The sequence below is a fragment of the Homo sapiens genome, chromosome 8 (genome assembly GCF_000001405.40).
Source record: "Homo sapiens chromosome 8, GRCh38.p14 Primary Assembly".
Lineage (NCBI taxonomy): Eukaryota > Metazoa > Chordata > Mammalia > Primates > Hominidae > Homo > Homo sapiens.
Window position 1 is genome coordinate 100,915,801 of NC_000008.11, and position 70,337 is coordinate 100,986,137.

The 70,337-nt window shown below is 41.8% G+C and overlaps 1 protein-coding gene and 1 pseudogene across 10 annotated transcripts, besides 13 other annotated features; one reads left to right on the forward strand and one right to left on the reverse strand.

Moving 5' to 3' along the window:
• Nucleotides 1-722: 722 nt before the first annotated feature.
• Nucleotides 723-37,582, reverse strand: YWHAZ (tyrosine 3-monooxygenase/tryptophan 5-monooxygenase activation protein zeta). Of its 10 annotated transcripts, none has more exons than XM_005251061.4 (8): nt 37,469-37,582; nt 37,050-37,257; nt 36,129-36,325; nt 32,796-33,100; nt 9,116-9,239; nt 8,335-8,498; nt 8,155-8,250; nt 723-4,952 (listed from the first exon to the last, which is right to left on the reverse strand). In XM_005251061.4, exons 4-8 carry the CDS (start codon nt 33,087-33,089, stop codon nt 4,893-4,895), a joined length of 738 nt encoding a protein of 245 aa, XP_005251118.1. In that variant the 5' UTR covers nt 33,090-33,100; nt 36,129-36,325; nt 37,050-37,257; nt 37,469-37,582; the 3' UTR covers nt 723-4,892. The 10 variants fall into 10 exon arrangements, with proteins under 10 accessions (XP_005251118.1, XP_016869300.1, XP_016869299.1 ...); XM_017013811.2 differs by having other exon boundaries at nt 36,129-36,328; XM_017013810.3 differs by lacking the exon at nt 36,129-36,325.
• Nucleotides 34,425-34,484: an enhancer, noted in NCBI's record as "active region_27722". NCBI's record gives its function as "activates an Ori minimal core promoter by ATAC-STARR-seq in GM12878 lymphoblastoid cells {active_cell/tissue: GM12878}" and the evidence as "EXISTENCE:reporter gene assay evidence [ECO:0000049][PMID:35858748]".
• Nucleotides 34,599-35,458: an enhancer, noted in NCBI's record as "H3K27ac hESC enhancer chr8:101962627-101963486 (GRCh37/hg19 assembly coordinates)". NCBI's record gives its function as "activates a minimal SCP1, AML or CMV promoter by ChIP-STARR-seq in primed H9 embryonic stem cells {active_cell/tissue: H9 hESC(primed)}" and the evidence as "EXISTENCE:reporter gene assay evidence [ECO:0000049][PMID:30033119]".
• Nucleotides 34,599-36,124: a biological region, named in NCBI's record as "H3K27ac hESC enhancer GRCh37_chr8:101962627-101963486".
• Nucleotides 34,745-34,964: a silencer, noted in NCBI's record as "silent region_19425". NCBI's record gives its function as "represses an Ori minimal core promoter by ATAC-STARR-seq in GM12878 lymphoblastoid cells {active_cell/tissue: GM12878}" and the evidence as "EXISTENCE:reporter gene assay evidence [ECO:0000049][PMID:35858748]".
• Nucleotides 35,085-35,164: an enhancer, noted in NCBI's record as "active region_27723". NCBI's record gives its function as "activates an Ori minimal core promoter by ATAC-STARR-seq in GM12878 lymphoblastoid cells {active_cell/tissue: GM12878}" and the evidence as "EXISTENCE:reporter gene assay evidence [ECO:0000049][PMID:35858748]".
• Nucleotides 35,355-36,124: a silencer, noted in NCBI's record as "silent region_19426". NCBI's record gives its function as "represses an Ori minimal core promoter by ATAC-STARR-seq in GM12878 lymphoblastoid cells {active_cell/tissue: GM12878}" and the evidence as "EXISTENCE:reporter gene assay evidence [ECO:0000049][PMID:35858748]".
• Nucleotides 36,317-37,175: an enhancer, noted in NCBI's record as "OCT4-NANOG-H3K27ac hESC enhancer chr8:101964345-101965203 (GRCh37/hg19 assembly coordinates)". NCBI's record gives its function as "activates a minimal SCP1, AML or CMV promoter by ChIP-STARR-seq in naive H9 embryonic stem cells {active_cell/tissue: H9 hESC(naive)}" and the evidence as "EXISTENCE:reporter gene assay evidence [ECO:0000049][PMID:30033119]".
• Nucleotides 36,317-37,314: a biological region, named in NCBI's record as "OCT4-NANOG-H3K27ac hESC enhancer GRCh37_chr8:101964345-101965203".
• Nucleotides 36,355-36,614: a silencer, noted in NCBI's record as "silent region_19427". NCBI's record gives its function as "represses an Ori minimal core promoter by ATAC-STARR-seq in GM12878 lymphoblastoid cells {active_cell/tissue: GM12878}" and the evidence as "EXISTENCE:reporter gene assay evidence [ECO:0000049][PMID:35858748]".
• Nucleotides 36,635-37,314: a silencer, noted in NCBI's record as "silent region_19428". NCBI's record gives its function as "represses an Ori minimal core promoter by ATAC-STARR-seq in GM12878 lymphoblastoid cells {active_cell/tissue: GM12878}" and the evidence as "EXISTENCE:reporter gene assay evidence [ECO:0000049][PMID:35858748]".
• Nucleotides 37,455-37,564: an enhancer, noted in NCBI's record as "active region_27724". NCBI's record gives its function as "activates an Ori minimal core promoter by ATAC-STARR-seq in GM12878 lymphoblastoid cells {active_cell/tissue: GM12878}" and the evidence as "EXISTENCE:reporter gene assay evidence [ECO:0000049][PMID:35858748]".
• Nucleotides 37,575-37,704: an enhancer, noted in NCBI's record as "active region_27725". NCBI's record gives its function as "activates an Ori minimal core promoter by ATAC-STARR-seq in GM12878 lymphoblastoid cells {active_cell/tissue: GM12878}" and the evidence as "EXISTENCE:reporter gene assay evidence [ECO:0000049][PMID:35858748]".
• Nucleotides 41,025-41,526: an enhancer, noted in NCBI's record as "H3K27ac-H3K4me1 hESC enhancer chr8:101969053-101969554 (GRCh37/hg19 assembly coordinates)". NCBI's record gives its function as "activates a minimal SCP1, AML or CMV promoter by ChIP-STARR-seq in naive H9 embryonic stem cells {active_cell/tissue: H9 hESC(naive)}" and the evidence as "EXISTENCE:reporter gene assay evidence [ECO:0000049][PMID:30033119]".
• On the forward strand, nt 42,083-42,380 carry RN7SL685P (RNA, 7SL, cytoplasmic 685, pseudogene; annotated as a pseudogene).

Consider the following 70,337-nt stretch of genomic DNA (forward strand, 5'->3'; position numbering starts at 1 on the left):
AAAAGCCCCCTTTTTTTTTTTTGGCTTAAATTGTAGTCTTGCATTTTTCCCATCTGTGTTTCTCCTCCCCCTACAGACATCAGCTGCATGGACAACTGCATCATTAATAACCATGGGAGTTTTGGCTAAGAAAATGCATATTCCTGGGCTCCAACCTAAATATTCAGAATTCTTGAAACTGAATGCTGAGAATAGGCATTTAAAACGAGTTCCCCTCGGGAGTCTAGACATAGCCTATTTTTTATACTCCCACATAGCCCCCAAACCCAAACCTACAAGCACATGTTAAGTTCTTAATTCCCTGCATCTTGATTGTGCTGTATATCCATTTGGGTCCCATTCTGCAAATCTTCACTCAAACATGAATCTCTAAGCGCCCCCCGCCCTTTTTTTTTTTGACAGAGTTTTGCTCTTGTTGCCCAGGCTGGAGTACAATGGCATGATCTTGGCTCACTGCAACGTCCGCCTCTCGGGTTCAAGCAATTCTCCTGCCTCAGCCTCCCGAGGAGCTGGGATTACAGGCACGCACCACCATGCCCGGCTAAATTTTTTGTATTTTTAGTAGAGATGGGGTCTCACCATGTTGGCCAGGCTGGTCTCAAACACCTGACCTCAGGTGATCCACCCGCCTCAGCCTCCCAAAGTGCTGGGATTACAGGCGTGAGCCACCACACCCAGCCAGAATCTCTAAGCCTTTGTAAGAAAACACACAGAACAGCAGCTGGCCAAAGCAAACATCCAATGTTAGAAAATGTAAGCACAAACTGAAAATTCATAGGGTTTTAAATTCTAAAATTCGGAATACTAAGAAGTAATCAATTAAGACCAGTTAGGTTTGGACTTTCAAGGAATGAACTCAAATATGATCAAATATTCACATCTCTGGTATCACCTAGGATTGGCTAACATTATGCTTAAATATATTAACTTGTAACTGCTTCTGCATCCCAGAGACATATATGCCTGCTTGTCTGGCAAGGTTGGACATCCTGTTACAATCTATATTCAGGTCTCTCCACTTTGAAAAGGAACTAGAATCAATCAAGGAGACTGTGACTACTACCAGTCACATAAAAGTATTTAATTAGTTTCACACTTAGAAAAGAATCCAAGTCTATTTTCCAAGTGCCCAGTCTCAGCCACCACTTTACTATTGTACATATTTTCAGTTCTACCATAGTATTTCCTATATGGTAAATGAGAGAATACAATCAAGCCAAATTTATTTCTTGACCTTTCCCTAGAGGAATGTGTAAGACCATCATTGAGCATAGAGCACCAGTTTTCAAAGTCAAAGTTTCACTCTCCATTTGAAGCCTGACTACAAATAACCTAAGATAGCAGCTTCCAAATTGGCTTTGACTCATTTTAAAATATGCATTGAGCCATGACAAGACTGGTGACTCTTTTGCAGGAAAAACATAATAAACAAATTGAGCCCCAAAATTAAGCCACTAGACATATTCTTTCTCTTTCTCCCCCCACCCCCTATAACAGCATGAAGTAACAGCTGTTAACTGGAAAAACAAAGACCATAAGCCAGAGCTGCAGGAAAGCCCATCGTTTTTACTAATCACACTGCTGCTCCACTTTCTGAAGGACAACTCTTAAGTGGCCAATTTAAAAAAAACATACCAGGGTGGGCACAGTGGCTCACGCCTGTAATCCCAGCACTTTGGGAGGCCGAGGTGGGCGGATCACAAGGTCAGGAGAATGAGACCATCATGGCTAACACGGTGAAACCCTCTCTCTACTAAAAATACAAATAATTAGCCAGGAGTGGTGGCACATGCCTGCAGTCCCAGCTACTTGCGAGGCTGAGGCAGGAGAATCACTTCAGCCTGGGAGGAGAAGGTTGCAGTGAGCCGAGATCAGGCCACTGCACCCCAGCCTGGGCGAGAGTTGACACTCCGTCTTAAAAACAAACGAACAAAAAAATTCCAGTACTTTACACACAAAAAGTCATTGGATTTTCCAATTTCCTGGCACTAGGATGTTACATTGACAAAAGCAGACGTAAAGCCTGGATTTGGGACAATCAAGGAATAGTTACAAACACATTATTCAAATTCCAAAACAAAGAATCTCAGGTTGGAAATTTTCCTTAATCTATTGGGAACTACTATGTAGAAAACATTAGTTAATACTAGTGAAGTGTTTTCATTATTCCAGGATCAACCTAGTTCAGATGACTGATGCACATTAAATAGGCAAATGTGCCAAGTTTCAGGTTTTATTTACTTGAATAATATCACATCTCTACTGGGCGCGGTGGCTTATGCCTGTAATCCCAGCACTTTGGGAGGTTGAGATGGGCGGATTGCCTGAGGTCGGGAATTCAAGACCAGCCTGGACAACATGGTGAAACCCTGTCTCTACTAAAAACACAAAAATTAGCCAGGTGTGGTGGCGGGCACCTGTAATCCCAGCTACTTGGGAGGCTGAGGCAGGAGAATCGCTTGAACCCAGCAGGCGGAGGTTGCACTCAGCCGAGATCGCACCACTGCACTCAAGCCTGGGTGACAGAGCAAGACTCTTGTCTCCAAAAAAAAAAAAAACAACAAAAAAATTCCCACCTCTTCAGTCTAGCTATAAAATATAATTACTTTATATATATATATATATATATATATATATATATATAATTATTTTACCTCCTTGGCTTGGGGGTCAGGAGAAATCAGTAAGTGAGGTAAAAGAAAGAGCTGCGAGGGAAAAGGATTGTTGCCCTAGATGCAGAAGGTATCTTTTCTCCTGGAAATAAAGACCCCAAGGTCTCCATTGCACTTTTATTTGAATGTAATATTTGGGACAATTATTCAAAAGGGCCAATATTTCCCAATTTAATCTGAGGTCATAATAAAACAAGCAACAAAACAGTGTTTGGGATTTCAGTTTCTCACCCTTATCATCAAGACTCACTGCCTCCCATCATCAATATTTATTGAGCATTTACAGTGTACTAGGCACAATAGAACATACAGAAAACATTGTCCCTGCTCTTGAGGAGCTTACATTCTAAAAGAAAAAATACACCTTTTTTAAAATGGCATTTTTGTTTGGTGTTTTCTGCAAAGTACTGAGGAAATATTTTGTAAAGTGAGCTTTGGGTATAACTTAGCCCCATCATTATTTAGAGAATAGAGGAGGAAGAAAGAGGAAGGATTTTAAAGGCAGACAATGACAGACCATTCAGGATAGGTAGGGTTTTAAAGGGAGATAAACACAGTCTCATCAACTAAGGAGAGATTTGCTGCAGTAAATAGGATGAGGGAAATAGTCTGTGGGATGCAAGCAAAGGAAGCAGGGTGCCTTAGACACTGAGTGGAGCCAGAAAGATCATGCGGCCTTTTTCCAAGTACATGGCCACCAAGTAAGAATGGTTGGTGACAAGACAGAAGGCTAAAACAGGAAGGTAATCTTGTGCACCTGACAAATAGAAAGAATAAAGGATCAAAATTGAAGGCAGGCTATAAGAGTATCAAGAAATTCTTAAAAACCAAAAAGTGATTTGGAAGCACAAAACTTACAGTTAATGCTACCCAATGTCATGATGGGCCAAGAACATTGTGGCTTCCTAAGTTAGAAAATGCCATATGCCAAAATTTTAAATGGAACACACTACATTTTTTTCTAATCAATCCCCCCCTCTCCCAGAAAAAATAGGAACTCATTTTTTTCAGGGTGGGGAGGAAGAGAGGGGATCATGGGACATGGAAACAGTAGTTATATTAGTAGTATTTTTGTTATGATAAATTTTGTGTTTAAACTTGGTAAGAGCCCATTAGCTGCCAAGAGGGAATAAGGAATAAATTTCAAAAAATGTACAATTTCCTTTAGAGAAGTTTCAGAACCAAGACTAATTTACATGAAAAGCTGTAGAGAAAGTAGTTGAAAAGTCCATTCATAAAACTTTTATTCCACTTACATGAATTTAATACACGTGTTCTTAACAATTATGCTTGGATTGTTCATGAAAATTTCATAAGACATTAAACAAAGCTAGCCATCATCTCAAGTTATTTCCCTGTTAACTATTTTTACAGCACATGCATGTTAGGCAAGTATCAAAAAAAAAAAAATCACAAAAGCAAAAATCCTAAAAAAAAGTTAAATACATGGGTTTTTGTTTTACTGCTGTGCTTGATATACATGAAGTAATGAATACCAAGCAATTCATTTTTCCTGCATCTTTACTTTTACATTTGTTCTTAGGTTGCCTAAAACATTTAAATACAAATAAAATGAGTGTAGCAAAAATAATGAAAGCTAACAGCAGGTAACTTTACAAATAATGGAATGTGAACCGTTTCTGCCCTTATCCAGAGTAAAATGGGTCACAACTTTGTCTAAAGGAACACTTCTGCAGCTGTAGTCAAAGGTGTACACATTGAGTATTCCACAGATATACATGGTTTAATATGTGGTATCCATGGGGTATGATTCTACCACAGCCTTGTAAGTGCTCCAAACCTTAAAGTACCCACAATTACTACACCTGTGACTGGAACCAATGATCCCTTTTATTCCCCGCCAGGACAAACCAGTATGTAGGCAGTTTTCTTTGCTTAGACATGGAAGCAGTTTTACACTGGCCCTTTTGAAGCCACAATGTACCAAAAGTACTATGCCAAACACTTATAACTTGTATAAAAATTCCACATCCCCATATTGGCCACCTCAAGATGAAAACAGATAACTCCCTAAATGTTAACTGGCTCTACTCCCCTAATATTAAACATAAAAACCACATGGGAAATATAGAAATTCAAATAGAAGTAACATAAACCTGTCATAAATCGTAAACAAAAAACTATTTGTGGGACAGCATGGATGACAAATGGTCTACTGTGTAAATTTTAGAATGAGGCAGACAAAAGTTGGAAGGCCGGTTAATTTTCCCCTCCTTCTCCTGCTTCAGCTTCGTCTCCTTGGGTATCCGATGTCCACAACTGGTAAAAGAAGGAAAGATTTTTCAGCAAGTTTCAGTGGGATGGGGGGGGGGGGGCGTTTTCATATAAGTGCCAAGATACCTGAATGTTTTAGTTGGAAAGCATTCTTAAAAAGATAGCAGCATCACTTAGCTTCAAGATACAAAAACATCTCAATATACAAATTTACTTTTTTTGTAACCACTATATAAGCAGGTTAAGTACACCACAGAGTTGCCTTCAAATAACCTTCAGATACAGGAAAGTTTTGGTTATCCACAGAAGGTGAAGAGAAATTACAAGAAATAATACTTTTTTTTTGAGATGGAGTCTCGCTCTGTCACCAGGCTGGAGTGCAGTGGCGTGATCTTGGCTCAATGAACCCTCCGCCTCCCAGGTTCAAGCGATTCTCCTGCCTCAGCCTCCTGAGTAGCTGGGACTACAGGCATGTGCCACCACACCCATCTAATTTTTGTATTTTTAGGAGAGACGGGGTTTCACTATGTTGGCCAAGATGGTCTTGATCTGATCTCGTGATCCACCCACCTCGGCCTCCCAAAGTGGTGAGATTACAGGTGTGAGCCACTGTGCCCAGGCCCTAAATTATTTTTTAAAAACTAAGCATCAATAGGTGTCAGAACCTAAAGAGCCCCAATATGAAAGATGGACGTCCAAGGTGAGTGCAACTATACCAGAAGCATCTAATTTGGCCCATGCTGAAGGAGCTAGGGTTGACTACTCTCCACTGGTAGATCTTAAAGTGACTCACACTCCAAACAGAATCCTATACTCCATGAAATTCAAGAACCAGCCTCAACTCTGAGCTAAACTACAAATCTAGCTTTTCTAACACTTTAAGCTTAGAAAAACAAACCTTTATTTATCAGGTTGGTGCAAAAGTAATCGCAGCTCTTGCCATTACTTTAAATGGCAAAACCCTCAATTACTTTTGCACTACCCTATCATATGATTCAAAATAAATGCTGGACAAAAACCAGAACCAAATCTTTTAACAGGTAAAAATGAAAGTTGTCCCATAGGTGGCAGGGTTATGAACTCTATTCCACCTGCTCCAATGTTAAAAATGTTGAAGTCTTAACCACTCTCTAGTGATTTTCAGAGGTAATTACAAAAGGATTCAAGACAATCTTAAATTTTATATATGACTTACACATGAAAACGGAGGGGAAGGGGAAAATACACTAATTATTATTTTTATATTCCCCAAATCATCCATTAGCTTCATTTATCTACTAAGCAAATATATCTCTGGCCTGGAAAGGAGACTACTTCCAAGGTCATACAGATAGCCAAATGACCTCTTGGAAACTGTGTGCTCCTCCTGTCAAACAAGGGGTTTTGTAATTGCAAGATGAAATTGTTTCTAATGTCTCTTTCCTGTTCTAACTTTCAAGGATTCTTGAATTTTCTGTATAAACATGCAAATTTGATACAAAATATTTCTTTTTCTAGAGTAATGTGTTGACAGTCTTGGTCAACCAAATTCAGAATGAAATATTAAGTTTTGGGATAATTTCTTTTCTTGACAGATAAATGTTCCAATCAACCTATAATGGTGACAGCTGACACTAATAAGGCTCAGAGAAGACATACAAGTAGTGACAGAATTAGAATCAAAACCCTGGTTTTTTCTTTTCTTTTTTTTTTTTTTTGAGACAGAGTCTCGCTCTTTTGCCCAGGCTGGAGTGTAGCGGTGTGATCTCAGCTCACTGCAACCTCTGCCTCCCGGGTTCAAGCAATTCTCTTCCTCAGCCTCCCGAGTAGCTGGGATTACAGGTGCCCACCACTATGCCCAGCTAATTTTTGTATTTTTAGTAGAGATGGGGTTTCACCATCTTGGCCAAGCTGTTCCTGAACTCCTGACCTGGTGATCCGCCCGCCTCGGCCTCCCAAAGTGCTGGGATTACAGGCGTGAGCCACCACGCCCGGCCAACCCTGGTTTTCTTATTGCAATATGCGCTCTTCATGCTATACTGATAGCAAAATTCAGTTGGAAGCAGACAGTAGATCAGGGCCTCTCAAAAAGTGATGTGAACAAAACACAGTATCTAGGTCTCAGGTCATCACTTTAAAAATGTCATCACTTCAAACTAGAAAAGAAAAATCCTTAATACTAAAGTTAGTTAACAAAGTGCTTCTTATGTTTGATATATAAGATTCTTTCATTCTTTACTGTGGCTTGTTATCTTGACTCAAGTATCAGAAAAGTTTATAGATAGCTCCAAATTGTGCTAATAAAGTAATTTTAGGTTTAATAAACAAGTATACAATACTATTCAAAAAACTCTTCAAGATTTTCAGCACTAGCATATAGAACTGGTTTATAGAAAATGGCAGTGGACTAGAATAAAGTTGGAAGAGAAATGTATAAAATGAGATTACATAGTCCCCAAGAGAAATGGCCCTAGAAGTCTAACAAAAAAACAGTAATACCTAGATTATGATCTGCAATTCCTACCTCTTTACCTGACACACAGCAAATGCTTGATAATTTTTTCACCTAAGCCTCAAAATTTCAAATCTAGTATTTATCTGAAGGAGAAGAATGAGAAGACCTAAGAAACAAACGAGACATACAAATCAACTGCATTGTGGACTGAATTTGAATCCCAATTCAAATAACTTAAAAAAAGAGAGATAATTGGAATTCAAGTATTATTTAGATATTCAAACATTATTAGGGAATTATGTTGATGTTCCTGGTGTGATAGTGACACTGTTTCTTTTTATACATCTGCAGTATCCCAAGGACAATCACGACCTTTCATATTAAGTCATTTAAAATAAGAAGCTAGGCAAAATAGACTTCCACTTGGATTCTGTAGATACCTGAGATTTTGTAACTCAAGTTATTAATTCCCTACCATTATCTTTACCAATATGGAGGCAACTTGATGGGCAAGAAAATCATTCTTAAAGGAACTAAAACATGTAGAGTCTCAGCACACTTTTGATACTAACAAATTTTAACAAGACAGGTAACTCATCAATGTGTGTATTTTTTAGTTCTCAGTCTAATATTTCAGTTTCTGTAATTTTCCTTCATAGGACTTTAATAGTAGCTGAGATATATTTATGAGAGCCTATGAAATGTGTTGAGAAAAAATTTTAAAAGATGTATTTAATAAAAAAAAAAATTCCCTAGAGTAAAACATAACCTCTTCAACCACATTCATCACTAATGATGCTGTTATGTACTTACTGTCAAGTTGTCTCTCAGTAATTGCATTATTAGCGTGCTGTCTTTGTATGACTCTTCACTTAATGTATCAAGTTCAGCAATGGCTTCATCAAAAGCCTACGATTTAAAAATAGTACATTACATTTCAGTGCTCAAATAATAAAGACTGCTAAATTTCTACGTAACAGGTAAAATACATACTGTCTTTGCAAGAGAGCAGGCTTTCTCTGGGGAGTTCAGAATCTCATAATAGAACACAGAGAAGTTAAGGGCCAGACCCAGTCTGATAGGATGTGTTGGTTGCATTTCCTTTTTGCTGATTTCAAAAGCTTCTTGGTATGCTTGTTGTGACTGATCGACAATCCCTGGATAAGACACACCAAAACGTACTGAGATAAAGTGTGCATTATATCTTCACCCCTCAAACCAAACCTTTAATATCTCACATATCCTTTGAAATACTAACCTGTAACAGCTTAATATTTGTTAATTGAACAAGGTCCTTTTTTTTTTTTAAAGGGAGCTTTCTCCTGGTACACACTAGCCATTGATCAATGTCAAGATAAAACAACTTTATAATCTCATTATTGTTATGTTTTTAAAAAATTGACGAGTTTTGACATCCCAGACCCAAGCAATCCTCCCACCTCAGCCTCCAGATTAGCTGGGACCAAAGGCTTGCACCACCATGCCCAGCTAATTTTCAAAATATTTTTTGTAGAGAGAGATGTTGCTCAGGCTGGTCACTTTTCTTAAAATCTTGAAAAAACATCCCTGTACACAATATTGGCTTTTCAGAAAGCATTTATTTTAGAATAGCAGTATGAGGCAGTAGATGTGTATTCTCAGAACACAAAGAGCACTGCTACTCCTTATTCGGCACTCTAAGCAATTCAAAACAAGACATTATGTACGCTTCAGAGACTCTTCCTCACTATGTTATCTTATACAAGTTCAACCAACAGGTTTAAAAACAGCATACCTTTCTTGTCATCACCAGCGGCAACCTCAGCCAAGTAACGGTAGTAATCTCCTTTCATTTTCAAATAGAAGACTTTGCTCTCTGCTTGTGAAGCATTGGGGATCAAGAACTTTTCCAAAAGAGACTTAAGAAGAAAAGAAACAGACATAGTGAGAATAAAACATTTACAAAACTGAAAGAACTTGCATTTCTTAAAGAACAAACTATAGCCTAAGTTATAAAACTTAAACACCCAGTCACTGTCAATACAATTGTGAATGCAGCTGGCACATGAATTTGTGGTTTAAAGCAGAATGCTTTGGGCAGCAATATTTTAAGTTTGAAGTTAGTGTTCAGTTTATTATTTGAGGACAATAAAATTGAACATTGGTCCCTGACAATGTTATCTATTTACATGCTGACTTCATGAATGTGGGGCATGACCGTTCACATTTAGGAACATTTTCTAATGAGCTGGCAAGCTTTCCATCTGAAGTTTCATGTGGTCATGACATGAAAATAGAAAGAACATACGGGATGAACCTTTTGGGACTCTGGAGAAATGACTAAAGCAGAAACCAATAATGTAAGACACTTAAGGAGTCCATGCCAGAGAAGGAGGAACAAAATAAACTTCATTTATAACAACACAATTCAAGCAAACCTCACAACAGATAAAAAAACCGTTCAAAAGTTTTATTTTTCCTAAAGACAGTGGTAGGAGACTTACAGATTTTAAAGAGCAGACCTTTAATCTCATTGAAGTCATTTTCGGCTAGTAAGATACACGATTACAGATCATCCCAGACAACAGATAAAATTAAAACATCATCCTATAAAATTCTGTCTAAAACTACTATTACAATCTGAGTCATTTGATTAGGATTTTAAAAATTACACTCTTTAACTGATTTTAAAGCAAAAAGATTAGATCATTGTGTTGGGGATGGGAAGAAGTCTCAATAAATGTGTAATTTTTTTCTTTCCAGTTAAGGGGGAGAAAAATAATTCTAGTAGTAGAATTAGGTAAACATTAAAGCAAAAAAACCCCAACCACCCATTCTCACTACCCCACTTCCTTTAAAGTTCAAGTACACTCTGAGAATCAAGGTGAAGTCAATTTTCAGCTGAGCTAAATTCCAAATCCATTCTTACAAAAAAAAAGTATTAGTTTATATAGCACCTACTTATATATAAAATATAAATTTGAAAAATGCTTTTAAATGGTAACTCCAACTTTTTGTTTACCCATTATGTTCCAATGCTGGGTAGGTGAACAGTTTTAACCCAACTTCTTCCCCCAATTTTTTTTTTTTTTTTTTTTACAACTCAAGCTACAGATAACCCAGATGAAGTGGCAGTAGGGCCAGATTGCACTGTGCTATATAAAGAGGTTAAAGGTGAGAAAAGTCAACCTGAAATGATGTTTCCTGCAATTATTAACCGATATTTAAAAATACTGGCCTGAGGCCGGGCACAGTGGCTCATGCCAGTAATCCCAGCACTCTGGGAGGCTAGGGTGGCAGGATCACTTGAGGTGAGCCTCGTCAACATGGTGAAACCCTGTCTCTACTAAAAATACAAAAATTAGCCAGGCGTGGTGACGGGCGCCTGTAATCCCAGCTGAGGCAGGAGAACTGCTTGAGCCCGAGAGATAGAGGCTGCAGTGAGCCGAGGTTGCACCACTGCACTGCAGCCTGGATGACAGAGCAAGACTCCATCTCAAAATAAATAAAAATAAAATAAAATTACTGGCCGGAAATCAGAAGAACGTTTTGGTTAGGATAGCAACCTCTGTCTTACACCACATTCATACTTTCATATTCAAAGTTCTCTTAGCTGCAAAAGTGTTTTGTCCTTTGAATACAATGCTTTTTACCACCTATGGTTGCTCTGTGGAGATCTGCCTCAAACAGTGGAAGACACTTGCATTTAAAATAGTCAAGTGAGTCTTTCCACTTAAAAACAATGGTTTTAAGAAACAAATGACCAGGATTTTCAAAAGTTTCATTGTTACACAAATTGTATTATTCATTCAACTATGGGAGATGGTATAAACATAAGTGGCTTTGGGGTGAGTCTGGTTTTGAATTACAGCACTATACACCGTGTGAACTACTTAATCTCAATGATTCAGTTATCTCACCTGTAAGGCAGAGACCTCTAAGATTATTGAGAAAAAATACAGGTAAGCACTTAGGAGTAAGCACTTAAAATTTTATTTCTATTATCACAATAACACCAGACACCATGCTAGAAGCTGGAAGCACAATATTCTGGTAATTCATAATCTAGCTGTAGAGACAAGGCTATCATTCCTTCCATTACAATACACTTTACAAGAATTGCAGGGCACGGTGGCTCACTCCTGTAATCCCAACACTTTGGGAGGCTGAGGTGGGAGGATCACTTCTTGAGTCCAGGAGTTTGAGACCACCCCGGTGAACATGAGATCCTGCCTCTACAAAAAAATTTAAAAGTTAACCAGGTGTGGTGGCACACCCCTATAGTCCCAGCTACTTGGAAGGCTGAGACAGGAGGATCATCTGAGTCCAGGAGTTTGAGGCTGCAGTGATCTGTAATTGAATTATACCACTGTACTCTAGGACAGGGTGACAGTGAGGCTGTCTCAAAAAGAGTAACACTGCCTAATCACGTCTTTCACTTTTCGGTAACTTTAACCCCCTCTATGTATGCAGAGATGAAGGCCATAAACACATGCAGTTACTTAAGAGTGAACCAGTCACTTAAGATGTAAAATTTTAAAGCTGTACTAAAAACTTAAATTTTTTTAGGAAAGGTGTTGATAAATGCTACTAAAAGTAGTAATCTATCTTTTGTAGGTAGTAACTTTCTACCTGGGTAATATGCTGAACTAAGCAGTTCCCTGGGAATTAAAATGGCAGTTAAGCACTTCTTTCCCCAAAGCTGAACACTGAATTAACCATAAAACAACTTTAAAGCTATTTGTTAGAACCCACAAGTAACAGGAGGGCTGGGTAAACAGCAGTCAGGCTGCTTACTGGCCTAATGATAGACCAAAAGAACCAAACAAGTGGCAAGTGTTTCTGGTGAGATGCTGACCATAAGAGTTGAGAAAGGTGGCTGGGCATGGTGGCTCACGCCTGTAATCCCAACACTTTGGGAGGCTGAGGTGGGCGGATCACGAGGTCAGGAGATCGAGGCCATCCTGGCTAACAAGGTGAAACCCCGGTCTCTACTACAAAAAGAAAAAATTAGCCAGGTGTGGTGGCGGGCGCCTGTAGTCCCAGCTACTCGGGAGACTGAGGCAGGAGAACAGTGTGAACCCGGGAGGCGGAGCTTGCAGTGAGCTGAGATAGTGCCACTGCACTCCAGCCTGGGCAACAGAGTGAGACTCCGTCTCAAAAAAAAAGAGTTGAGAAAGGCATAAATGGCCTACTTCTAATAAATCGTCCAATGACATAAGCTAATTAAGATTTAAAAACCCAAAACCAAGCAAGACTGGATTAAAGATTAAATTTAAAGGGGCTAACACTGTAGCTCAAAAAAAGCTAACTATAAAAGAACATTTTCTGCCAGGTGTGGTGGTTCATGCCTATAATCCCAGCACTTTGGGAGGCTGAGGCGGGTGGATCACCTGAGGTCAGGAGTTCGAGACCAGCCTGGCCAACACGGTAAAACCTCGTCTCTACCAAAAATACAAAAAATTAGCCAGGCGTGGTGGCACACGCCTGGAATCCCAGGTACTCAGGAGGCTGAGGCAGGAGAATCACTTGAACCCGGGAGGCAGAGGTTGCAGTGAGCTGAGATTGCGCCATTGCACTCCAGCCTGGGCAACAAGAGTGAAACTCCGTCTTAAAAAGAAAAAAAAAAAAAGGAACATATTCTCAGCCTCAATGGGGTGATATACCTACTAGAAAGGACGTTATTCCACAATCAGGAATCAAAGTTATGGCGAGTATACTAGAAACTGTCAGGATAATGGAAAGAACAGGACATGAATGGCTCCAAGAGACAAGACCAATTAAATTTAGCAAGAGGGAAGATTTCTGTTCAGTATGAGAAAACTTATGAGTGGTCCAGTACTGGAACCTGCTCAGTGAATTCCCTCTTTTCACATAAAGGTAAAACAGGAAACTAAAGAGGGTAACTTAGGTATTTTGTAGAGGAGATTCATAAAGAAGATGTCATCTGTTTCTTTTAAAAAAATTTTAATTGACAAAATAGTTGTAAATATTTTGGGGGTGCATGTGATATTGATACATGCATACAATATATAATGATCAAATCAGAGTAACTGGGATATCCATCACCTCAAACATTGATTTTTTTTTTTTTTTTTTGAGACAGTCTTGCTCTGGCACCCAGGCTGGGGTGCAGTGGCGCAATGTCGGCTCACTGCAACCTCCTCCTCCTGAGTTCAAGCGTTTCTCCTGCCTTGGCCTCCTGAGTAGCTGGGATTACAGGCATGTGCCACCATACCCAGCTAACTTTTGTATCTTTAGTACCAATGGGGTTTCGCCATGTTGGCCAGGCTGGTCTTGAACTTCTGACTTCAGGTGATCCACCTGCCTCAGCCTCCCAAAGTGCTGGGAATACAGGCGTAAAGCCACTGCACCTGGCCTCAAACATTGATCTTCTATTTGTGTTAGGAGCACTGCAATTCTTCTAGCTACTTTGGTAGAATAAATAAATGTTAACTATAATTTCCCTACTGTACTATTGAATACTAGAACTTATTTCTACTATCTAACCGGATTTTTGTACACGTGGTCTTTTTCAATTCTAAGGGAAGTCAGAGTTCACAGAATTAATTTAATGGTAACATAAAAGAGGCAATTAAGTATGTTGCTTTGTCAAACTGACCGAAGAATAACAAATCCAAGTTTTCCAGATTTGGAAGCCAGAAGATAAAACCCAATGTAGGAAGAATAGAAAAAAATGAATAAAAGAACAAAAGAAAAAGGAAGCAGCAGTTACAACAAAGCAGAAAAAAACATGGAGGTGCACCAAGTAGAGAATGGAAGGGAGGAAAGGGCTGATAGCTACTTTCAAAATATGCAATAACTTCAGAGAATATCCTGCTCAACACAGAAATAAACCTCCTAAATTTCGTTCACCTACAATAGTACAATGAAAGCAATCATGACTGAAATAAAGTCTGAAGTAAAAAGGGGAGGGAGTGGGCACACCATAATATAAGGAAGTATACACTAAGTGTCACAATTTCAACCGTATTTAGAACGAAGTCTCGCTCTGTCGCCCAGGCTGGAGTTCAGTGGTGTGATCTTGGCTCACTGCAACCTCAGCCTCCCCGGTTCAAGTGATTCTTCTGCCTCAGTCTCCCGAGTAGCCGGGACTGCAGGCACATGCCATCACACCCAGCTAATTTTTGTATTTTTAGTAGAGACAGGGTTTCACTGCATTGGCCAGGCTAGTCTTGAACTCCTGACCTCATGATCCACCTGCCTCAGCCTCCCAAAGTGCTGGGATTACAGGTGTGAGCCACCGCGCCCAGCCAACTCCAACTGTAAAACAAGGGCTAGGTTGACTGAAGGTTCAACTTGTAAAATTTTTCAATTATCACAGTACCTTAAGTTTTTAAACCAAATCTAAATGGTTTTGAGGTCAAACAAAATTCAAGCACATCCTACACTCAAGCTAAATCAAGGCTAAATGTTAATCTGTTGAATCTTCCTGAAATATAATCTCATTTAGAAATCCACAGTATTTCCTCAGTTTACTTCAAAATGTGGATGTAAGTTTTACTTTTTTCCCTCCCATTAATTTTTTTAATTTTTATTTAGAGATGAGGTCTTGCTCTGTCACACAGGCTGGAATGCAGTGGCCCCATCATAGCTTGCCCTGCTCCCATTAACTTTTAAATATGTTTTTTCATGACAGCCACTGTCTTTTAAAGATATCATGGCCAACATTTTAGAAAATACCCAAGATTAATTTGCTGAATTAGAGTTAATGCATTTATACAGCATTCACCCTAATAATATTAAGTGGGATAAGAAATCATTTACTCAGCAGCAAAATGCCACAAGAAGCCGGTATCTAATACTCTTTGGTAAACAGCTCCTAATCCAGAGTTAAATATGTGATATGGGCTCTGAAGAGAGGACACTAATCCTTAACCTAACCAACAGGTAAATTACATGAAATTTGAGATTTTAGAGATAAAAGAGATTTTTCTCTCTACTGCACCGTAGTATAATTAACCTCTTAGATTGTGAAAACACTTCCAAGAGATGGGGTTCAAATAACATTTTTCCTCCCAAGCCAGTTTCCAAAAGATGCCTTAATCCAAAGATAGTCTATATTTACAATGATGTTTTGTCTTTAAAATTAAGTCTATTAAAATTAAGGAACCACATAAATTGACAGGTCATCTGTTTCTGATCCCTTCTTGGCATAGACTCAACCTGATCCCACTAATATGAATTTTATAAACACTCACTCCTGCCTGTAGTCAAATATTCCTAATGAAAAGTTAATGAACTGAGAATCTATCTCTAGTGATATGCCTTTCTCACTGGTCTTTCAGTATGATTACCCCTAAACCACCAAAACTGCTGCCTGAGCTGGTGGCAAGACTTTAACCTTTCGGGCATTCAACACTTGTTAGAAGAAAAGCTTGATGTAATGCAAATCGTATAAACTCTAAAACCAGGCAGACTTGAAATTCCACCCTAACCCATTAATTTTGAGAATTTACACAATAGCTAATCTTTATTTTCTCATCTATATGAAAATCCACATCAAAAGGCTGTTATGAGGTCTAAATGAACATATAAACAGGAGGGCACCATTCACAGCTCCCAACCGAGAGTAGGCATTCTACTCACTGGTTGCTCAGTTATGTGAAAATAAAGTATGGAGATTCTGACATTCAAAAATCTGCTTTAGTGCTCTTGTACTCTTAAGTACATCATTTTGGCTTTGGTAATCTAAAATTTGTATAACTAGGAAAAATGGTGAAGTAGGATGCAAAAAAGTTTTCATTCAAAAACACAGGATTAAGACATATCAAAGAACAAAAGAAAAAAGAACAAAAGAAAAAAAGAACATTTCCTTTAGTATTTATTTTCTCTTTTTAAACAACAGACTTGTTAGGAACACAAACTATGGAGACAGACTGCTTACTGCCTAAATTCAAACTCTGTCACCTTGACAAAACTCTGAAATCTTCCTGGGTCTCAGATTCTCATCTGTAAAAGGCAAATATTAGTAGTAGACATAATGCACAAGGTTGTTGTAAGGATTAAATGAATTAACATATAATAAGCATTTAGCAGAGTCTGGCAAATAGTAAGCAACAAAGAAGTGCTGCCATCCTTTTGGAAGGTGAAAGTCTAGTGTCAACCACATTAGACTTCAAGTACTGTTTGTACTGCAGTAACTGATCTTAACCCACCCACTCACCCACCCAAAAACCACCTTAGCTCTGAACTCCCTCTTATGTGAAATAATTTCCTAATATTTAAGTAATATTACCTTATTTCTCCCAACCATGGTACATATATACTACCTCTATAAATAGGTACATTTTCTAGGAAAAAACCCTAAACGGTAACAATACTTCAAATTTATGGCTTAAAAGTTTGTCTCAAGACACTTTTACAGTCATAAAAAAGTAGAAAACTAAGATCATGGTGGTAGTAATTATTTTCCAAAGTTCTCATTTTTGCTCCAAAGCTTCAATTTTATCTGTCAAAAATATCATTTTCCCTTAAAGTGAGAGGCTCAATTCATTTAAGATATTTGTCGAATACCTAGGTCTGAATACCCACAGCTTATCTGCCTGCAGTTCTTTGAAGAAAAAAGTGTTCCATAAAAAAAGAAAAGCAGCTAGTTTATCTCACAATTCAAATAACTGCAAGTGTTTTTCTTAGAGACAACCACTGGACTTCCCATTTTGCCTCACTGAAAGATGTCTATTTAAGGGCTATTAATAAAATAATGTTTCAGATTCAAGGACATTAAAAAAAAAGTCTTTTTTCTTTTTAAAAGAAACAGTGAGTGCATAATGGTAAAGAAATACAATAATCACTAGTACAGTATAGTATCACTGCCTTGATTAGCGATAAGGAACCAGTAAGTTTGAGCAACCCTTGGGTTTGCACCAGTGCTAAATGTCAACAAAGTGATAAGAATCAGTATTAACAGTATTTGCCATGAAAATAGTTGTGACCTGGCTCGGCGCAGTGGCTCACACCTGTAACTCCAGCACTTTGGGAGGCCGAGGTGGGTGGATCATGAGGTCAGGAGCTCAAGACCAGCCTGGCCAAGATGGTGAAAGCCTGTCTCTACTAAAAATACAAAAATTAGCTGGGCATGGTGGTGTGTGCCTATAATCCCAGCTACTCGGGAGGCTGAGACAGAAGAATCACTTGAACCTGGGAGGTGGATGTTGCAGTGAGCCGAGATTGTGCCACTGCACTCCAGCCTGGGTAACAGAGTGAGCCTCCGTCTCAAAAAAAAAAAAGGAAGAAAATAGTTGTGACTTTTTGTGATGTAATAGACACCTCCCCAAAGGACTCCCAGTGGTCGGCATATCACTTTTAACAACTGATTTAAAGTAACCTCTGCTATGTTGTACACCTTAAATATATATTTTTTTTGCCAATCGTACCTCAATAAAGCTGGAAAAATAAAATGAAAAGAATCTGTGCTAAATACCTCTCCATACCTAGCTCTAATGCTATGTTCTCCCTAAAGCTAATTATTCAAAGCTATTCAGCTTCATCTACATTGTCTGTACAGATAGTGTGTAGTGTAGAGCTTTTTAACTGAAGAGAAAAAAGGGAAATATCCTAATTTCTGTCAATAAAGGACTAACGGCCAGGTGTGGTGGCTTATACCTTTAATCACAATCACTTTGGAAGGCTGAGCTGGGAGGATTGCTGGAGGCCAGGAGTTAGTGACCAGCCTAAGCAATATAGCAAGACCCCATCTCTACTAAAAATAATTTAAAAACTTAGCCTAGCGTGGCCAGGCGCGGTGGCTAACGCCTGTAATCCCAGCACTTTGGGAGGCCGAGGTGGGTGGATCACTTGAGGTCAGGAGTTCAAAACCAGCTTGGCCATCATGTTGAAACCCCATCTCTACTAAAAATACAAAAAATGAGGTGGGCATGGTGGTGCACACCTGTAATCCCAGCTACTTGGCAGGCTTGAGGCAGGAGACTCACTTGAACCCTGGAGGCGGAGGTTGCAGTGAGCTGAGATCGTGCCAAAGCACTCCAGCCTGGGCAACAAAGCTAGACTCGTCTCAAAAAAAAAAAAAAAAAAAAAAAAAAAAATTAGCCTAGTGTAGTGTGCACTTGCACTCCCAGCTACTCCAAAGGCTGAGATGGGAGGATCACTTGAGCACAGGATGTCATGGCTGCAGTGAGTGCACCACTGCACTCCAGCATGGGGGACAGAGGGAGACCCTATCTTTTTTTTTTTTTTTTAAAAGGAGGGTCTGGCTAAGTAAGTTGCTACATACCCAAATAATAGAATACTATACAGACATTAAGAGTGAGGAGGTACGGGCTGGTTGTGGTGGCTCACGCCTGTAATCCCACACTTTAGGAGGCCAAGGTGGGTGGATCACCTGAGGTCAGGAGTTCGAGACCAGCCTGGCTAACATGGCGAAACTCCGTCTCTACTAAAAATACAAAAATTAGCTGGGTGTGGTGGCAGGCGCCTGTAATCCCAGCTACTCAGGAGACTGAGACAGAAGAATCACTTGAACCCAGGAGGCAGAGGTTGTGCCATCTGCACTCCAACCTGGGCGATAGGGCGAGACTGTCTCCAAAAAACAAAAGAGTAAGGAGGTACCTGTCAAAATGAAACATAAGATATACATCAAAGTGTGTAGTTTTGTACAATTTACCAAACTAAGTATATGATCCTTATTCTTCAAGGACAGAATTGTTTACTTTGCACATAAATTCCCAGGATACACAAAGGACTAACAGAGATTACCTCCAAGAAGGCAGGATGAGGTTACAGCAGCTTTATTTTTTCCTTCTACATGCTATGCTCTTAACACCTAAATTCTTAGGAGCAAGTACAATTTAAAATAAAGATTACCAGCCTGGGTGACACCCCGTCTCTACTGGGAAAAAAAAAAAAATTGGATGTGGTGGCACACGACTGTAATCCCAGCTACTCGGGAGGCTGAGCCAGGAGAATTGCTTGAATGAACCCGGGAGGCAGAGGTTGCAGTGAGCCGACATTGTGCCACTGCACTCCAATGAGTTAGACTCCATCTCAAATAAAACAAACAATTATGGTTTTGCACCTTTAACTTTTCACACACATATATACTCTTAACCTACTCATAGGCTCTAATAAAGGCACGTTCTACACATTTTAAGCACTCAAAAATATTAAACTCCCTGACTGAATAATATACGCATAACTGTAATAGCTTCATTTAAATAAAACATTTTAAAACTATCTTGGAGGATATTTTAATAGCTCAACATCCTAAAAACTATTTTTCAGAAAGTCTTCATCATCAAGAGTGTATTACCTTACCAAATTCCTAAATAGTTAAGACAAAACCTGATAGAAATTCAGGTTGACACTACATTCAATAATGAATATTCTGCTGTAAGAGACACAACAATGTTCTACTTCTCTGAAAACCTAAGAGATTGCTCATTTAAAATATGTGAGTGCTGAACTAAACACATATATTCAGAAACAGCAGCAAAGGGGCAGGCTAAGCACCTCCTAATATGGATAAGCTCCAGGTTTCTATGTAATGAACAAAGAAGAACCTAAGAAAAATCCTGCAGAGAGAACTGGAAGAGAGTGTGAGGTTGCAAGGCAGAGTAAACTTGTTAAGAAGTCAAGGGTCCTAGATTATGGTACTAATTCTACTAACTAAGAGGCAAGACAGGCATTTCAAATACAAAACTATGACCAGCCTCCTCCTCACCTTAATCTTCTTGTGTTTCACTACAGCATTAATTTCAAAATCTCCCTTCCAATGCCAGGAAATCTCCTCTAACATAATGAATTTCCCACCCCACCACTATCCCTTACATTTCTTTAAATTCAAGATCACTTTTTTTCTTAAAAAGTAATCAGAGAATTTATAAACTAAGGGTCCTTAGACCAAACCCCAAAATTATGAACAAGAACTCAATCATTAAGTATTTGTACATTCACCTCAGTCCTGAAGAATAGCCAACCTGCCACTATACACTCAAACCACCGTGCTATGTGCTGAGATTTGGGCTTGCCAACTAGAACACAAGAAGCCAACTAATGAAAATAAATTCGAAAAAAAATTACAAGTTACAGAGCTGGGATCCTATTTTCCCCTTTGAAGAAGCAACCTATTCAGTATAAACAGAGGCAGCTTATTTAAAAAGCACTTTGGCAAAATAATTTAGTTTGTAACCTTTGACAAAGTAATCATAATCTTAAGGCATATACCTTAAAAAAGATTCAATGGGTATTTTGCACCATGGGGTGTGTTTTCAGAAGTCCTAACAGCATAATGCACTATCTAAATATAATTGGTTAAGTAACAGGACAACACCACATGCCTCCTAATATAATGCAGTGAGGAGGACACCATATCACTTCCAGGAGTTCTCACCAAAAACTGGCAACCTAAATTTAATCATGAAGAATCACCAGACAGGCCGGGCACGGTGGCTCACTCCTTGGGAGGCTAAGGCGGCCAAATCACTTGAGGTCAGGAGTTTGAGATCAGCCTGGCCAACATGGTGAAACCCCACCTCTACTAAAAACACAAAAATTAGCCAGGCATGGTGGCGGGTGCCTGTAATTCCAGCTACTGGGGAGGCTGAGGCAGGTGAATCGCTTGAACCTGGGAGGCAGAGGTTGCAAAGTGAGCCAGGATAGCTCGCCACTGAAGTCCAGCCTGGGGGACAGAGTGAGACTCCATCTCAAAACAAACAAACAAACAAAAAGGATCACCAGACAAATCGAAACTGAGAGACATTCTACAAAATAACCAGCCAGTACTCTTGAAAAAAGTTCCAAAATCATTAGAGGCAAAGACTAAAACAAGACTGATCCACATTAAAGGAGAGTAAGGAGACATGTAAGCAAAATGCAAAGTGTAATTCTGGATGGAATTCTGGAGCAGAAACAGGAAATTACAGTAAAACAATTTGCTAAATTTAATTAAGATTATAGGTTACATAATAGTTTATCATTTACTTTAATCATTTTCCTGATTTTAATAATTATACTGTAGTTATTAACATGTGGACAATCTGGCAAAATATATGAAAAACTCTTCATATTTTTCCAACCTCTTTCTAAATCTGAAATTATTTCAAAATGAAAAGTTAATACATTTTAAAGAAGTCCCTTTTAATTGTCTTTATTTCTGAAAGATACCCTTTTTCATACCCTTTATATGCTTTTTTTTTTTCAAATTTCCTTATGTGGCTGATACTACTTTTGTATTTAACACAGAAATGGTACAAAAACAATGATACATTTGTAAAGAAAAATATGTGGGGTGGAGAGAAAGTTCTCATCTTGTCTTAAAACAGTATTTCACCAACTGGTCCTAATATTAAATTTAATTCGCACAAAGATAATTAGACATCGAGTGTCATTAGCAAATAGCAAATCCCCCCAGAATATCAAAGCAAAACAATCAACCTCTATTGAGACATTTATGAATTGAAATTTGCGAATACAGCTGGGCTAACTTTGACATGACCTCACCAAATATGTGAGTGGGAGAAAGATCAAGCCTCCATAACCCATTCTTCTGTTTTAGATTGTACTGTCATGGCTCTCTTCCAAAACAACAAATGAAGAGAGAGACATTAGGACACAGACATGCCTGCTTTCATACAAAGCATACACACACCAGAAGTTAAAAGGTTGAGGTAGCAAGTAACTGAGGCATAAGAGCCCTCAAAAGTGATTCTCAGTAAGTACAGCACCCTAATTATAGTCTGAAACAAAAATCGGCCGGGTGCAGTGACTCATGCCGGTAATCCCAGCACTTTGGGAGGCCGAGGCAGGAGGATGACCTGAGGTCAGGAGTTCGAGACCAGCCTGACCAACATGGAGAAATCCCATCTCTACTAAAAATACAGAATTAGCTGGGCGTGGTGGCGCATGCCTGTAATCCCAGCTATCCAGGAAGCTGAGGCGGGAGAATCACTTGAACCCGGGAGGCAGAGGTTGCGGTGAGCCAAGATCATGCCATTGTACTCCAGCCTGGGCAACAAGAGTCAAACTCCATCTCAAACAACAAAAAAACCCCACTGTTTTCAATAAAATTAAAGCCACTTATTTTGTTATTCTGACAACTCCTCATCCCCCCCTACAAACCCAGTATCTTGATAGCAGATTAAATGTCATGTTTCAATCTACAATAAGATGATACTACATTAAGAGACTACAAATATTAATGCTTACTGTATGACCTCATGTAAATAGCTGAACCCCTGAGCTGCAGTGTCTTGATCTGTTAAAATAAAAAGGCTAGATCAGATGTCCCTTTAACCCTAAAATTCAATGACTCAATGAAATTTCTGTATACTTAAACATATTTCTACAAATCTATAAATTATGTAAAACTCCCAGTTTATATTATTCAATTTAAAAACTCACAAAAATACCCCACAAATGTCATTTTAATAACATCCTCATTAATAGATTTAATTCCAACTCTTCAGCATAGTGTAGTTCAAATTTCTGGTCTTGTACAATTCTCTTATGCAGAGATAATTTTCCTATAATTTTTATTCTGTAGAGACACTGGGCCTTGTATAAATCCTAGATCTCTTAAAATTTTAAAAAGAAATCATGCAAGAAGCCCATAATCTGTCACACATTAGGGGCCCATAGATTTAATCTCTTACTCCCCCTTGTGGCCGGAGTGGCTTCCATTCTTTGATTTGCAATTTCCTCACTTGCTTTCAACCAATTAGAAAAGTGCTCCACCAGAAATGCTAATGATTAGGAGGTGTCAAGAACTAATTTATTAAGTCTTTTAGACATTTTGACTTTAAATTATTACCTTTCTATGCAATGTGGCCTAACAGAATAAGATTTTAAGCTGTGAACATATGTTCTATAAATAAGGTCATCTATAAGCAGGCTTGTGCCTAATCACTTAACGCATTTTCCATTAATAGATGGCAAATCTGCACTTTTAATCAACAAGAAATCTGGCAAAGCAAGATGTTCCTGATGTTCAAGAACTGTTAAAGCCAGCCTAAAACTTTATTAATATAATTCCTGTTAAAAGAGTAGCTGCTCCCTGATATTTACCCCAAAACAAAAGATACCTACACTAAACAATGCTGATAGAAAGCCCCATCTGTTCTGTTCTAAAACTTTTTTTTTTTAATCAACTGGGTGAAAGGGCTAGCAGGAAGTGAGAATAAAAACTGCCAAATTAAATCAGGTTCAGAGAATTGTCTCCCTCCGAATCATGAATGCTAGCAAAATAATCCTAGAAGGAATCAGTGTTTTAAGAACATCTAACGCTGGGCACGGTGGCTCACACCTGTAATCAATCCCACTTTGGAGGCCGAGGCGGGTGGATCATCTGAGGTCAGGAGTTCAAGACCAGCCTTACCAACATGGAGAAACCCCATCTCTACTAAAATACAAAAATCAGCTGGGCGTGGTGGTGCATGCCTGTAATCCCAGCTACTCAGGAGGCCGAGGCAGGAGAATCGCTTGAACCCAGGAGACGGAGGATGTGGTGAGCCAAGATCACGCCATTGCACTCCAGCCTGGGCAACAAGAGTGAAACTCCATCTCAAAAAAAATAAAAATAAAAAAAGGAACATCTGAAAACAAATTTTGAAATGTTGTTCCTAAAGATTAAAAGTGAAATACTAGGCCAGGTGCAGTGGCTCATGCCTGTAATCTCAGCACTTTGGGAGGCCGAGGCAGGCGGATCACGAGGTTAGGAGATCGAGACCAACCTGGCTAACCTGGTGAAACCTCATCTCTACTAAAAAATACAAAAGAATTAGCCGGGCGTGGTGGCGGCCACCTGTAGTCCCAGCTACTAGGGAGGCTGAGACAGGAGAATGGTGTGAACCTGGAAGGCGGAGCTTGCAGTGAGCCGAGATCGCGCCACTGCACTCCAGCCTGGGGGACAGAGCGAGACTCCGCGCCACTGCACTCCAGCCTGGGGGACAGAGCGAGACTCCGTCTCAAAAAAAAAAAAAAAAAGTGAAACACTAACAAGTATCAAAAAGAACTTATATCAAAAAGAACTTAATGAGTAGTTAAGTATAAACTTAAAAATTATTGACACTCACTGAAGGCGTTCCTCTTCTCCCCTCCCCCAGGATCTAGGCCTGCGCTGAAGTTTCTCACAAACCAAGGCCCAATTTACCAGTATTTCCCTCACGATGCTTTTTGTTGTTGGTGGTGGTGGTAGTTAAAACGCCTCATTTTTCATAGGGCTTTTTAGCTTGTAAGTGGCACGCTATGTATTATGGATAAACTACATGGGGGACTATATTTTATCAGCCCCTTTTTAAAAAAGGCTAAAGACCAGCTTTTCTATGTTCAATGAATTTGCAGTACTTTTCCCTCTTTGACTTGTATTATTTGTGCACGTCTATTTCCCTCTCCAGACTGAAGAGCAGGGGCTTTTACATTTATTTTTGTAATAGCCCAGGGCTTATAAAATAGCAAGTTGTCAAATATTAAATAAAAAATTTCAGCTTTCTAAAGTTCTCTTAAATTTAATCCAAAATTTATAAATGAAACCACAATAAAGTGATATCACAGAGGTACAAAAGGTAAAGCAGTGTATTTGCTATTTAACACCACCACAGGGGTGTGTTAATTCAACAATTTCCTCAAAACATCCTAGAGGTAGATAGTATTATTCCCATTTTGAAGATGTGGAAACAGAGTCACAGACAAATGCAGTAAAACTTGCCCCAAATCACACAATGAATCAAAAATTCAAAAAGACTGCATGGCTCATGCTAAGTTTTATCACCTCTCTTAAAGTAAGGTAGTATACACTTTAGTATCCTTTATTTTTAGAAATGTTACACAGGGATATGCTTAAAGTTTTATCTCTGCTCCAATTAAAGAAAAAGAGCCTGATGCTAGTCCTCCATTAGATGGCAACAATCAAAGGGCAACTGGGAAGGAAAAGTCGTTACTCTTACAAAAAGCAGATTGCTTGAGTTGTCTTATTTCTAAACATCTTCCTAACACAATGCTAAAGGACTCATCAAATTGTTGAATTGAGAACTTGCCTGTTCTAGGCAAGAACTACAGCTTGCCTATATAATACTACCTTCAACTGTCAATTCCACAGAATCACATTTTAAGTAGGTATTTTGCATAATATTTTCATCAAGTGTCTCTTGGTTGAATGTGGTCCAAGTATGTCATTCTAAACTGGACAATGTTTATTACGTTTAAGGAGCAAAAAAATTATAAGCTGAGTGTTCATAAGTCTTGGATCAACAAATAGGTCTGTCTCAGAAAAGCGTTTGTAATTAATCACTTAGATGAGAAACATTCCGCATACCAGTGGGTTCCTTGGTATAACGCTAATTTTTAAAAACTCTAGATCCCAAAAATTGTTTGCAAGTTAGAAATTAACTGCCACTAAAAAACATTTCTAGGCCGGGTATGGTGGCTCACGACTGTAATCCCAGCACTTTGGGAGGCCGGGGTGGGTGGATCACCTGAGGTCAGGAGTTCAAGACCAGCCCGGCCAACATGGCGAAACCCCGTCTCTACTAAAAATACAAAAATTAGCCAGGCATGGTGGTGGGCGCCTGTAGTCCCAGCTACCTGGGAGGCTGAGGAGGGAGAATCGCTTGAACCCGGAAGGTGGAGGCTGCAGTGAGGCGAGATTGTGCCACTGCACTCCAGCCTGGACGACAAGGTGAGACTGCTATCTCAGAAAAAAACAAAACAAAAAACGACAAAAAAAAAAAAAAACATCTCTAACTTCCCAACTCATTAAACGATTAAAATAAAATACTAATACAACAAAAATTGGGCAGTCCCTGCAAATTTAATGCAATAATCCTTCTTAGATTTTAAAATTCAACACATGCATACAGGCCAACCCATTAAGCAAATCTTATGTTGGTCCGCTTAACTTTATAGATTAATACTTGGCTGAAACTATCCTTATATTCTTTTACCTGTTGTTACCACTGTAAGCACATTTTTATTTGGGGAAGGAAGGCTCACAACAAATCCTGTCAAAAGAAATCCACAAGAGCTTACATGCTGAAACTTTTTAATAACCTATCCAATGTAAACAAAAGGGCAGGTGTCACACAAAATGATCTTACTGATATCAAGTCAGCTATATTCATCCACATGGCTTTGGTGCCTGAATGGCAATAGAAAAAAAAACTAGTGAAATCTGCCAATATGTAAAACTCTATCCTACACTACACTACTACTTCTATCACATTATACCTTACCAGAAAACAAAACTAAATCAATGACAACTGCTATTGCACAGTAACTTTCACATATACAAGCTTTTCATAATTAAATGGAATTACTGACTAGAGAACAAGTGAATGATCGGTTACATAGAAATACACATAATAAAAAAGAGAGAACTGCTGATACGACCGTTCTTCCCACACCAAAATTTACATTTGTGCCATCTAAATATCAAAGCATATACTCCTTCAGTGTACTTTACAAATACACAAATGTTTTCAAGGAGAAAAGAACAGAGCCAATCTTCTGATGCTGAAAGACAGATAATCAAGATTAAAATAAGTCCTAAATCGAGTAATGAAGCAGAAACCCTCAGGCCATAAAGATGGTAATTAGCAACAGTTTGTATCAGGGATAGTGAGACGACCAAACTAAAGCTAAAAGCCTCTTGCAGGGAATTCTGGCAAGGATCAAGCAAATAGATGGAATGAAATCAGCATTTTAGAAAGATTAGAATAAGAAATACATGCAACATAGAACTGAAAAAGGAAAAATAAGAGTAACAAGTCCAAGTGAATGACCACAAGCAGCAGTAAAAAGATGTTTATAATTTAGCTTTTGTCCATTAAAAGCACATCAAGTTTATCCATACAGTATCATTTTCCTATTTGGCAATGTGCACTTTTCTGAGTATAATCCTGGGAACTATACAATTCAGCGTGAATGTAAAGGATAGGGAACCAATGATATGGGAAACATCAACAGCTTGTAATCTGAAAATTAAGTCAAAGTTGAGTCCAACATGTCGTGTGATTAAGTCTAGAAAACATGCTAAAATTGGGTAGTTATAAAGAACAGGCAGTTTCAAAAGGAAAAGGAATGCTGGCTTTGAGTATATTGAAACTGACAGCAGTTCTAAGTCCCCTAAAACCTTGAGCGGTGTTTATTCTCTATGTGGAACTGTCAAGAGTAAAGCAAAAGCTATGGGAACTAGAATGAAATCACAATAGGGAACCAGGAATTCTACAAAAAATTCTAAGAAACTTATTAGAATTTCAATAAACTATATGCTAACTTTTAAAACTTACTTGATATCAGAACACCTGTCATTCTGACTTAAAAATTCTCACACACACATTCAATATAAATATGCCAAGAGTAACTTATTTTGGAATCAAAAATTTGAGAAATTAATCCAAAAGTCCAATGACATTTAATTCAGTATTATAAAGACAGAGCTAGTTTCCCTTCCCATCAAACAGCAAAGGCCTCTACACCTTTCCATTCCCTTTCCTTTATTTTCATCATTTCCACTTCATATACCTCAGACTTTTTGTATTTGTACAAAATATGTCATTGGGTGTGGCACTTTACATTAAAAAAAACTGAACTTTATTACCAAAGACACTGTCCAGGCCGGGCGCGGTGGCTCACGCCTGTAATCCCAGCACTTTGGGAGGCCGAGGCAGGTGGATCACGAGGTCAGGAGACCAAGACCATCTTGGCTAACACGGTGAAACCCCATCTCTACTAAAAATACAATACAATTAGCTGGGTGTGGTGGCGGGCACCTGTAGTCCCAGCTACTCGGGAGGCTGAGGCAGGAGAATGGCGTGAGCCCGGAAGGCAGAGCTTGCAGTGAGCCGAGATCGTTCCATTGCACTCCAGCCTAGGCGACAGAGCAAGACTCCGTCTCAAAAAAAAAAAGAAAAAAGAAAAAAAGAAAAAAAAGACACTGTCCAATTTTTTCCTTCCTGAGACCACAGAACTGGGATTATTTATACTTTGAAACATACCAAAACCATGAAGACATGTAAATATACAGTATATCTTAATAAAATGAAATAGTAACAATAGATATAACCCTACAGAGTTCTTTGGAGAAGCCCTTATTCCAATGAGCTGTCTAGTGATTTTCATCTTAAAAACTGCTAACTCTACATAGCAGTTTTTAAAGCCCAAGGCACGTAATAATATATTCAGACTAAAACGGACCCAAAGCCGCTTGCTTTCTTATTTCTGTTTAATGGTAGTTCTGTGGGCTGGAGATAAAAATCAGTGACCCATAACCACAACTTAAAATTGCCCTGAGCAAATAAAAACGTAGAGCAGCAATAAAATAGAACTCAGTCAAATTAACAGAATCACTATTAAGATTACTCAACTGCAGTTGCCAACTGTTATAAATGTTAGACACACAATTTTACACTGCTTCCTCTCGGAGACCTCCTATATAAAGTCATTCTCTGCCTACAGCAGTGGATTTTAAATTTTAAAATGAAACCTTTGAAAATTTGATGGTTGGCATGGACCTTCTGCCCCACAAAAATACACAATTTTAAAGGCTTCTTCAATCTTCGAAATTCCATTCATGGACTGTAAGTTAAGAGACCCCTGCACTATTATAGGCAGGCTCACACTTTTAAATAGAACTGAAAAGCTAAGATAAACAGGACACAGAAGGTAGTCAAGGTGCTTTACCTGACTCTCATTCCCCACAACCCTGTGGGATGAGTATTATTCCTATTTAATTGAGCTTAGTTTTCTCAGAGGGACTGAGTGATTTCCTCAGGCCATGCATCTATTAAATGGTAAAACTAGTTTGACTCAGTATCTTGAGCTCCATTATTCACCTCGACATACTTCTTTGAGTTTGAAAGAGGCTTCCTAGACTGTATTTCCTTGGTATTCATTTCATCATGTGCAAGATAAAAACTACCCAATTTTTGGCTGCCATCTTTCAGGTTTAAAGAGGTACTAGTGTTGAGTCCCTCCCCAACTACCAAGAGAGCTTTTGTCTAAGCATCTGGCAGGAAAGGCAGATTGCATTAGTTCACATATTGCAGTTTGAAATTAACACGTGGAAGAGAAGAAACCCAAGTTCTTTTACATAATGCAAAGTCCACATTGTGAAGAGCATGCCAGTGACCACTTCCCGCCATAATGCTCTATTTACTCTTGTAATATGCAACATGGTCCAAGCTCTTTGCTTATTAAATGGTTAAACAATAGATAAATACATATAACCAGAATGGGTTACTAAAGAGCTCTTCAGAAAAACTCAGAACTTTGGAGATTAGCTGCTTTTTGTAGGAAGAAAGTTTATTTTCATAGCTATTATAAAATAGGTGCTCAATATAAAAAATCTGGTTATCACTAATGCCACAAGCCAATACTATTATTTCTGCAAAGGGACACCTGCTTATTTTTCTCAAATTAAAAAATATATATATCAAAGCCCAGAAAAGGCTGGAGTAATAAAAAATTATAATTGATTTTTTATCATGTAAGATCTTAAAAATATAATTTAAAATATTTTTACTAATCATTAATAATGATTCAATAACTTTTTCTAGTAGAAATATCAGTTCTGCTACATTTTATTCTTCCATCTCACAGAAAGGGCAGAAGGAATTTTATGCAATATGTTTCCAGAGTCGATGTGACCTATTTGAAAAAGATGGTAGGAAAAAGAAGCCTATTATCGGTAAATATCAAATTTTCCCAAGCAGAAAAAGAAAAAGCTAGGGAAATTTTGCAGTGCTGCTGACCTAATTCTATGCTCTTTCTCTAAAGAAGCCTTTCTGCTTGTTTAACAAATATTTGAGCATCTATTACACGTTGAGTATGCAAAGATCACTAAGTCTTACTCCTGAAAAGACCAAGGCTGGAAGCAAAAGCTTGTTTAGAATTCTCTTCAAAGCCATTTGTATAGTAAAGAAATTAAACTCTCATTTATCCAAACTTTCAAAGTGTAAATACCATTAAAACTTTTTGGGAAGCCAGTGCTATTCTGGAGGGTAACGATGTGGGTAGGGACCAGAGTGAACTTCCTTAATAATCATAACAAGAAGAAACTATTTATATGAAGAGATTATCTTGTTATCCTCATCTACTGGTTCTATGCAAACAAAGTTTCTTCATAAGGAAACTAAAGGGAAGCATAGTCAAAACTGCTACAAGTTGGGCTGGACGTGGTGGCTCACTCCTGTAATCCCAGCACTTTGGGAGGCCAAGGCGAGTGGATCACCTGAGGTCAAGAGTTAGACGTGACCTGGTCACCAGCCTGGCCGACAAGGTGAAACCCCATCTTTACTAAAAGTACAAAAATTAGCTGGGCGTGCTGGTGCACGCCCAGTAATCCCAGCTACTCGGGAGGTCAAGGCAGAAGAATTGCTTGAACACGGGAGGCGGAAGTTGCAGTGAGCTGAGATGGTGCCATTGCACTCCAGCCTGGGTGACAAGAGCAAAACTCAGTCTCAAAACAAACAAACAAACAAACATACACAAAAAACAAACCTGCTACAAGTCTTTTCCTTGGAAAAGACTCACAATGACAGGAACTTTTATACTTTGTATATGGAAAACATGCACATACCTACCTGGTATTGCAAATAAGCGTGTTAGTAAAAGGTAAATGTTACATTCCTTTTTATTCCTAAAATTGACTTTTGTCTTAAGGGAAATGTTAATGTGTAACACACCCTTTGAAGCCAAAATAAAAACTTTTCGATCAGGTGTAATAATTGGGAAAAACACTCCAGACTGAACAAAACTGAATTACACATACACAGATATTAGTTAGTAAGGTGAGCAAAAAAAAAAAACAAAAAAAACAAAAAAACCCAATACATTTTTTATTATAGAAAAAAAAAATCACATTTTCAAAATTTAAATATTTGGCCGGGCGCGGTGGCTCAAGCCTGTAATCCCAGCACTTTGGGAGGCTGAGGAGGGCGGATCACGAGGTCAGGAGATCGAGACCATCCTGGCTAACATGGTGAAACCCCGTCTCTACTAAAAATACAAAAAAATTAGCCGGGCGCAGTGGCAGGCGCCTGTAGTCTCAGCTATTCGGGAGGCTGAGGCAGGAGAATGGCGTGAACCCGGGAGGCGGAGCTTGCAGTGAGCCGAGATCGCGCCACTGCACTCCAGCCTGGGCAACAGAGCAAGACTCCGTCTCAAAAAAAAAAAAAAACAAAAAACAAAATTTAAATATTCTTATTACCTTAGCAAAATCACAAAACAGACATTTGTCACTTGGCCCCAATAAAAGCAAGATATTCCTTTTTTCAACTTAGATACAAATAGTAGCTATCATTCTAAAGGTTTCAATAAGCAAAGAACAAAAAAATGCCCCAAGACAGATGCCTCATTGAGTTTGTGGCTGTGAACCCAAATAAGCATGTTTAAAAAATCACTATTCTTTAAAAAGACAGTGTCAAGTAAGTATCATTTGAGAAAATTACAGTTTAGGAACTGATGCTATTCCATTAGTAAATACAAATGTAAAGAAATGATAGTATCATCACAACTTTAACAAAAACCCCAAACCCACAACCACATCAGACATTATCCTATTGCTCATTATAGCACTTCTTCCATAAACAAGGTTCATATAGTAAGTAACAAACCTGGATTTCCATACTGAGTTCCAGATTCAGTAATCTGTCCAGAAAAATCGAGATGCTGCCCCTCTTTGTATATCAGAGCCCTTCCATACTGGTTAAGTGTAACCATTTAGTAAAACCACTTTAAATATTATTCCAAAAACTGCCAGCTTGGTTGGATTCTCTACTGGTTTATCCTCAAATTTAAACTATTCTTGATCAAAAAGCCCTACTTTATATGACAGATTAAAATTAACCAAAATGTAGTTTAATTCTTTTAAGCGCAGTGCTTCAACACAGTAAGTACTGAATACTTAAAATACTCGATTCAAACTGGAAAATCAAGCTTGAGTTGTTCATAACCTTTCATCATGGTTGTGAGTGTTCAAAATTTACCTTCAAGAATTCAATGCAGGAAGAGGTTTCATAGTTGTGACGCCAGAGTTTTCTGCATGGTTGACTCATTACATTAACATTATAGCGGCTAATCCTGAGAAGAGTACTATTTCTACAATGAGTATCCTATTACATCTCTCTTACCTAAAGTATGTAAAATTCCTTTATCCACAGATGTACATTTAAGATAACCAGCTATAGAGCTACTACAAATATTCTAACCATAAGTAAAACAGTAACACAATTAGTTTATATTTTCAATTAATATAAAATACAATACTAAAGTCTGTTATTTTTAACAAAACTGAACTGTTTCATAATCATTGTTGCAATTATTTTACATACACGTATCTATAATTGTCTTAACATCTTTTTAGTCATGACACCATGAAGACTTTTAAATTTGGAACACACAATGTTTAGAAGGAAAAGAAAAACCAAACAAAAAGTTAAGAGTAATGTAACTGATACTCATAGGGACCCTACAGTATAATGAAGCCAGACTGAATTGATTCTCACCAGTACATCATTGCAGATATCTCTTAGCTCCGTCTCAATTTTCTCTCTGTATTCTCGAGCCATCTGCTGTTTTTTCTCAGCACCTTCCGTCTTTTGTTCAATACTTGAGACGACCCTCCAAGATGACCTACGGGCTCCTACAACATTTTTATAAGCAACTGAGAGAAGATTCCTCTCCTCATTGGATAATTCAGCTCCTTGCTCAGTTACAGACTTCATGCAGGCTGCCATGTCATCATATCGCTCAGCCTGCTCGGCCAGTTTGGCCTTCTGAACCAGCTCATTTTTATCCATGACTGGATGTTCTGCAGGGGGGAAAAAAGGAGTATTTAAAATTTTTCCCATCAAAATAAACAGACTCAAAATTATACCTGTGGTAAATGAGTTTTTTAAACCTGAAACCTAACTGCCTGTGAAAGACTGTTCACATGAGGAATTAAAATGCAGCCTCACAAAAGGATAGTCAAAAAAGGGAAAAAAATTTAGCATACTCAGCATCAGAGGTAAACTTACAGCCATTAACACATCAGTGTAGCAAAACTTAAAATTTGTTCAGAAGACCCAAATTTCACATGTCAAAATTACTTCCAAAAGCTGCCTCAAAAACTACCCCTAATCTTACCTGATCAAAATCTCAACTCATTTCCAATACCACTAAGTGATCCAAAATTAAGCAGCTTTTCTTCCTTTAGTAAAAGCATTGTTTACAGAGAACATCTGGATTTCTATCATATTTCCAGAATCATAATTCATATCAGTTTAATGTAACTCACGTCTTTTTACTTTCATAATACTCTTGTCAAGAGTGATTACATTTTAGCTTTAGTGTTACCCCTACCCCAAACCTACTAGATCTCTGCAACAACTGCCAGCCAATAATAGCATAACAATTTGGGGGGGAATGACCAACTGTTTGTTTTCAGATATTTTGAGTATAAATCCACCACAAAGGATCAATATCTGACCCTAATGTCTCAACTCTTTATCTTGTTATATGTCCACATGCTTTAAAAATATCCGCAAGTCATGACACTTCAACTCTTACTGTGAGTACTAGAATATATCACATTGGAAGTACTTAATTTATAAGTGTTTCCAATGTCATCGCTCCAGTTGAAATGCAGAAGTGCTGCATTTTGCTTCTAGCCATCATAATGTAATTGGATGTTACCACTCAAGCTGTCCTTTACCATGACTACCCATCTAATTCTCTTTCCCTCGCATTTTAGTTTCCTGGACCTTTTCGATTTACCTCAGCTACATTTTTCTGGAAAGATACCCTTTTGCAAGTTGCCGAACAGCACAAAGATACTAATCCACACAGTGACACCACAGAATAAATGACTTCAGAGGAAAATACACACCCTGAATGAAGTGCACTTTTAAGTTAGAAGGTGAACAGAAGAGTCCACCTTGGCAGCTGGCTCCCGAATATTAATCATCTTTTACCTTCCCAGGGAAATCCCACAATATTTTTTTAACCAAATGAGAGAACAGGTCGCCACATTTTAAACAAATAATTAACCACTTTGGATGCAAGGTACTGGCTCAATACGTAAACTATTTAACCTTTATGACGGCATTATTTTCGTCAGGTCTCTAAATTACTGATTTTTCCCTTAGGATCTCAGAAACGCTCTCTGGTTATTTCTGCTTCTAACAAAAAATGATTTAAGCCAGTACAAAGGATTCTCTCCCCAATCACTTCGGTACAAGAGGAAGTGGATAAGGTTTCTCACACAGTAACGAGTGCTCCAAGGCCTCGCCTCTACACTGCGGGCAGGACTCACCGCACCCATTTAACCCTTACCTGACTTGAGACGTCGGTTACTGTGAAACGAAAACGGGCAGACCCGGACTTTAAAGTGCAAATTCTCCGGTCCGCGTATCGCAACCACCCCCCTCCAGGCTCCGCCCAAGTCGGAGCCACGGCTCAAGTCCCCGACTCTCCTCCTTTGTCATGGCGGATCTGTGTCAGGGAGCCCAACCTACTGCAGAGTGTTAATTCCTCCCCCCGACCGGAGCCAGAGGGAGGAGCAGCCCGCGCCCCCGCCCAAGCCGTGGGGGGGGGGGAGAGATGGGGAGCGAAGCCGCCCGACCCCGGGGCAGAGACGCCACAGCAGCCCGCAGAAGCGGAACCACTACCAGCCCCGCCGCGGACACACCCCGCTCTCCCACCCAGCGCCTTCCCCGCCACCGATCAGCGCCGGTGACCGTGTACAGCGTCTCTAAGGGACCGACAGCTGCAGGTGGGGGAGGGGACGAGAGCCACACCCAGCCGAGCGGGCCACCAGCGGCTATGCTCAGGCTCACCCGCCCCCAAAGCAGGATATGCGTCCCCAAACCGAGCGCAGGGACCCTCCAGTTCTAGTCCATCAAGCACGGGAGCCGACTGCGGGCTCACCACCCTGTTCTCTACCCCGACCTGGACTTGCAGCCCCCGTCCACACCTCCCCCGCCCGTTCACAAGGAGCAAAAAAAGTCAGACCCATCCCCCACCCCCACCAGGAAAATTCAAGTCCTTCCTCCCACCGCGGAGCCCAGGAAATTCAGCTCTAGGTCCCAGGCGAGCCCCACCCCAAAACCTCACCCCGCAGTGGACTCCCCTCCCGCCGGCGCGCAGCCTCGCCCCGGTCTACCTGGCGGGCGCCGCCGCGCCAGGCCTGGGCTCCGGCCCGCTCTCGGCCAGGCCTTTCCCTCGCGCTTGGGTCCCCGAGGCCCCCGGCCCCTCCCCGCCGCGCCACCGCCTCCCGGGGTGGGGGAGGGCCGGGTCCCGCCGCCGCAGCGCCCAGCGCGGAGGCTGCGCGAGGGGGAGGGAAAGGAGGGGGCGGCCGAGGGAGAGGGGAGGGGGCGGCCTCACCTGCGCCACTGCGATGCCCGCCGCCGCCGCCGCCGAGTCATTATCTCGGGCGGAAGCGAGAAGGGCGGCGAGGGAGGGGGTGGAAGCCCGCAGAGACAAGGGTGGGGATGGATCGCGGCCGGCGGCGCCCCGGCCATGCCTCGTCCACCTTCGGGAGCCGGCGACAGGGAGATCCCCAGGGATCTCGCGTGTGGGCGCCCTACCCACCCCCGGGGGCAGGACGGGGGAGCGAGCACCGATCGGCGCCGGGGCGTCGATGCGGAAGCAAGGAGCCGGAGGCGGCCGCTAGCCGCCCTCCCGAGCCCAGCGGAAGAGGAGCCGCCGCCCGTGTCCGCTGAGGAGACTCCGCCTCAGCCCGGCGCCGCCACCGCGGGGCGAGTGGGGATGAGGGGACGGAGCGAGGACGGCTCCCACGCGTTCGGAAGGCTGGCCTGGGACAGGAAGCGAGGCGCGGCGGCGGCCGGGTTCCTCACCTGTGTCCGGAGTGGGTGGTGGCGGCGGACGGACGGGCTCAGCAGTCTCTGGGCGGCGGCGGCGGCAGCAGCGGCGAGGCTGAGACTCTGTCCCTGGATCTCGCTGCTCACAGGCTACAGCCGCTCCGCAGACACGGGGTTTCCTCCAATCACCAGCCCCGGCAGCAGGGGCACCACACGCACGATGACGTCAAACGCTGCTATGGCAACCGTTGATTGGTGCCCACAGCGATCGGGGCCCCGCGTAACCGCCGCTCCCCGGCGCTCGTCCTGCCCGCCCGCGCTGGAGGGCGAGCGGAGGCGCGCGCGTCCTCGCCCGCAGCCGCCACTCCTCCCACCCCGCTCGGCTTCCAGCTCCTCTACGCTTGTCCCGAGTGCACCTAGGGCAGGAGGCTGCTTTTTTCCTTTTCCTCCCCAACGCAAATCCCCCACTCCTCGCCTTCCCTTTGGGTCCCCAACGCCCTCTCTCTCCCTCTCCCCTGCAGCCTCTGCCGGCCCACTCTTCCTCTCAGCCGGCGGGAAGGCGTTCTCTCCCTACCCCCACCTTAGCTTTCGCTCAGCCCGTCTGCGCTTGCCCCAGTCACTCCCTCTGGAAGGGGCTCCCGTTCAGCAACATCCGGGACCTTTCACATCCCCCCACCCCTCCCCGAGGCCCGGCCCGCCCCACCCTCCGTGCTTCGCGGTAGTAACTGCCCCAGGGCCGTCCCCGGGCAGGATGACAAGGGTGGCTCGGCGGCTCCGGCATTGTGATCAGGACTTGCGGGGCGGGGGCCCCGGGGCGGGGGCAGGGCGCGGTCGCACGGCAAGGGAGGGTTGTGTGTGGTGCGCTGCCCCCCGCCCCGCCCGCCGCTCCCCTTCCCCGGCTGGGCCGACCGGGGCGCGCGGCCCCTCCCGGCCTCCCTCCCGCCGCCGCGGCTTTACCTGCTGGCTCGGGGGAAGCGGTCCTAGACCTTTTATGGCTCGGAAACGGGAGTGAGGCGTCCAGCCCCTGAGTGTGGCTGAGTGATGGGGAGGCGTTCCAATCGAGAGCGCGGGATCTGCGCTCGGTGACTGCGCGAGGGGACAATGGGTGGGCGCCGAGGTGGGGGCGAGGTGGGCCGGGCCGGGCGGAGCCGGCAGGAGGTGAGGCCTGGAAGGAGGCGCGGCCGCTTTAGGGAAGCCAGAGTTCCGAGGGGAAAGGACAGCCTTCTCGGGCGGAGGGCTGGAGCTGGTCCTGGCAGCCTTGACCCGGAGACAGGCAGTCAGGCGTGACCGCACGGACCCGTTTCTCGTAGGCTAGGTTTTCCTACCCAAATAAAGCTTTCACGTGAAGACCTCATACTGCACATGACGATCATTACCTTTTTATCTCCTAGAAGCAAGGTTTGAGGGACGTCGTAGTCCCCAGGGTTCCAGCTGGCGGTGGGAGTGGGCCACAGGCCGGGTGATGAGCCGGGACGGGAGCCCGGAAGAAGGGGAAGGAGAAAGGCGGAAATTGCAGGTGCCTGAACCGGTAGGGCCTCCGCCCAGTTGACTTCAGGAAGTTCAGAGAGAAACATTCACAGTGTGAATGATCTCTGCCCCTTCCCTCTTTAAATGTGTTCGGGCTAAGAAAAGATTAGTGCTTGGATGACCTGCAAAACCACTTGCAACAGCCATGGAGAGTGTACGGTTAGCAATGAGAGAGCTTGGAACTCTTCATTTTACTCTTGTGTAAACTCCCCATTGATTCTTCCAACGTATCTTTATTGAGCTGACCAGAGCCTCCGTTTAGCCTCATGTTCTCTACAGAATTTAGTTTCTCAGTAGTAGACACGAAATGATTGAGTCCTCGCTCTTCCAGTACATTGTCTTTCCTACATAATACAGTGGACCACAAGGCTGCTCTACAAATTACTTTTTGCCTGACATGACAGCTGGCATTTAGATAGTACAGACCAGAAAGAGGGTTTCCAGTGACCAGTTATATTTTAGTGGGTTTTTTTGTTGTTGCTTTTCACAAGTTGCCAAATCACAGACTCATGGTAGGTTAAATGGATAAACAAATTGGAGTTTTATTTCTGAGATGTTAGGGTCAACTAGCTTTGACTCCCAAGTAAATTCTTTTAGGGCGTGACTCACTTAAAATGAGTAATATTTCAAAAGCTATTTTTTTTACAGTTTTTTCGTAGGCACCAGAAATTTGACAGAGGATACTAAGTTAAACGTTTTTTTAAAATGGAAATTGATGTTTCTTTAATGTCTCAAATATATGTCTATGTAGAGTATATGCCTTTTGTTTTAGAGGAAGTTAAGGGGTTTTTCTGTATAAATATGGATTTACTTCAGGAAACAGCTAAGTTAGGCTTTTGCCTCATGCTTTAATAGCAAGGCATTTTTTAGTGCAACAATAGGCACTGTTAGGTTTTACATACTCAAGTCAATGTGTCTGCACAATAAAGATATAATGAAGCTGCAAGAAAGGAACGGGATGTTATGAAAGCCCTGAGGAAAAGATCTTTTAAGAAATAAGGAATAACCTGTGGCATACAGAGCAGAATAAATAGAACCTATGAACCCTGGGAACTTTGCTGGAGACTTTCACTAATACCCTGACCTGTATTTTCTTCAATGCGCAACTCTTACCTCACTCAAGTTGGTTAACCTCTATGTGCTTTGATAGCCACGGCAATAAAATACTGGCAACAAAAACACTTAACTCATCAGGTGATGCTGAGGATTAAACGAATATACACATACATATATTTCTTAGAGTAACCTAGCTATTATTCATTTGTAAATGGATATATCTGATTGATATCTCTAGTGTTCAAAAGATTGTAAAGATAAAATGAAACTATTTTCTTTTTGATTTTTAGGAAACTTCAGTAGCAGAAAGAAACCATATTTTTAAAGTATCTTTTAGAAATAGAAATGCCTATTTGTGTTTCTTAGTGCTGAGACATGAGTGATGAGGGTGAATATTGATTCATTCCTCTATAGGGGACTGCAATGATCTCTTCAAAGCTATACATCAATATATAATGCTATACATTAAAATGAGAAAAAGCCCAGGCACAGTGGTTCACTCTCATTATCTCAGCACTTTGGGAGGCAGGCAGATAGCTTGAGTCCACGGGTTCAAGACCAGCCTGGGCAACATGGCAAGACCCCTTCTCTACAAAAAATACAAAAAGTAGCTGGACATGGTGGCATGTGCCTGCGGTCCCAGCTACTGGGGAGGCTGAGGTGGGAGGATCATTTGAGCCCGGAAGGTAGAGGCTGCAGTTAGCTGTGATTGTGTCACTACACTACAGCCTGGGCAACAAAGCGAGACCCTGTCTCAAAAATGAAACACTAAAATGGGAAAGAGTTTAAGTGAATTAGCACAAGTCCATCCCTCCAATTGGGAAAACATCTCCAAGGATGGACTCTGTTGATGATGTGGCAGTTATATGATATTTTAAGTGTAATCACAATTCTGTCAGGCTATAATTTCACTTCACTGTGTTTTATTTGGAGAAATCCAACATATTGCAGAAGGTTTTGCAGCAGAACAGGGACTAAATCTTGGTTTGTCATTCAGAACTGTGTGACCTTAGGTTTCTGAATTGGACATACCAATTTCTAATCCCATTATAATGGTTGTTGCAATGATTTCATGAGAAAGTAAGGAAAGGGCTACCTACATGTAGTACACCAGATCATGTATATCTGTTGTTGAAATAATCTGCAGTTAGTAGCAGAGACAAGCTAGCTATTCACCAAACCCATTTTTCTCCTCTTGCTGCCCCAGTTGGACTCCATTGCCCATTCTCCTTTGCAATTACATGTGGCCATGTTACTGAGTGCTGGCTAATGGGGTATGACCGCAGGCATGTGCTCCACTTGCAGGCCTGGCCCATAAAAATCTCCCTGTTTGAATGTTCATTCCATTCCTGTTTTTCCGGCTGAATGGAGAGGATTCCCAGGGCTTAGAGGCAGTGAGGTCATAAAATGAAGACAGCCTGGGTCCCTGGAAGCCTATGAAAGCCTGCCCCAATCATTTTGGAGTTTACTGAGGGATAACTTCTATTTTAGGCCGCCGCAATTGAGAGTTTATCTGTTAAAACAGCTAGCACTATAATGTCCGTGAAAGTAATTGGCAAATCTAAAAGATGGGAAAGATTTTTTTTTAAATGAAAGAAAAGGGGAGGAAAAATGAGAGTAAGGAAAGGGAAACTGATCTTTTGATAAAAGGCAGTTGAAAGAAATACAGGCCAAGTGCAGTGGCTCACGCTTGTAATCCCAGGTCTGTGGGAGGGTGAGGTGGATGGATCACTTGAGCCCAGGAGTTGGAGATCAGCCTGGGCAACATGGTGAAATCCCGTCAATACAAAAAATACACAAAATTAGCTGGGTGTATGTGCCTGTAAATCCAGCTACTTGGGGGGCTGAGGCAGGAGGATCGATCACTTGAGCCTCGGAGGTTGAGGCTGTGGTGAGCTGTGATTGCACCACTGCACTCCAGCCTGGGTGACAGACTGACACCATCTCAAAAAGAAAAAATAAAGAAAAACATAAGTATTCTCAACTATTCTGTTGACTTCTAGAATTGTGTCCAGCATGGGTGGGTTCTTGGTCTCACTGACTTAAAAGAATGAAGCCACGGACTCTCTCGGTGAGTGTTACAGTTCTTAAAGGCGGCACATTTGGAGTTGTTCATTCTGATGTTCGGAGTTTCCTCCTTTTGGTGGGTTCCTGGCCTCGCTAGCTTCAGGAGTGAAGCTGCAGACCTTCGCGGTGTTGCAGCTCATAAATGCAGCGTGGACCGAAGGAGTGAGCAATAGCAAGATTTATTGCAAAAACCAAAAGAGCAAAGCTTCCACAGCGCCAAAGAGGACCCAAGGGGATTTCCACTGTGGTCTTGGGCAGACCTGCTTTTATTCTCTTATCTGGCCCCACCCACATCCTGCTGATTGGTCCATTTTACAGAGAGCCGATTGGTCTGTTTTACAGAGAGCTGATTGGTCTGTTTTGACAATGTGCTGATTGGTGCGTTTGCAATCCCTGAGCTAGACACAAACGTTCTCCACCTCCCCACTAGATTAGCTAGATACAGAGTGTCCACTGGTGCATTCGCAAACCCTGAGCTAGACACAGGGTGCTGATTGGTGTGTATACAAACCTTGAGCTAGATACAGAGTGCCGATTGGTGTATTTACAATCCCTTAGCTAGACATAAAGATTCTCCAAGTCCCCACCAGACTCAGGAGCCCAGCTGGCTTCACCCAGTAGATCCTGCACGGATACACCTGCACTCCTCAGTCCTTGGGCGGTCGATGGGACTGGGCGCCGTGGAGCAGGGAGTGGTGCTCGGTGGGGCGGGGGAGGCTCAGGCATGGCGGGCTGCAGGTGCCAAGCCCTGCCCTGCTGGGAGGCAGCTAAGGCCCAGCAAGAAATCGAGCACAGCAGCTGCTGGCCCAGGTGCTAAGCCACTCACTGCTTGGGGCTTGCACGCCGGCCAGCTGCGCCAAGTGCGGGCCCACCGAGCCCACTCCCACCCGGAACTTGCGGTGGCCCACAAGTGCGCGTGCAGCCCCAGTTCCCGCCTGCGCCTCTCCCTCCACACCTCCCCTCAAGCTGAGGGAGCCGACTCCGGCCTCGGCCAGCCCAGGAAGGGGCTCCCACAGTGCAGCGGCGGGCTGAAGGGCTCCTCAAGCGCAGCCAGAGTGGGCGCCAAGGCCAGGGAGGCACTGAGAGGGAGCGAGGGCTGTGAGGGCTGCCAGCACACTGTCACCTCTCAGAATGACCTTAGAAAAGTAATATTTCCTCACTTAATTCTAAATACATTTAATAGTCTCACTACTTACTTTACTTTTTACTTTATTTGATACCATCTTCTACTATGTTAGCCTTGTTTTTCTTAAAAAAAAAAGTGTTTTAAACCCATACCTATTAACTCGATTCCTACATTGCAGACTCTAGCCCTGTGTTCTATGGTATTTTGGTGACAGACTGGGTTCTTTTGAATCCTGCTTTCAAAAAACAAGAAAGCCATGCTGTGGGAGGATCGCTTGAGCCCAGGAGTTCTGGGCTATTGTGTGCTATGCCAACTGGGTGTCTGCACTACGTTTAACATCAACATGACGACCTCCTGGGAGCGGAGGAACTCCAGGTTGCCTAAGGAGGAGTGAACTTGTGCAGGTCAGAAATGGGACAGATCCAAACTTCTGTGCTAATCCTTAGTGGGATCGCGCCTATGTATAGCCACACTGCACTCCAGCCTGGGCAACACAGTGAGACCCTGTCTCTCTCTCTTTTTTTTTTTTTTCCAGAACGGAGTCTTGCTGTGTTGCCCAGGCTGTAGTGCAGTGGCGCGATCCCAGCTCACTGCAACCTCCGCCTCCCGGGTTCACGCCATTCTCCTGCCTCAGCCTCCTGAGTAGCTGGGACTACAGGTGCCCGCCACCACGCCCGGCTAATTTTTTGTATTTTTAATAGAGACGGGGTTTCACCGTGTTAGCCAGGATGGTCTCAATCTCCTGACCTCGTGATCCGCCTGCCTCGGCCTCCCAAAGTGCTGGAATTACAGGAGTGAGGCACCGTGCCTGGCCAAGACCCTGTCTCTTTAGAAAAAAAAAAAAAAGAAAAGGAAAGAAGGAAAGCCATGCTGACTGTGAGGTCTCATTTCATACATGTTATGAAGCACTTAATGTGGACTCACTGGTCAGAGATCATGCTAGTCGCTGGTGATAAAGTTGGATAAGTCATGGACCTTCCCTAAAGGAGCTCACAGTCCAGGGGCAGGGACACACTAAATACAGTTACAGTGCAGCACAGTGAGGTAAGGGCTAATGGAGGTAAGCAAATTATGCTTTAAGAAATCTGAGCTATGAGTACCAACTATCCATGGAGAGTTTAAGGTTCCCTACAAAAACTCATTCATGTTACAAATTACTGATGTGGTTATCACCAGAGTCAATTTTGCTTTCTTCACTGCATGTTAAATTTTGCAGTTAAATTTTTAGTTTCCTTACATCCTTACCATATAGTTCACTCTTTGATAGATACCGCATGTCCTCACACCTTGTTAAGATCACAAACAGACATTTTCTAAAGTTTTCTTATTTTCCTGTAATCGTTTTCAGATACCCGCTTTTCCTTAGACTCTTCAGATGGTGTCCTATTTCCTTGTACTCCAGAATTTTTGGTAGCTGTTATGTTGTGGTGGTGATTGTTTTTCTGTTATATGTCAATGAGGGAGATTTCCAGTCTCCAAGTTGGCCAACCAACAGATAAAATTTCCTCTGCTTCTCTTTACTGTTCTCTTGAAAACCGATCTAAAGTTGTAGGGGGGTGCAAGTACATACTTTCTTGCCCAAATTCTGGAATCCAGCTGACATTTACATTTATCGCCTGTTGAGCGGATGCCATGACAAGATCTTCCCCTGACCCAATTGTCCAGTTGTCTGCAGTGAGGGGAATTTATGTTGTCAAGAATCAGAGGCTATCTATGGTTCTTTAATCAGCTGTGATTATAAATGGAAAAACTACACACTTGAACACTGTCAGCTGTCAGTGTGTTTCCGCATGCTCCCTTATCAGCAGCTCTTTATTCTAGGAGACTATCCATCACACTTTTTTCCTTTTCTTTCTTTCTGTTTTTGAGACAGTCTCACTCTATCATCCAGGCTGGAGTACAGCGGCACTATCACAGCTCACTGTAGTCTTGATCTCCTGGGCTCAAGTGATACTCCCGTCTCAGTCTCCTGAGTAGCTGGGACTACAGGCAAACATAACCATGCCTGGCTAATTTTTAATTGTTTTGTAGAGATGGAGGTCTTGCTATGTTACCCAGGCTGGTCTCAAACTCCTGGGCTCAAGTGATCCTCCCGCCTCAGCCTCTCAAAGTGGTGGGATTACAGGCATGAGCCACTGTGCCCAGCCCACCACAGTTTTTAACCAGCCACCTGCCAGGCCTTTGTATTTCTGTTGTGCCTTCTCTGGGATTTGTAAATTCTGATTGAATAATAATTTGAAGGATTAAATTCTTTCCTATCAACTTTGCTTTTCTTTTTCAGAGGATAAAGTATCCATGGTAGAGTTTCTGAGTTTGGCCTCCTCTACACTGTAGTCAGTGGAAATTCCACCCAGACTCTTGCAAATGGTTGACTCTTGTTTTTCAAAAACTCATGATATTTTAATGGGAAGATGGGAAAGGGAAAGGTTATAGCAAGAACCTTAGCTTGACACCGTTTTAACATCTTAACCCTTAAGTCTTCAGTCAATTATATTTTGTACTGTATTATATTTTTACATTTTGTAAGCAAAGGTAAATAATTTGATGTTAAGCATTAGGAATAGCTTTTGGAAGTTACTGTTGAGATCAGTGGTACAGAAATAAAGGTGCTGGTTTTTTTTGGGTTTTTTTTTTGTGACAGAGTCTTGCTCTGTTGCCCAGGCTGGAGTACAGTGGTGCGATCTTGGCTCACTGCAACCTCCACCTCCTGGGTTCAACCAATTCTCCTGCCTCCGCCTCCCAAGTAGCTGGGATGACAGGTGTGCGCCATGACACACAGCAAATTTTTGTATTTTTAGTAGAGATGGGGTTTCGGCATTTTGGCCAGGCTGGTCTCGAACCCCTGACCTCAGGTGATCCGCCCATCTCAGCCTCCCAAAGTGCTGGGATTACAGGCGTGAGCCACCGTGCCGGCGGTGCTGGTGTATATACTTACCAGAAATTCTGTTTCAATTCAGAAATCACTTCTGTAGAGGTACTCATACATTTTAAGAAAAATAAGAAAAGGTACAGGTATTACATGTCTGTTCAACCAGTGAAGCTTGCCACCACGTGACAACTCCTTGAGGCGGGTAGCGGCAGGGGGAGCTCACAGTTTCAAAAGTGTGCTTATTTACAATTCAAAAATGATCAGTTTACAATTCAAAAAGGCATCACCACATGAAAAGGTCAGAAGAATTTGTCCCTTTCTAGCCTGTATTTCAGTCCTGAACACTCAAGAATAAGCACAGTGAACACTGGAATTCATTAAAGGTTTAAAATACAGTAAGGATGCATATATATATCAGTAGAAAAAAATTTTTCCCCACCCTCCAACCCCCAGCAAAACAGGTATCTGGAAAAGGAATAAAGGCAATGTGAATTTCTGGCAGCTTTCCTGGGGCCTGATACACATTTTTTCCTGGACCTAAGAGCAGAATTTCTGTATTCTAGCTTCCTTGGTCCTTATTTGGGACAATTGCCTTCAACTTAAAACTATTTTTAGTTTGGTTTTTTGGGTTTTTTTTTTTTTTTTTTTTTTTAATCATATGGGGTCTTGCTATGTTACCCAGACTGGTCTGGAACTACTGGGCTCAAGTGATCCTCCTCTCTCGGCCTCCCATAGTGCTGGGATTACAGGCATGAGCCACCTTGCCTGGCCTAAAACTATTTTTTAGGAGGACTCACCACACTTTCTTAGCCATGAAATCCTCAGGAATCCCTGAAATATTTCAATATTCCAGTGACTGATAAGAAACACAATCCAAACTCACTCTATAAGAAATGAGATGGTTATTCTGGGTAAATCAGATCCATGTTTTTGACATGATTAATTTTCACACAGTTAATGCCTCACTTATTTGTTAAACATGGATTTTTCAGTCAGGCTAATACATTTGGTAGGCTTCAGGCTAGGACAATTAAAAACTGAGTAAAAACCATAGGACCATCCTAATTGATAACTAACAGAAGAACAGGATACATGTGCTGAACTTTCTCTAAATGAAGCACTATTTGTCAAAAGCTCTAAGCAATCTACAGGATGAGATCACCTTTCTTTTGTGACTTTCCTGTCACAGCAGTAGCACCTAGCAATAGCTTATGCATGCAAGCAGCATAAATAAGTGAAAATATATAAGGTAGGCAGCATCTGTAGATATGAGAGAGCAGGGATTGGAGACAGTATGAAGGTCAAGCTTTAGAAAGAACAGTTAACCCCGAGCTGCTGACAAAGAAGGTTTGATTGTTTTATTACAGTTATTTGAGAGTCAGAGGTCAGGGAGAAGTGGCTGTTGGACTTGACCTGAGAATAAAGGGAATACCAAATCCAGGGAAAGCACCTAATAATACCTACTGGAAAGAGACAGAATAGAGAGCACATTTCCTGATGAGGTCTTGGTTATGACATTCTACTGTTCTTTGCTGGAACATCTCATGGGCCTTTCTAGAAGAATCAATAAATAATATCAGAACCAGGGGATGCAAGAATGTCAGTAAAATGTTTGATGACACCTTGGAATATTATGTCTTTTAAAAAACAACACTATCATTGGATTTGGGTTCTGGAAAAACCATATGCATTCTTTCATTCACATGGTCGTTGAATAGATGTTTATTGAATAGCTGTTTAAATGCCAGAAATTACAGGTATTGAGTTTGAAAAGATGAAAGCAAAAAAAAAAAAAAGACACTTCTGGGCTACCTTAGAGTTACATTTGGGGTGAAGGGACAAGTATACAGTATCCATGGGGATTGGTTCAGGACTCCTCTGTGATACCAAAATCCATGGATGCTCAAGTCCCCTATGTAAAATGGTGTAGTATTTGTATATAATCTATGCATATGTTCCCATATACTTTAAATCATCTCCATATTATTGATAGTAATGAATACAATGTAAATACTATGTAAATAGTTGTTATACTGTATCGTTTAGGGAATAATGACAAGAAAGAAGTCTGTCCATATTCAGTACAGATGCAATTTTGTTTCTGAACATTTTTGATTCTTGGTTGGTTGAATCCATGGATGCAGAACTGGTGGATATGGAGGGCCAACTATATTAGCCACCTCCTTATAGGTAATTGGTGAAGACTGGTTGAATGGAAGAATAATGAATAAGTAAATGGATTTTTTTAAGACGAAGATAGCATTTTGGAGGTTATTAATAATGCTACATATGATAATAACATGAATAAATGAAATTCACTGATAAACACATTCTAAATATTTAAACCCAGAAATTTCCAAGTATTTAAACCCAAGAAGTATTTATTTCTCTAATTTTTTAAGACCATTTAAGTGCAGTAGTGAGAAGGGAGAAAGAGTAGAACAAGGAAGTTTGATCTGTAACTGTGAAAAATCAATTGAGATAACTCACTAACTTCAGACCAGCCAAGGAAATGTTTCTTATTAAGAAAAACTGAGTAAATTTTATTTTCCTTTTTTTTCTTTTTTTGAGACAGGGTCTCACTTTGTTGCCCAGGCTGGAGTGCAGTAGCGCGATCACTGCTCACTGTAACCTCGACCTCCTGAGCTCAGGTGATCCTCCCACCTCAGCCTGCCAGGTAGCTGGGACTGCATGTGTTGCCAGTAAATTTTCTTTATGTTCATTTCTCTACCAAAGACCCTGGATAGATTTGCTTAGGAATGAAATAAGATAGGGTGTAAAAGGAGACTTGCATAATCCAATTATTTTATAGTGAAAATAAATGAGACATGATTTTCTTTTGAAGTATTTACGTGATTCAGGGCACAGACTCAAGACATACATTTTAAAAGGGCTATTAAAATTCAAATATTGACCAGGCATGGTGGTTCACAACTGTAAACCCAACAATTTGGAGGGTGTGGTAGGAAGACTGCTTGAGCTCAGGAGTTCACGACCAGCCTGGACAACATAGGGAGACCTCATCTCTACTAAAAATTAAAAAAAAAAAAAAAAAAAAAAAATGAGCCAAGCATGGTGGCACATGCCTGTAGTCCTAGCTACTTGGTAGGCTGAATTGGGAGGATTGCTTGAGCTCAGGAGATCAAGGCTGCAGTGAGCTATGATCTCACCACTGTACTCCAGCCTGGGTGACAGAGTGAGACCCTGTCTCAAAAACAAAACAAAATAAAATAAAATGCAAATATCACTTTCAAGTGTATTTTTTTTCTTTTTTTTTTTTTTTTGAGACATAGTTTCGCCCTTGTTGCCCGGGCTGGAGTGCAATGGCATGATCTGGGCTCACCGCAACCTCTGCCTCCCAGGTTTAAGCGATTCTCCTGCCTCAGACTCCCGAGTAGCTGGGATTACAGGCATGCACCACCACGCCCGGCTAATTTTGTATTTTTAGTGGAGACGGGGTTTCTCCATGTTGGTCAGGCTGGTCTCAAACTCCTGACCTCAGGTGATCTGCCAGCCTCAGCCTCCCAAAGTGCTGGGATTACAGGCATGAGCCACCGCACCTGGCCTCAAGTGTTTTCTGAAAAATATCCAAATAACCAAAAGTTTATATAAACAATAAAACCTAGTGTTAATCTCAAAATTTCATCTCTTGCTGCACAGATCATTTTTATAGAAGTTTAAAATTACAGATAAATAATAAGGGTTTTTTTTCTTTCTCTTCTTTTTTCACACTATGAAGTATCTGTAGCATGGAGTATTTTTTTATTTCTCTTAATAATGAAATGTTTTTTTCCCTCCACAGCATCCTTGTCTTAATAATTTGGCACCTAGTAGTTTCTTGCAAAAATAGTGTTTATGTTTATTACATGAATGATGAATCAATTAGTGAGCATTTGATTATTTTAGACTTTTATAGAAAAGTCATATTTCTCATTCAGAGTTTACAAGAAGATAGAGGTTTGAGAAACTTTGAAGAAGAAAATATAAATATGGCCTGTGGAAGAGTCTACAAGTTTTTTTTCCAATATACTTATTATTATTAATAGAATTTCTAATACTCAGCGGGACACATAGCTACCTAAAATGAAGACCACATTTCTCAGCCTCCTGCAAGGCTAGGTGTGCCATGCAATTAAGTGATGGCTAAAGAGATGTAAGGAGACGTTTCATGTGAAACTTCCAGGAAGTGTCCTCAGAGGGAAGCAAAGCATCCTGCTTTGTCCCTTCCCCTTCTTGATGGCCAGAATGTGGACACGGTAAAGAGCCTGGACAGCCAACTGGGGACAAAGCAGCACAGGAAGGAGAGGGGAGCAGCAAAGTTGAAGGAGTCTGGGGATCTCACCACTTGCAAATGCCAGATTAGCCCTAAATGGTTGACCTCTGCATAGTTATTTTTAATGAATAGAACCTTATGTAATTAAGCTCCAGTTTATTTGGGATTTCTGTCATTGGCAGTCAAACCTAATCTTAACCAGTAGTGACCTAAGTAGCTCTAAAATTGTTACTTAATTTGTATACATTTTGTGGATTCTATGACTCTAGGGCATCTCCTAAGTGATCTAGTATAATGCGTCTTTTTTCAGTAGGCCAATGTATTAGTCCATTTTCACACCGCTATAAAGAAATACCCAAGACTGGATAATTTATAAAGGAAAGAGTTTTAATTGACTCACAGTTCCACATGGCTGGGGAGGCCTCAGGAAACTTACAATTATGGTGGAAGGGGAAGCAGGCACCTTCTTCACAAGGCAGCAGGAGAGAGAAGTGGTGCTAAGGAGGAACTTCCAAACACTTATAAAACCATCAGATCTCATGAGAACTCCCTCACTATCACGAGAACAGCATGAAGGAAACTGCCCCGATGATCCAATCACCTCCCTCCCTCTACATGTGGGAATTACAATTCAAGATGAGATTTGGGTGGGAACACAGAGCCAAACCGTATCAGCATGCTACCTTTTTGCCTGGCTAGGAAAACTGCTGAAGTGATGTGTCACCAAATTTTATCATATTTATTGAGTATACCTACTATGTAGAGTAATTCCTATGTCTTGCTTTCTGAATTCATTAACATAAGAATTAGGTTTCTGAGAGTTGCTTTGTACTTCAGTTCTTAAAAAATTTATTCCTGATATTTTCCTCCAGCTACTCGGGAGGCTGAGGCAGGAGAATCACTTGAACCCGGGAGGTGGAGGTTGCAGTGAGCCAAGATTGCACCACCGCACTCCAGCCTGGGTGACAGAGCAAGACTCCATCTCAAAAAAAAAAAATTATCATACCGTATGTAGTATTCACTGTCTGACTTTTTTCACTTAGCACAATAATACAGAGAGATCCCATGTACACTCTTCCCAGTTTCCCCCGATGGTAATGTCTTACAGAATTATAGTATAAAATCGCAGCTAGTATACTGACATTGATAACACTTAAGATACAGAATATTTCCATGGGGATTTCTCATATTGCCCTTTCAAAGCTACAGCCCTTCCTTTCTACCCCATCCTCTCTATAATCCCTGGTAACCACTAATCTGTTCTCCATTCCTAGGATTTTGTCATTTTAAGAATGTTACATGAATGGAATCACAGTATGTAGCCTTTTGGGGTTGGCTTTTTTCACTCTGCATAATTCTCCGGAGATTCATCCAGGTTTCTGCAAGTATCAGTAGTTGGTTCCTTTGTATTCTGAATAATATTTCATGGTATGGATATATCTAAGTTTATTTAACCATTCACCGGTTGAAGGACACTGGGGTTGTTTCCAGTTTAGGATTATTACAAATAAAGCTGCTATAGGAGTTTGAGACCATCCTGGCCAACATGGTGAAACCCCGTCTCTATTAAAAATACAAAAATTAGCCGGGTGTAGTGGCATGCACCTGTAGTTTCAGCTACTCGGGAGGCTGAGGCAGGAGAGTCTCTTGAACTTGGGAGGTGGAGGTTACAGTGAGCTGAGGTTGCAGCACCAGACTCCAGCCTGACAACAGAGTGAGACTCCATCTCAAAATAAATAAATAAATAAATAAATAAATAAATAATTTTTTTTAAAAGCTGCTATAAACATTTTTTTGGTGTGTGAACATAAGTTTTTCTGTGAATATAGGTTTTTTTTTGGAATAAATGTGCAAGAGTGAAATTGATGTGTCATATGGTAATTGGATGTTTAGTTTTTAGTTTTTAGGTTTTTTTTTTTTTTTTTGAGACAGAGTCTCGCTCTGTTGCCCAGGCTGGAGTGCAGTGGTGTGATCTCGGCTCACTGCAAACTCCACCTCCTAGGCTCTCAAGCGATCCTACCACCTCAGCCTCCCTAGCAGCTGGGACTACAGGCATGCACCACCACGCCCAGCTAATTTTTGTATTTTCAGTAGAGACAAGGTTTCACTATGTTGGCCAGGCTGATCTGGAACTCCTGGCCTCAAGTGATCCACCTGCCTCGGCCACCCAAAGTGCTGGGATTACAGGCGTGAGCCACTGTGCCTGGCCTACAATATTTAGTTTTGTAAAAATTTACCAAACTGTTTTCCAGAGTGGCTGTATCATTTTACATCCTCACCAGCAATGTATGAGTGATCCAGTTTCTCTGCATCCTCACCAGCATTAGATTTTGTCATTATTTTTATTTTAGCCAATCTGGTAGCTGTGAAGTGATAGCTCATTGTGGTTTTAATTTGCATTTCCTGCTGGTTAATGATGTTAAATATCTTTTCAGTGCTTATTCACCATCTGTTAATCCTGTCTGGTGAAATGTCTGTTTACATCTTTTTGCCCATTTTTCTAACTGGATTTTTTTTTCTTACCGTTGAGTTTTGAGAATCTTTTATATATTATAGATACTAAACCTTCATCAGATATGTTTTGCAAATATTTTCTTCCAGTCTCTAGCTTGTCTTTTTATCATCTTCACAGGGTCTTGAACAGAACAAAAGTTTTAAATTTTGATTATATCCAGTTTGTCAGCCCTTCCTTTTGTGAATTGTCCTTTTGGTATCAAGTCTAAGAACTCTTTGTCTGCCCCTACATCCTAAAGATTTTCCCTCATGTTTCTTTTAAGTTTTGTAGTTTTACATTTAAGTTCACGATTCATTTTGAGTAAATTTTTTTGTAAGGTATAAGAATTAGGTCGAGGTTCAGTTTCCTTTTTTTTTGCCTGTAAGTGTCCAATTGCTCCAGCATCATTTGTTGAAAAAGCAATCCTTCCTTTATTGAATTGCCTTTGCACCTTTGTCAGAAATAAGTAGGGCACGGTGAGCAAGGTGGGGCTCACCTAAGTCCCAGCCACTCAAGAGGCTGAGGTGGAAGGATTGCTTGAGCCCAGGAGTTTGAGGTTGTAGTGTGCTATTATTCTGCCTGTGAATAGCCACTGCACTCTAGCCTGGGCAATATAGCAAGATCCCATCACTAAAAATAAAACAAACTAAAAAATTAAGACACAAAAAATTCTGAAAAGGCTCTGGTTGAATTAAAAAAATCAGTGGGGCATATTTGTGTGGGTCTATTTAATTCATTCCTTTTTATTACTGAGTAGTATTCCATCGTATGGCTATACCACAATGTGTTTATACCTTCACCCATTCTTGAACATCTGGTTGTTTCTAGCTTTGGGTTATTGTGAATAAAACTGCTGTGAACATTCATGCCAGCTATTGTGTGGACACATTTTTCTTTCTTTCTTTTTTTTTTGGGGGGGGGACGGAATCTTGCTGTGTTGCCCAGGCTGGAGTGCAGTGGCACAATCTCGGCTCACTTCAAGCTCCGCCTCCTGGGCTCACACCATTCTCCTGCCTCAGTCTCCCGAGCAGCTGGGACTACAGGCACCCGCCAACACGCCCAGCTAATTTTTTGTATTTTTAGTAGAGACGGAGTTTCACCGTGTTAGCCAGGATGATCTCGATCTCCTGACCTCATGATCCACCCGTCTTGGCCTCCCAAAGTGCTGGGATTACAGGTGTGAGCCACCGTGCCCCGCCGACACGTTTTTATTTCTTTTGGGCAAACACCTAGGAGTGAGATTGAGGGATTGTATGGTAACTGTATGTTTAACTTTACAAGAAACTTGATAAGAAATTGCCAAACTGGTTTGCTGGTGAGAATGCTGTGGGTGAAGGATTACCTAGGTGCCGAGGCAAGAGACTGAAGGCAAAAACTGTTTCAGTATAATAAAATAGTTAGAATAAGAACAGTTATAATACAAATTAGATATAGAGATGATCGTGGACATTATCAATAATTAGCATAAACATTATTAATCATTAGTTTTTAATATTACTCTTTGTTGTATTACTAATATAACCAAGGAATAACCAGCGGGTATAGGGTTAGGTGCTGAAGGGACATTGTGAGAAGTGACCTAGAAGGCAAGAGGTGAACCCTCTGTCATGCCCGCATAAGGGCCGCTTGAGGGCTCCTTGGTCAAGTGGTAACACCAGTGCCTTGGTAGGCACCCGTACTTAGCAGACCGTGAAAGAGAGTCTTCCTTTCCTTGGAGGAGTCAGGGAACACTCTACTCCACCAGCTTCTTGTGGGAGGCTGGATATTATCCAGGCCTGCCCGCAGTCATCCGCAGGACTAAACCCCTCCCTGTGATGCTGTGCTTCAATGGTCATGCTCCTGGTCCACTTTCATGTTCCTCCCGTACTCCTGATTCCTCTTTGAAGTTCTTAGAAGATAATGGTAGAAGAAATAGTGAAAGTCTTAAAGTCTGTGATCTTTCTGATAAGTGCATAGAAGAAAACGCTGACGTATGCTGCCTTCCCTCTCTGCTTCAGCTACCTAAAAGAGAAGGGCCCCGTGTCCTACGATCACATGACTTGCTTGGCCTTATCAATCACTTAGATGACTCACCCTCCTTACCCTGCCCCCTTGTCTTGTATACAATAAATATCAGTGTGCCCAGCCATTCAGGGCCACTGCCAGTCTCCGCGTCTTGGTGGTAGTGGTCCCCCAGGCCCAGCTGTTTTATCTTTATCTCTTTGTCTCGTGTCTTTATTTCTTATGATCTCTCATTTCCGCACATGGGGAGAACACCCACAAAGCCCCGTAGGGCTGGACCGTACAGAATGCAAAAACCATTTTGTATTCTCACCAGCAGTAACTAAGAGTTCCAGTTGTTCTACATCTTTGTCAACACTTTTTATTGTCAGACTCTAATTCTAGCCACTCTAGTGGGTGTGCCCTAGTATCTCATATTGACTTTAAAATGCATTTTCCTAATGCTTAATGATATATTGAGCATTTCTTCATGTTCTTACTTGCCATTTGTATATCTTTGCATCTTTTCCTCATTTTTCATTGGGTTCTTTTTCTTATTAGTTGTGTGTTTTTAAAATACCACGTAAGTATTTTGAGGGAGATTATCTCAAAGGAACCCTAAAGTGGTTTTTTCCAGCCTCAAGGAAACTTAGGTCTTTAAGAAAATAAAACTTGCTCCTTATTTTTAAAAAAGAGGGAGAAAAATAAATCTCCTAATTTATTTGGTGTATCTATTTGAATGTCCATGTACAGCACTAAGTTGTTTAAAGAAGATATATGACAAAGTAGCTAAAAAACATGGCTGGATATGGTGGCTCACACCTGTAATCCCGGCACTTTGGGAAGCTGAGGTGGATGGATTGCTTGAGCCCAGGAGTTTTAAAACCAGCCTTGGTAACATGACAAGACCCCATCTCAAAAATAAATAAATAAATAAAAATAAAAAGCATAATGCTTACTATTCATCATTTGGTGAATTAAAGTGAATGCAATATTTTGGTGATTCATTTTGCTGATCCAATGTGAATGACAACTCTTTTAAGCCACATGTTACCATTTATTGAATAACTCTTCTTAATGACTTTTCTGACCCCTCTCAAAGGTAATAATTCATTTCTCTACCTTTGAAAAGCCTCTCTGTATCTTGTTACCATTTTATTGAATAACTCTTCTTAATAACTTTTCTGACCCCTCCCAAAGGTAATAATTCATTTCTCTACCTTTGAAAAGCCTCTCTGTATCTTGCAGTACGCCTCCTCTAGAAATGGCAGGAAGTCCTTGGCCGGCGCGGTGGCTCACGCCTGTAATCCCAGCACTTTGGGAGTCCGAGGCGGGCAGATCACGAGGTCAGGAGATCGAGACCATCCTAGCTAACACGGTGAAACCACGTCTCTACTAAAAATACAAAAAAATACAAAAAGTTAGCTGGGCGTGGTGGCGGACGCTTGTAGTCCCAGCTACTCAGGAGGCTGAGGCAGGAGAATGCCGTGAACCCGGGAGGCAGAGGTTGCAGTGAGCCGAGATCGCGCCACTGCACTCCAGCCTGGGCGACAGAGCGAGACTCCATCGCAAAAAAAAAAAAAAAATCAGTTTTATTTACAGCTTAATGTGATTGTATCACAACTCTTTAGAGGCAGTATGGCATAGTGAACAGGGATTGGGTTTTAGAGTCACTTGCAACCTCTCTGACTTGATCCTCAGTTTCTTCATCTATAAAATAGAGATTATGATACCACATGTAATGTGAAAATTAGGACTAGGTAAACAAAGTGCCTGCTGCTATGTTTGGCTCAATAAATAATAACTATTATTCTCATGTTTTGATCTTCCTAGTCTACAACTTAACCTCTTAAAAATTAGAAATTGGCCGGGCGCGGTGGCTCACGCCTGTAATCCCAGCACTTTGGGAGGCCGAGGCGGGCGGATCACGAGGTCAGGATATCGAGACCATCCCGGCTAAAACGGTGAAACCCCGTCTCTACTGAAAATACAAAAAATTAGCCGGGCGTAGTGGCGGGCGCCTGTAGTCCCAGCTACTTGGGAGGCTGAGGCAGGAGAATGGCGTGAACCCGGGAGGCGGAGCTTGCAGTGAGCCGAGATCCCGCCACTGCACTCCAGCCTGGGCGACAGAGCGAGACTCCGTCTCAAAAAAAAAAAAAAAAAAAAAAAATTAGAAATTGTGAGGCCGGGTGCAGTGGCTCATGCCTGTAATCCCAGCACTTTGGGAGGCTGAGGTGGCCACGTGGATCACCTGAGGTCAGGAGTTCGAGACCAGCCTGGCCAACATGGTGAAACCCCATTTCTACTAAAAATACAAAAATTAGCCAGGCATGGTGGTGAGTGCCTGTAATCCCAGCTACTCGGGAGGCTGAGGCAGGAGAATTGCTTGAACCCAGGAGGTGGAGGTTGCAGTGAGTGGAGACTGCACCACTGCACTCCAGCCTGGGTAACAGAGTGAGACTCCGTCTCAAAAAAAAAAATTAGAAATTGTGATAAGATTTTAACTTTAAAGTTATATTTTGTTATAGATCATTTTCTGTAATTGGACATTTACTATGTGCCAGGCTATAACTGGACATTTACTTGTGCCAAGTGCTTTATATATGAAATCTCACAAGGCAGGTAGGTTTTCTTATTCTTATTTTACAGACAACAGAGACACACAAGGATGAAGTAACTTGCTCAGGATTCTTCAGGAAGAGGCAGAGTTTGAATTCAAACTAAAGCCAGATTCTGACCCTGGCATTTTAGCCACTATGGTTTCCTGCTTCCCACTTTTGTTTTTATTTGCATTCCAAGCTTTACCTAATCTAAAACTCGTGTTACTTTAAATCTAGCCTCATCTATGTTTGCACGTATCCTTGCAGATATTATCCATCTACATCACTGGAATTGTTACGTGTATAAACTTGAACAATATGTGATCTGTTTAGCACATCCAGGTTTTCTCTCCTACAGGACCTAAGATCTAGAAGTTGACTTCATCAAATTCCATTCCATTTCATTCTATTTATTCTATTTTTTTTTTTTTTTTTTAGATGGAGTCTCGCTCTGTTGCCTAGGCTGGAGTGCAATGGTGCAATCTCGGCTCACTGCAACCTCTGCCTCTTGGGTTCAAGCGATTCTCCTGCCTCAGCTTCCCGAATAGCTGGGATTACAGGTGCCTGCCACCATGGCTGGCAAATTTTTGTATTTTTAGTAGAGACTGGGTTTCACTATGCTGGCCAGGCTGGTCTTGAACTCCCAACCTCAGGTGATCTGCCTGCTTCGGCCTCCCAAAGTGCTAGGATTACAGGCGTGAGCCACTGAGCACAGCCCATTCTATTTATTTTAATTTAAAAATATTGCCTGGGCGAGGTGGCTCACACCTTTAATCCCAGCACTTTGGGAGGCCAAGGCGGGTGGATCACGAGGTCAGGAGATCGAGACCATCCGGGCTAACACGGTGAAACCACGTCTCTACTAAAAATACAAAAAATTAGCCGGGCATGGTGGTGGGTACCTGTAGTCCCAGCTACTCAGGAGGCTGAGGCAGGAGAATGGCGTGAACCCTGGAGGCGGAGGTTGCAGTGAGCCGAGATTGCGCCACTGCACTCCAGCCTGGGCAACAGAGCGAGACTCCGTCTCAAAAAAAAAAAAAAAAAAAAAAGCAAAAAATTCCCAAAGATGGTGTATTAGCCATTGTCAAAGAAAATAAATTCTTAAGGATTACTATAGAGAATGAATATTGGTATTGGTTAATATAACTCTGATTTTTAATTAAAATAATAAAAAGAAATGAATGAGTTTGAATATTATCCTTATAACTTTTTATTTCTTTTGTTTACCTTTAAGCCCTTTACAATTGTAATTTCCAAATTACAATTTTGATTACTGTTTCAGAAATTAAAATCCCCTACAACACAGCCTCTAATGATTCCCATTTTCCATTTTAACCTGGCTTCTTCCCCGGGCAAGTGCCCAACGAAATGGATGATTCTTATTTCCATGACCTGAAGGTCAAAGAACTCTAGTCATTCCAAACCTGTAGCAGGAGGGAGCAGATTACAAGAACAAGAGCCTTCCTGCTTCTAAATCACATGCATACATGTTTAGCTCAGTTCTAGTTTTGTTTTTTTTTTTTTTTTTTTTTTTTTGAGACAGAGTCTTGCTCTGTCGTCCAGGCTGGAGTGCAGTGGCACAATCTTGGCTCACTGCAAGCTCCGCCTCGCGAGTTCATGCCATTCTCCTGCCTAAGCCTCCCGAGTAGCTGGGACTACAGGCGCCTGCCACCATGCCTGGCCAATTTTTTATATTTTTAATAGAGACGGGGTTTCACCATGTTAGCCCGGATGGTCTCGATCTCCTGACCTCGTGATCTGCCCGCCTCGGCCTCCCAAAGTGCTGGGATTACAGCGTGAGCCACCGCGCCCGGCAAGCTCAATTCTAGTTTTTAGGTTTGTTTTAAATAATTCACACATTGAGAAGGTACATAGACATTTGATATTGGTAAAATATTGAGATAGTATTATAAAGTTTTATTTATATAATACGACTTTAAATCAAATCTGCTTGAGACAGGGTCTTGCTAACTAGATTGTGAACTATTCAAATCAAAGACAGTTTTCTTCTTTGTATTACCCACAGCAAGTAAATAATGGAATTCTCTTTTTTTTTATTTTATTTGAGGTGGAGTCTCGATCTGTCACCCAGGCTGGAGTCTGGAGTGCAGTAGCACTATCTAGGCTCACTGCAACCTCCGCCGCCCAGGGTTCAAGTGATTCTCCTGCCTCAGCCTTCTGAGTAGCTGGGACTGCAGGTGCCCGCCACCACACCTGGCTAATTTTTGTATTTTTAGTAGCGATGAGGTTTCACCATATTGGCTAGACTGTTCTCCAACTCCTGACCTTGAGATCCGCCTACCTCGGCCTCCCAAAGTGCTGGGATTACAGGCCTGAGTCACTGCACCCGGCCTGGAATTCTCAATAGAATCATAGAACCTGGACTTTACCACTCATGTGCTCCCATTTGGCATTTCAAATAGCCCAGTGACAAGAGTTCCCAATGCAGGCAGCAACTATTTCTACTGTTGAATACTTCTAATTGTTTTTTTTTTTAATGAATGAATGAAAGGACAGAAGAAAGAAAAGAAAAGAATTATAAATTTGAACTCAAATGTGATAATTTGCACACATTTTTCATTTTATTCACAGAATGATTATTGAAGTTCTGAACACATCATTTGTGTTTCCCTTCAGACCTCTCCTCTCCAGGTGAAAAGTCAGGGTACTTTCCACTGTACCTCAAGGACTGGGGAGCCTGTCAGCATCAGTGGGTTGGGTGCAGGGTCTTGGGAGACTTTTTCAAACTACACAACTCTCTCAAACAGTGGAAGCTGACATACCCTCAGAGTTAGGGCAAGGGAGCCCCAGTTAAAGGTTAGGTTCTCCCAGAAGCAGGTGCTGAGAAGGAGTTGGGAAAACAAAAGGTTTATTGGGAGTAAATCCTTTAAAGGGAAAGGGAAGGAGAAGAATTGGGCAAGTGGAGCCATCAGAAAGCACTGCAGACCTGACAGAGTCCGCCATCCCCATGAGGAGCCCCAGTGCAGAGACTGCCTGTTACAGGAGTCTGGCACTAAGCTGAAATGGCTAGGCGTTTGTACCACCCTGTTCTGTCATTGGCTAGGGGTCCTCCCAGGAAGAGCAAGCTCTTGGCCTAAAAGCTGATGCAGATTCTAAAGGAGCTGACAGCTGGAGGCTGTTGGGAAACCACACTCTGTGTAGCTGGGCAGAGAGTCATTTCTTTCCTTTTTGGTAGAGATGAGATCTCACTATGTTGCCCAAGGTGGTCTCAAATTCCTAGCCTCAAGCAATCCTCCGACCTCGGCCTCCTAAATGCTGGGATTACGGGTGTGTGCTACTGCGCCTGGCCATGGGTTATTTCTTGAAGATGGCTGTGAGCAGCACGCATGTCTTTGTCTTCCCTAAAAAGGCAGGAAGGGAAGAATCTGAGAGATAGTTTAGAGAAGTCTTGACAAGGGTTGGTGATTGGTCAGATGTATAGAGGGAGAGGTCAAAGATAACCTTGATGGCTAGGATAGCATTAACTTCAACAAATGTGGTTTGGCTGAGTTATAACCTCTTCACACCATGCCTACAGCTGCCTTTTACTGAAAGCAGCCTGCTTATTTATTACACAGGTTGCCATGGCTTGTGCCATCTGTGTTGAGTGACCAACCACACTCCTTACCTGCAATCGATAGTGCTGGCCAGGGGATTGATCTGCAGGCAAAGGCAGCAAAGAGGCTGGAGGTGGCTTGATGTGAAACTGTCCCATTTTGAATGGGGACAAACCAACTCAATACTCTTTTGGGAAGACTCAAGTGGTAAGTGAACAAGGAGAGATTGAAGCACGTGCCCAGGCTGTGTCCTAAAGAACACTGAGCTGTTGTTCTCATTCTCTCCTGCTGCACTGAGCTGTCTAGACAGCAGTGAGACCTAGAAGCCCTGTTGTTACTTGAAGAGGCAACATATCCTTTGCTGCCTGATATATCCTTGCAGCAAACTCCAGTAATCATAGGTGATCTGGGCATATTGCTTCCTTAAGGAGAGTATCCTCTGAATTTGAAAGTGATAATGCTGATGATTATTGTGTTTTTGTATAATAAAAGTGGGTAAAAGATGAGGATTGACCCTGAACCTCTAAGAACTGTCCCTTGAGTCTCAGTTTTGGCCGACTTGTATAAACTTTGAACATGTCCAGCTTGCCTCTGCACCTCTGTGATTATTTTTCCCATAGCAGGAGCTGTCACCTCTCTCTCTCTCTCTCTCTCTGTCTTTCTTTCTTTCTTTCTTTCTTTCTTTCTTTCTTTCTTTCTTTCTTTCTTTCTTTCTTTCTTTCCTTTCTTTCTTTCTTTCTTTCTTTCTTTCTTTCTTTCTTTCTTTCTTTCTTTCTTTCTTTCTTTCTTTCTTTCTTTCCTTCTTTCTTTCTTTTTGAGATGGAGACTCACTCTTGTCGCCCAGGCTGGAGTGCAATGGCACAATCTCGGCTCACTGCAACCTCTGCCTCCCGGGTTCAAGTGATTCTCGTGCCTCAACCTCCTGAGTAGCTGGGATTACAGGCGCCCACCACCATGCCTGGCTAATTTTTGTATTTTTAGTAGAGACGGAGTTTCACCATGTTGGCCAAGCTGGTCTCAAACTCCTGACCTCAGGTGATTCCTCTGCCTCAGCCTCCCAAATTGCTGGGTGTAAGCCACTGTGCCCAACCACATCTCTCATTTTTGAATGCCAGGCTGATCTGTCTGCTTCACTTTCATGGTCTTCCAAAAAACTGTCAGGCTACCCAAAGTAGCCTGAAGTGATTATTGTCTATATGTTTTTCTGCATCATTTTGCTCCCTTTGAACTCAGTTCCAAAAAGATGGAGTGATTCGTGAAGTGAATTTCTACTTTTGCTTTGCCATAAAATAGTCCTACTATCTGTTCTTTCACTCATTCATTCATTTGTTCATCCAGTTTCCTCCCTGTCTCCACTCCCATTGCCACTGCATGTATCCTGCCCAACACAGTTCAAATGTAGTGAGAAGGTAGGTGTACTTTAGGACCTTTGTGATTCAGCCTGCCCTTACTGTTAATTATGACTTAGTATTTTTAATCATGTCACTCAAGAAACCAGATGTGACACTTAAATGTAGCTTGGATAGGATAAGGATAAGACAAGATAGAATAAGGGATAATTACTTGCTTTGCAGAGGATTCTTTTTAATTTTTAATTTTTAAAAAATAAAAGTATTGGCCAGGTTCGATGGCTTATGCCTGTAATCTCAGCACTTTAAGAGGGAAAGGTGGGTGGATCGCTTGAGCCCAGGAGTTCAAGACCAGCCTGGGCAACGTGATAAAACAACATCTCTATGAAAAATACAAAAAATTATCCAGGCGTGGTGGTGCATGCCTGTAGTCCCAGCTACCGGGGGGCACTGAGGTGGGAAGATCACCTGAGCCTGGGAGGTCGAGGCTGCAGTGACCTATGATTGCACCACTGCACTCCAACCTGGGTAATGGAGTGAGACCCTGTCTCAAAAAACATAAATAAATAAAATAAAATAAAAATTAAAACTATTCACCACAGGGTCATCTCAGAATGTCTCCATGATGCATTTAAACTCTGTGATTTACAATACTTAAATTTATACTTCATTTTCTCAAAAGCTAGCTATCAAGTTAAGTAGACATATGTCCTGAAATAATTGTTATTTATAATTATAGGTTACACATCGTGATAGCTTTACTTTTTTTGCATAAACATGGCTGAAAATACATGAAAAAAATGAAGAAACACTGAAGTACAACTTAAAAGAAGCCAAAAGACTCTCAAAATAAGGAATGATCATCAAAAACAATCTGTCACTTTACTTTGCACAAATAACAACAGAACTCAATTTTACACTAAGGATAAATAAGATGTAGTGAACATGACTTTTGAGTATGATACTTATGTAAAGTAACGGTGGAGCAGACATTATACATCCCCATTTGGGGGAAGGAGGGAACTGGCCATGTCTTTCTTCCTTTCTTTCTTTCTTTCTTTTCTTTCTCAGGGTCTCAATCTGTTCCCCTGGCTGAGTGTAGTGGCAAGATCATGGCTCACTGCAGCCTCAAGCTCCCAGGCTCAAGTGATCCTCTCACCTCAGTCTCCTGAGCAACTGGGACTACAGGTGGAAGTCACCATGCCCAGCTAACTTTTTATTTTTTGTAGAGATGGGGGTCTCACTACATTGTCCAGATTTGTCTCAAACTCCTAGACCCAAGCAATCCTCCCACCTCAGCCTTCCAAAGTGCTGGCGTGAGCCAATTTTTATATTTATTTATTTATTTATTTATTTTTCAAAATGGAGTTTCGCTCTTGTTGCCCAGGCTGGAGTGCAATGGCACGATCTCGGCTCACCGCAACCTCTGCCTCCAGGGTTCAAGTGATTCTCCTGCCTCAGCCTCCAGAGTAGCTAGGATTACAGGCATGAGCCACTATGCCCTGCTAATTTTGTATTTTTAGTAGAGACAGGGTTTCTCCATGTTGGTCAGGCTGGTCTTGAACTCCCGACCTGAGGTGATCTGCCCGCTTCAGCCTCCCTAAGTGCTGGGATTACAGGTGTGAACCACCGCACCTGGTTTACCTGGCCAATTTTTAAATGTTTTAAGTAGCTATTATTTTCACATAATTCAAAATTCAAAAGCTATAATACAATATGCAGTTAAAAGTCTCCCTTTCAGAAATAGACCCACATAAAAACAGTCACCTGATTTTTTTTTTTTTTTTTTGAGATGAAGTCTCACTGTGTCGCCTAGGCTGGAATGCAATGGTGCAATCTTGGCTCACTGCAAACTCTGCCTCCTGGGTTCAAGCGATTTTCCTGCCTCAGCCTCCTGAATAGCTGGGGTTACAGGTGCACACTACCATGCAAGGCTAATTTTTGTACTTTTAGTAGAGACTAGGTTTTGCCATGTTGACCAGCTGGTCTTGAAATCCTGACCTCAAGTGATCTGCCTGCTTTGGCCTCCCAAAGTGCTGGGATTACAGGCTTGAGCCACTGCACCCGGCAAGTCAACTGATTTTTAACAAAGGAGCAAAGACAATACAGTGGAGAAAAGAGAGTCTTTTCAATAAGAGTGTTGGAACAACTGGGCATCCATGTGCAAAAAAAAAAGAAAAAGAATCTAGACACAGACTTTATACCTTTTACAAAAATTAGTTCAAAGTGAATCACACACCTAAATGTAAACTAAAATAGTATAAAACTCCTAGAAGATAAGAAAGGAGGAAATCGAAATTTCCTCTAAATCTAAAATCCATTTGGGGGAAGGAGGGAACTGGCCATGTCTTTCTTCCTTGGGTTTGGCAATGACCTTTCAGATATGACATCAAAGGCATGATCCATGAAGAAAAAATTGATAAGCTGGATGTTATTAAAAATCTCTGCCCTGTGAAAAGCACTGTTAAGAGAATAAAAAGCCACAGACTTGGAAAAAAGTTGCAAAAGACATTATCTGATAAGGAACTTTTATCCAAAATGTACTCTTAAAGCTCAACAATAAAAAAACAAACAACTGGCAGGGTGCAGTGGCTCATGCCCGTAATCCCAGCACTTTGGGAGGCCGAAGCAGGTGGATCACCTGAGGTCGGGAGTTCAAGACCAGCCTGACCAACATGGCGAAACCCTGTCTCTACTAAAAATACAAAAATTAGCCGAGCATGGTGGAGGGCGCCTGTAATCCCAGCTACTCTACTCAGGAGGCTGAGGCAGGAGAATCGCTTGAACCCGGAAGGCAGAGGTTACAGTGAGCTAAGATCATGCCACTGCACTCCAGCCTGGGCAAAAAGAGTGAGACTCTGTCAAAAAAACAAAACAAAACAAAACAAACCTGACTATAAAATGGACTAAAGACCTTAACAGAAACTTCACCAAAGAAGGTATACAGATGGCAAATAAGCATTATGAAAGGATACTCCACATCATGTGTCATCAGGGAAATGCCAATTAAAATAACAATGAGATCTCACTATATACCTATTAGAATGGCCAAAGTCCAGAACCCTGACAAAACTAAAGGACCAAGATGTCCTTTGATAGGTGAAATTGATTGATAGATAAACTGTGGTCCATTGAGACAATGGAATATTATACAGTATTAAAGAGAAATGAGCTATCAGCCATGAAGAGAAGTGGAAGAAACTTAAACGTGTATTTCTCTTTAGGGAAGACTTTTTTTTTATTGTCTCCTGTATCCTTGCACCTGGGAATGGTGCCTAGTGCTAGGTAGGTGCTTAATAAATATTTGTCAAGTAGGGCATGCTGGCTCATGCCTGTAATCCAAGCACTTTGGGAGGACAAGGTGGGAGAATTGCTGAAGCCCAGGAGTTCTATACCAGCCTGGGCAACAGAGGGAGACATCTGTGTATGGGTTGTTGTGTAAACATAAACGTTCAACTCTTTTGGTAAATACTAAGGAGTGTGATTGCCGGATTGTATAAGAGTATGTTTAGTTTTTAGCTGGATGTGGTGGCATGTGCCTGTAGTCCTAGCTACTTGGGAGGCTGGGCTGGGAGGATTATTTGAGCCCAAGAGGTTTCCTGAACAAGGTAGAAACCATATGACTCTCTTGAGAAAGCTTTTGGGCCAGAGGGAACAGGAAATGTAAAGGCATATTCTAGGAAGACTTGTTTCTTTGACTGATCTACTGTCAGGGTAACTTCTGTTCCTTTTCCAAAGAAAGACTCAAGGGAGAAATCACCTTCTCAGTGTTGTATTTAATAAGAGGTTAAACGTGAGTTGGTCATGGTGCCATCTTTTTTCATACCTAGCAACAATCTGTATTAATTGGACCATTTACTTTTAAGAAAGGATTATTTTGGCTGGGCGCGGTGGCTCATGCCTGTAATCCCAGAAGTTTAGGGTGCCAGGGCGGGTGGATCACAAGGTCAGGAGTTCAAGACCAACTTGGCTAAAATGGTGAAACCCCATCTCTACTAAATATACAAAAATTAGCTGGGTGTGGTGGCGGGCGCCTGTAATCCCAGCTACTCGGTAGGGTGAGGCAGGAGAATCGCTTGAACCTGGGAGGCGGAGGTTGTGGTGAGCCGATATTGTGCCACTGCACTCCAGCCTGGGTGACAGAGTGAGACTCTATCTCAAAAAAAAAAAAAAGAAAAAAAGGATTATTTTATGTATAAATATATTTTGCTTAACTAAGAACTTTTTTGAAAAAATAATGTACATGTTGATTGGATTTTTGTAAGCCAAATATTTTGAAAACATTGTATCATTTTTTAGCATCTCTGGACCCAGCTAGTATTGTGAGTACTTCTACTCTCTTTTCAGTGACAACCTTAGAGCAGTAGCTCTTAAGTGGGGGCAATATTGTACCCCAGGGGACATTTGGCAAATTTGGTGACATTTTTGGTTGTGACAACTTTGTTGGAGGAAGGGGTTGCTTCTGGCAGCTAGTGGGTAGAGACCAGGGATACTGCTAAACATCCTCCTACAATGAACAGGGCCACCCACCCTCCCCCACAAAATATTATGTGACCTCAAAGAAAAATAGTGCTGAGGTGGAGAAATATTGCTCTAGGATCTAAAACTTACAGAACAGAGGAGAGGACTGTGGCACATGCATCCTATCAGGTTAAAACAGAGGGTGTCAGCCAGGCATGGTGACTCATGCCTGTAATCCTAGCATGTTGGAAGGCTGAGACAGGAGGATCACTTGAGCCCAGGAGCTCAAGACCAGCCTGGGCAACATAGCAAGGCTCCTTCTCTACAAAAAATAAAAAATTAGCTGGGCACAGTGGTGAGCACCTGTAGTCCCAGCTACTCAGGAGGCTGACACCGCAGGATTGCTTAAATCCAGGAGTTTGAGGCTGCAGTGAGCTATGATCGTACTACTGCACCACTCCAGCCTGGTCAACAGAGAAAGACCCTGTCTGTAAATAAATAAATAGAGGGTGTGAGGCCATGCCCTCTGTTGCTTTTAGTCTAATTCACTCAATCATTTATTCATTCATTTGTTCAATAAATATTTACTGAGTGCTGAGTATTTAAAAAATATTACTGAGTACAAATTACTTCAGAACTTAGCAATTTAAAACCACAAAAACCAGGAGCTTTTTCACAGTTTCTGTGGGTCAGGAATTCGGAAGAGATTTGGCTGGGTGTTTTCATTCAGGGTCTCCCATGAAGTTGCAGTCCAAATGCCGGCCAAGATGCAGTCATCTGAAGGCTGGGCTGGGGATGGAGCCTGCTTCCTGGGCGCTCACCCACAGGGCTGGAGAATGGATGCAGGCTGCTGGCCAAAGGCCTCCGTTCTTTGCCACGTGGAGCTTTCCAAGCCTGCTTGAATGTCCTTACCACATGGCTCCTCTCACAGCAGGTGATCCTACAGAGAGCAGGGCTGAAGCCACATATTTTATTACCTAATCTTGACTGTTACACACTGTCATGTCTGCAACATTTTACTGGTTTTACAGAACAGCTCTATTCCATGTGGGAGGGGACTGCACAAGGGTATGAATACCAGAAAGTGACAATCACTGGACAGTATATTTCAAGCTGGCTACCACAGTGCCTAGACATTGCAGGACTATGGTCCAGGCTCTGGTCCAGGGCCATGGACCAGGCTTCATTCCTGGTGAGGAGAGATAAGCAGTTGATAAACTAATGAATGAACGGGGTAAGTGCTGGAAAGGAAATAAATAAAGCAGAATGGTGCAATAGAGAGCAATGGGCTAAGGAGGCAGGAGTGCAGATGTAGATGGGGTGGTCAGGGAAGGCCTCACTGAGACCTGAATGACAAGGAACTGGCCCTGGAAATACCCAGTGATAGAGTGTTCCAAGGAGAGGGACCAACACCTACAAAATATTATGAATAGTCATTGGTGGAGGCCAGGTACAGTGGCTCACACCTGTAATCCCAGCACTTTGGAAGGCTGAGTTGGGAGGACTACTTGAACTTAAGAAGTTGAGACCAGCCTGGGCAACATAGTGAGACCTCACCTCTACAAAAAACTAAAAAATTAGCTGGCCATGGTGGCATATGCTTGTAGTCCCAGCGTTGGGAGGCTGAGGTGGGAGGATCACTTGAGTCTGGGAGGTTGAGGCTGGAGTGAGCTGTGATTGTATCACTGCACTCCAGCCTGAGTGGCGGAGCAAGACTTTTTCTCAAAAAGAAAAAAGTAACTAGTAGAATCTTGATATGTACATGAGGGCTGAGAATGTAGGCTGACCAAAAGAAGGTGTTTTGTTTCATACCTATAAGTTATGTCTTACCCACTGAAGGCAGAAAGTAGTACGAAGTAGTGATATGAATATAAAATGGTAGAAACACTTTAAAAAAGTGTCCAGTAGTTTCCACTACAAGCTGAAGGCATGCCTCTTTTATGGTTGAGGAATTCCTCTTATCCCAAGAGAAATGAATGCATAAGTTCACCTAAAGACATTTGGATACATGTTCAAAGCAGCTTTACTCATCATAGTCCCAAATTGAAAACAACCCAAATGTCAACAACTGAGAATAAATTGTGATGCATTTTCCCATAATGGAATATTACACAGTAATTTTTACAACCCATACTACTGCTCTACGCAGCAACTTTCATGAATCTCACAGACATAATATTGAGTGCAACAGCCAGGCACGAGTGAGCACCTACTGTGTAATTCTATTTAAACAACGTTCAAGGGTAGGCAAATCTAACTGATGGTGACAAATGTCAGAACAGTAGTTTCCTGGTGTGGGGGTAGAGTGTTTTGACTTGGGAGGGCTAGAAGGAGACTTTCTGGGGAATTAAAATTGTTCGGTATCTTGATCTGGGTTGATTATGGCTGTATCCCATATGTAAAAATTCCTAAACCCAAGTGGCAAGGCACATATGTAATTCTTATTGAAATCAGAAACAACCAGGTCAAGGTTGATACAGGAGGATGTCAAGGACTCAAGTGAAACAAACACAAAGTACCTGGGTAGAGTCCCAGGTTTGCCCTAAGGGTCCAAATTTTCTTTTCTTTCTTTTTAAAATTTTTTTTTTAATTATACTTTAAGTTCTAGGGTACATGTGCACAACGTGCAGGTTTGTTACATATGTACAAAATTTCATATAATGCTCAAGTCGGCCAAGCAAGGACACTAATCACTAATGACCCAGACGCTACATCTGGCCTTGGAAACTCTTTCTTTTTTCTCCCTTCCCTCTCTTCTCTCTCTCTCTCTCTCTTTCTTTTTTTGAGACAGGGTTTCACTTTGTCACCCAGGAGGCTGGAGTGCAGTGATGCTATCACAGCTCACTGCAGCCTCAACCTCCAGGCTCAAGCGATCCCCCTGCCTCAGCCTCCCAAGTAGCTGGGACCACGGGCACCTGCCACCATGCCCGGCTAATTTTTTGTATTTTTTGTAGAGACAGGGTTTCGCCATGTTGCCCAGGCTGGTCTCGAACTCCTGAGCTCAAATGATCCTCCTATCTTGGCCTTCCAAAGTGCTGGGATTATAGGCATGAGCCACCGTGCCAGCTTGGAACACATTTCCATTCTTTTCTTTTCTTTTTTTTTTTTTGAGACAGAGTCTCACTCTGTTGCCAGTCTGCAGTGCAGTGGCTCAATCTCGGCTCACTGCAACCTCCACCTCCTGCATTCAAGCGATTCTCTGCCTCAGCCTCCAGAGTAGCTGAGACTACAGGTGCGCACCACCATGCCCAGCTAACTTTTGTATTTTTAGTAGAGACGGGGTTTCACCATGTTGGCCAGGATGGTCTCGATCTCTTGACTTCATGATCTGCCCACCTTGGCCTCCCAAAGTGTTGGGATTACAGGTGTGAACCACCTCACCCGGCCTGGAACCCATTTCTTTCAGAGGTCAATCCCCATGTTGACAAAGCACCCCAGCCCCTAGAAACTCAACCCCCAGGAAGTTCAGCAAGGCCCAGTGAATCCTGCTGACTTCTCTAATTCCTAGCTCCTTCCTTCTTTCCCTTTTATTTTGTGCCTTTTTATTCCCTTCCTCTGCCCTAGAGAAAAGTATTCTCTTCATATATTTAAAAATATGTCTCTATGCACTCAGAAAAGAAGAAAATGCTTTAAGTAGATGGCTAGAGCAGCTTGTAAGATTGTAGATTAAGTTGTTCCGCAAAAAGCTTTTTCAGCCTTAGTAATGGGGGGTGAGAAAGGAGTGAGTATGGAGAAGAGGGAGAACAGGCTAACGAGTCAGTCACCCAGGTAACCACATTCTAGTGGAAGAAAATCATCATGGCTCCTGGGTAGCAGGAGGAAGAGGAGAGGCAAATGAGTTCTCCTTCTGCCCAGCTCCCTAGCAGGCTTAGGAAAGCTTGGAATAGTCATATTTCTTGGCACCTAATTTGTGTTCAATGCAGTGCCACTTTGTATAGGAATAAAAAGCTAGGGAAAAACTGGTTTGGGCAGTACCCGAAACTACATATATACTCTTAGTGGTGTGGTATCCCCACCCTCAGCAATATGGACGTGTAAGGGTATGAGCTCTGTTTTTTGCTGTTGTGACCTGACTTTAAGAATAGCTACCATGGCCGGGCATGGTGGCTCACGCCTGTAATCCCAGCACTTTGGGAGGCCAAAGTGGGTGGATCACTTGAGGTCAGGAGTTCGAGACCACCTTGGCTAACACAGTGAAAACCCGTCTCTACTGAAAATAGAAAAATTAGCCAGGCGTGGTGGCGGGCGCCTGTAATCTCAGCTACTCGGGAGGCTGAGGCAGGAGAATTGCTGGAATCCAGGAGGTGGAGGTTGCAGTGAGCTGAGATCATGCCACTGCACTCTAGCCCGGCTGACAACAGTGAGACTCCGTCTAAAAACAAAACAAAACACAATAGCTACTTTTTTTTTTTTTGCAGGCTTAAGAGGCAGGCGCTATGTTAAACATTCTACATTTATTTTCTCATTAATTCTTGGACACCTCTACAAGGTCTGTATTATTACAGACCTCCAAGGAAGAGTGGTGGGGAGTGGGGAGGGTTCACTCTTCAGAGAGATAAGGTCATGTCACAGCAGAGCCAGGAAAAAAACCCGGAACCAACTCCCCACACCTGAGTTCTTCAGCACCTACTGCCTGTCTCTGGCCACTAGGATAGAGGATTCCTTTCATGTTCTAAGGAGGTACTGAGAATATTCCGGATTTTCTCCCTTTCCATATAATATAACTCACTGAAGGAATGAGCACTTTAATAAGCTTTACGGGTGGAAAGCGTCAGATTGTCCCTCCATCGCCCCACCACCACCAAATGACCAAGCCCTTTTTGAACTCTGCTATTTTATCTACTTCAATCTAAAAGCATCAAACTTCTCTTTGCCTCTGACTTTTA

What these genes read in the sequence shown, in the direction of transcription:
- YWHAZ (NM_003406.4), bottom strand. Translation starts at nt 33,089, where the DNA reads ATGGATAAAAATGAGCTGGTTCAGAAGGCCAAACTGGCCGAGCAGGCT. An exon ending in CGCTGGTGATGACAAGAAAG is followed by an intron (nt 8,499 to 9,115) that starts GTATGCTGTTTT and finishes TGTCTTATCCAG; the next exon opens with GGATTGTCGATCAGTCACAA. An exon ending in TACTGAGAGACAACTTGACA is followed by an intron (nt 4,953 to 8,154) that starts GTAAGTACATAA and finishes TTCTTTTACCAG; the next exon opens with TTGTGGACATCGGATACCCA.